General features: G+C 35.1%; 3 pseudogenes; all 3 read left to right on the top strand.

The window, feature by feature from the left end:
• The first annotated feature begins 31,272 nt into the window (after nt 1-31,272).
• Nucleotides 31,273-32,172, top strand: LOC120139171 (annotated as a pseudogene).
• An 11,089-nt stretch (nt 32,173-43,261) lies between these two features.
• Nucleotides 43,262-44,185, top strand: LOC120139164 (annotated as a pseudogene).
• Nucleotides 44,186-47,351: 3,166 nt separating this feature from the next.
• LOC120139150 lies at nt 47,352-60,025 on the top strand (annotated as a pseudogene).
• Nucleotides 60,026-72,089: the final 12,064 nt, after the last annotated feature.

Genomic DNA, 72,089 nt, shown 5'->3' with positions numbered 1-72,089 from the left:
CCACTGATTGTTGCATCCTAAAGTGAGTACTTTCAAAATTTGTTGTTCTTTTTTGGGCTGACTTTTCCATTGTTAAATGGAAGCCGTTGCATCGCACATAGTTTTAGTTAACAGAGAATATGGAGAACCAGTCTGTCGAGATAATTCTAAAAAGTTGGTAGGGTTTTATTTTTATCTCGTTATCACGCTCTAGAAATTTATAGGCTTACGCAAAGAAACGTGGTTTTAGTGCACGACGAGGAACAACACGGGTGGATAAGGATGAAAACGTGAAGTCACAAGAATTTTGTTGTTCAAAACAAGGGTTTCGAAAATCTAAAATAAATAATGTTGATCGCCAACGCGCTCATCGGGCTGTTACAAGAACCAGATGCAATGCTAGATTAGTAATGTATTCAACTGAAAATGAAGATTAATGGGTAACAGGCACGACTAATGACGAACATAATCACGAATTGTGCCCACACGTTATGTCACATTTTCTACGTTCAAATAAAGTTGTCACTAAGGTTGATTGTGAGGAGGCAACAACTTTTAAAGACGTTTGCGTGGGAACATCACAGGTCATGCATTATTTCACGCATCAGGCATAGGGTTATCACAATGTTGGCTTCACACAAAAAGACATGTACAATGCACTTGAAAGAGATAAAGCGAAGGAAACTATCAATGGAGATGTCAACACACTGATCTCCTACTTCGATTTTAAAATGCAATATGATCCTAGGTTTTTATGACCTACTCAATCGATGGATCAGGCGCATTGCACAAAATAATCTGGTTTAATTCAACATCAAGATCAAACTACACCTGCTTTGGTGACGTAATTGCTTTCGATACAACTTACAAGGATAATTTATATGGTCGACCAAAAATGGCTATTGTTGGTGTAAATCATCATCATGCCACAATAGTTTTCTCTAATGCTGTCATAGCCGATGAACCAACTCTAACTTTTGAATGGGTTCTAAGTAATTTTCTTCAGGCCATGTTAAATAAAACACATGTTTTGGTTGTCACCGATGGAGATCGGGCTATTCAAAAATGCACAAGCAAACATCGGTGACAAGAAATTTACAGCTACATTTTCCAAGTGTATGTCTTCTTGGTGGACAACTACTGAATTTGATAGAGAATAACAATCACTTGTTTCTCAATTCAATGTGGAAAAGCATCCATGGGTGATTGAGAAGGGAAATACTTGTGAGTTATGGGCACAGGCGTACCTAACAAGTCTTTTTTTTTGCCAGAATTCGATCGATGCAAAGGTGCAAGTAGATGAATTCTTCGCTCGCAAAAATGTTGGCTAATAAGAAGACATATGTAGACATTGTTCATGCAATTGATGAATGAATCAGCCAAATGAGGATGAATGACCTTATCAGAAGTTATGCATATGGTCAAGATTCTTAGGTGCTTCAGGAATATGTTACGTACTAAATTGACAAAGCACGCGATCGATCGGATGTAGCATAACATATCATAGACAAACTGCCATCCATACGAGTAATGACCTTCAAATTCAAATTCAAAAACTAGCCATTTTGTAGCCGTTGGTCAATGTGTATATGGGCAACACTCACTTAGGAACTCGTCGGCCGAATAAAATTTTAAAAAAATAAAATGAAAAGAAAAATAAATTTATTTATATTTTAGAAAATACAAAGTAAATAAATAATTACAAAATAAATTGTTTTACAAGAAAATTACAAAGAAAATTTATTTATATTTCTAAGTTCTTTACGATACCGAGGAGTGGTCAAATGATAATGGCACGGGGCTCATCGAGTACACCAGAGTCGTATGCCTTAATATTCGTCGTCTTTATCTTGCCGATAAGGTGTACTTAACACACTCTAAGATCCACCTTCGAAATATGATGATGAGCTTATGATATTTGACGCCATCATTGTCGTAACTGATTCGACTTGGCTACTATATTGTTGAATATATAGGATAAGATCCCCCTAACCTACAACTGCATGTTCTGTCGAAGATGCTTGAGTGTATTGTAATGCATCCCATGAACCTCCAACCTAAGCCGGTAGAGTCTGGTTTGAAGTATGATATGGAGGATAGAAATCGAAACTAACCTAATATGTATAATAGTAATCTTCAACTGCATATGCTAAAGCATAATAAGAAAACGATTATGATTTCTTCTTGGACTTAGATTTGGACTTGGCGCATGTGGCCTGATGATGTTCCCATTCTCCTCTCTCTTGTGGTGTCGTGAGATATGGTTTCTCATTTTCTTTATAATTTCGGAGATAGGAAGAATGGTCAAAATTTAGGTTCAATGTTTTAATGTCGTAACGCGGGGGGACCAATAGTTGACGCTGATTCCGTAGCTCGATATAGTAAGCGTGCTTCACCGGAAAATTTTTGTTATGTTTCCCTCGCGTATCAATTATATGAAGCACGTCTATTTCAATAATTTGCGTAGGAGTCGACTGATGCGAAGTAAATTGTAGCATTATTCTATCAGCGCTGTGCCACTGAACAATCGCAAAATGTAATAGCGACGTCATGGCACACCATAACTGGGACCCCTCAAAAAATCACGAGGTGCAATAACTGGTTCATCTCGTCGTCAACATAAACTATAAATATTAAATATCAAAGTTAGTATATATAAAATTAAAAAATTTCAAAAACAAAAAAATAAATGCATATTGATATCGACCGACGATGTCGATCCTCATCTGTATATCTTATGCAGTAGTACCCGCCAACTTATTTCCGACTATTTTATGACGCCATCTAAAATATTTAAAAATAAAAAATATTATAAATAAATAAAAATAATTAAATTAATCAAATTCAAAAAATGATTAAATAAATGAAGTTAAAAAATTACCTTGCAACTAGAGGAAACTCGGCCAAGGCTGGTGTAATTGGCGTTAAAAACAGGAATCGATACCAAGCCCAAGATTGTAGCAATATTAGACGGACTGCTACTTTGGCTTTTCGATCTGGCTAGACAATTGTAGCCTTGCAAAGCTCCCAGTACAAAAAGGTTAAAATCGCCGAGCCCCAACTGGTATTAAGGCACACAACGAAGTCTTCCAAAAATCGCAGATACTGAGTGTGCACCAAATTACCGAATTTATCCAGTAATAGTATCCCTCTAATCAATTGGAGAAGATATGCTCGGGACACAAAAATAACCTCGTTCTTGGTAGAGTCGATCGTCACTTGGAATTTAGACTCCAACCACGTTATATGTACCCGATATCCCACGATGATGTTGGATGGTGGCATATTTCCCAAAACTTGGTAGACCAACATTGCGGGGTCGTAACTGTTCTGCCTCACCATGGGGGCTCCATTCACAGGAATACCGAGTTGGTAAGCAACGTCATCCAAAATAATCATTGCTTCACCATTCGCGGAATGAAATGTGTGCATATCGGGCCATTAACGTTCAATTAGAGTTTCAATGAATGTCAGGTACAACTTGAAGCCGCGTACATATATTGTTGGAAATAGATCGAATTGCTGCAGATATATCAGCATCCGCTGATATGACTTTCCTTATGTCATCCCGTATTTTCGAATACTCCATTCTTCTTTCGACCGAAATTGGATCGACGAAATATTGACGTTATTCAGGCACAACATTTCTTCTTGGGTAGCTATTTTTCGCGATTTTCACATAATGTAGGATTTTTTTGCAATTTTTTTTAGATTTGTTGTTTGGTGAAAAAACCAAAACCCTAAACCCCTATTATAACCTTACCCTCAACGGCTATAAACGGCTAGTATTTTCAAAATTCAGGCCGAAATCATCACCTTGAGGTGACGAATTCCAAGTGACCGTTGCCCAAGTGCCCGTTGTATCTGCCCGTTGACCAATGGCTATAAAACGTCTAGCTTTATGAATTTGAAGGAACTCGTCACCTCGAAGTGAGGTGACAGGTTCCTCTATTTTTTAAAATTTAAATATTATAATTAAAAAAAATTAATTTTTAATAGACTTGTCACCTCGAGGTGACAAGTCATATTAATGACAATAAAATAATAACCCATATGAAGCCCACAACTCGGGACCATTTAAAAATGACGAGTTTCATGTCCATTGTAGCATTTTTTGTATTTCCGAAAATAAAAACTTGTTCGGCCTAATACTTTAATTAATTAACTTGCTTGGGGGTATTAAGACAAAAAAAAACTTAAAAAAAAAACCCCCGCTTTGGCCTCTCATACATTTACAAGACATATAGTAATTTTTGTTTGAGATAAAAATTAAAATCATATATAAATTTTATTAAATATATAAGTTTATATTTTAATTTTATTTAGTTTATATATAACTTTTATAAATTATTAATTATTATTATATATTTATTTAACATTGTATAAATAAATGATTTCATCTATTTATATATATATAAATGAATATATTCATTTTTTAAAAAATGTATATAAATAAATTAAAATTTAATAGACATAATTAAATTTATATATGATATATATAATTACTTCAAAATTAAAATATATATATATGATGAAGCAAGCTATTGAGTAACTTCAGTTGTTAAAGAAAATGTTATTTTTTTAAGTCCTAAATTCGAACAATTATGTATATGTATACATTATCAATAGTCAATGAAACTTATAAACAAATACAATTCTGTTATTACCTTATATTATTAAAAATAATATATATATATATATATTATATTTAATTACGATTAATACATATTTCTAATATTTATTTCGTTTTTCAATATAATTGAATAAAGTGTAATTGAACTACAAAGATTGTTCTATTTTAATAGTATGCGATATGTTTAATTTTTTTTATTTATTAATAATATACATATTATATATGTAACTGTTTGAACTTAAAATTCTTAGAGGAATCGTTGTTGTTCGTAGAAGTTACAGGTTCGAACACTTGAGACTATAGCAGGGTGATTGAGCCTTCATTATCAAATGGTTGAGAATATTTAGAATATATATTATTTTAACCACTTTAGATTAAAAAAACTTAAAATTCTTAAAAAGTTATATTTTTTTAGTCGCTGTTGAAATAATCAGATAAAAAACTTTAAATTAACAACTGACTGAGCGAAGCAAGAAGCCAAAAAACAGAGAAATTACAAAAGACTTCTGCACTAACAAACGTTTTTAACAAGGAAGAGGAATTAATCAGCAATCAATTCCACATGGATTAAGGAGCAGCATTACACATTCAAGGCATAATAAAAATAAATAAATGATTAAATTATGTCTTGAAAAATATTTTGGTATTTAATTTTTTTTATTAAGGGTAGATGTCTAATGTTTTCTTGATTATATTTCTAGGTATCTACTGTTATATTTTTTATTTTTTAATAATAAAAATATTATTTTTTAAAAAAATGAAGAAAAATAAAAAGTTTAATTAATTTATAAAAAAATCAATTTTTACTAAAATTATAAAAACCCTAAAAACTAAAATTTCTCATTTCAACCCATTATCAACTGTCGCCAGCCATCTCCGACTATCATCGTCATCGTCGAATAGTTGAGTTTTGACTAAAATTGCATGGTGGTTTGAATAGTAGTAACGATATGGCTTATGGATGTCGTAATCGACCAAAATCGACAAATAACAACGACAATACCTTAAAATCTGAAATGCTTCTCTACGACAAATGGTGACAGATTACAATGAAAGACCAATGGGGGTTTGATCGGGGGTCGATGTACATCGGTGTTGATAACGGTGGCGGTGGCGGTGACGGTCATGGATGACCAGTTGACGACTATATAAGAGGAAGGGAGAAATGGGAGAAGGGAGGGGGCAGTCTACTGTTGTTTGGGATTTTGGGTTTTTTTATAATAAAAATATATTTTTAATTTTTTAAATAAATTATCAAGATTACTAGAATGTGACAAGTGTCATTTAACTCAGATTTTTAACGGCGGTTAATGTCCGGACAACTAAAAATATAACGTTAAAAATATTAAACATCTATTTATAATAAAAAATTCTTTATGTACTAAAATACTTTTAGACATGGTGTGATCATTTATTTTTGCATTAAGACAACATTCAACTAAGTGCATTGAATCAAAGACGAGGCATCGGGGGGGAAAGGATCACGTGCGACAACCTTAATATACGGTTAAGGAAATACATTACCGGTTTTGTTATTATTTTTTTAACAAAATCGGTAAAAATTTATCGAAAACATTATTATTTCTACCGGTTTTATTATTATTGGGCACTTTACCGGTTTTGTTAACAAACCGATAAAGCGCTACCGGTTTTGTTATTATTGGACATTTTACCATAAATGTTAAAAAAGTTAATGTTTTAGGTAGAAATAATAATGTTTTAGGTAATTTTTTACCGGTTTTATTAAAAAATAATAGCAAACCGATAGTGCATTTCCTTAGTAGTATATTAAGGCTACCGCACTGTATAACTACCCAAGCACCGGCACAAGGTTCCAAGAATGATGAAAAGGTACTAAAAATAATCTTTAAATTTAATTTTAATTGATATGCATTAAATGAAGAAATTGATCTCGAAACTAAAATTTATGTGTATAAGCGACATGGAAAAAAATTGACGTGGACTCTTTTAATTGGTTAGAATTATTAATTGGTGATGTGGTGGAAAGGGACGTCAATGAATTTTTTTTTTCCTTTTCACCACGTTATTAATGATCTCAACCAATTAAAAGATTCTACATCAATCTTTTTTCCATGTTATTTGCACACACGATTTTTATTTTCCAAATTAGTTTCTCCATTTCATTAATACATATCAAAATTAAACTTAAATTTAAGAATTATTTTAGAATCTTCATTAATGCATTAAAAAGCTTTTACCTTTGTTTATACAAGTTTTTTCTGTTCACTGAAATTGAAAATTTGAAAACAAGAGGCTTATGGGTTATCAAACGAAAAGATTGAATCAAATTCCAACTTATCAAGTGATAAGATATCCAGATCTTATATAAGTGTGTTGGTAACCAAATTCAGGTAGGAGCTTATATCATTAAAATCGGACCCAAAGCTGCCCATATGAGATGCTGGCACCAAAGAATATTTGAATTCGAATGTCTCCGACAGGCATAAACGTTGAAGAAAGGTTTTCCATATTTTTTTAAGGCATAATGCAACAAAATAACTTTAACTTTTGATAGTGGTGTCAAATTTACCCGTATTATTATTTTTGGAACATTTGACCCCTTAACGTTTCATTTTTGGTCAAAAAACACCCTCGTTGGATGAAAATCATTAGTCAACTAACGGTCAATGCATAGAGATGACATGGCAAGCTTACCTAACATCGCACGCTGACGTGGTAATGACACATGTGCAAAGGTGATGATGCGGCAAATGCCACGTTAGCAAAAAAATTTGTTTTTTTAATAATTATATTAATTTTTAATAATTTTCAACCAATAAAAAGATGACACATGTCATCATTTCATTGGCTTAAAATAAGAAATTGTAAAATTTGCCTTCCAGTATTCCGTTCCGGCCACCCAGTTTGGCCGACTTTCGTTTGGGTATTTTATGTCCCTTGGTGAGAAGCAATACCACTCTTTTTCACCGTACAATGCCATATCAATAAACCAAATAGAAACCAAAATCAATTAATCAGTGCCTCAAATCAACCCAATTTCAATTCGGAAAAATCCATAAATCAAACAAAAACCAAAATTAATAAATCGCCCAAAAGCTAATGCATTTATCCTAAATTACAAACAAAAAATAAAACAAGTGCTCTTATATTGAAATCAATTAATAGAATCCCGAGAAAATATGAATTGAATCCCATATGTTAAACCATGTAAATCCACAAAAGAAAAGAGTAAAGGGTACCTGGAAGCTGTCATGGAACAAACTTGTAGAGATCGATCTCAACAATTATGGGGATTGTGATAGGTCGAGATGCACATTTCTTACACAAATAGTGATTCACTGACTCATCATTATTAGATCTTTCCATTGGGTCTCAAGAACTTTGACCTCTGTTGTACAAGAACACACAGATTTTGATGATAAAAATGGATTTTTTCCAAAAAAAAAAAGTTGAAGAGAAATGACTAATTAAGGATCAAAATAAGACATTTGTTTGCAAAATTGGCTTGTGTCGTAACCGCTTTTCGTCCGTGCATGAAAATTTTACTTGGTGGGAAAAATAAAACGAATAAATAAATGATTTTGATTTAAAAAATATTTTGGGAGTCGCCATTGACATTTTTGGGTTAGATAGGTCAAATACCTAAAAACAATCTTTTAAAATAGTTTTTAAGAAAACATAATTTAAAAGATAAACTGATCTGCGTATAACCAAAAATTTTTAATAAAAAGAATTCGTGGTCGGCTACGTTTAAGGAATGATTAGCACCCCTATAACGCCCAAATTTGGTACTCATTAATTATAAATTGTCTCTATTATTGGAAATTTAAAAGTTCAAAAATATATTTAATCCATAATTCTGTTAAGTTTATTAATATAATTTTAAGATAATATATTAATATATATTTTTTATTAAACAAGATATTTATTTATTTAGAAATATCATAAAAGGTCTTCTAGGTGCTTTAAGACAGCTCCTTTCTTAATATTAATAAATAAATTTTAATAGAAAATAATATACAAACATATTTATATATTAAAATATTTATATTTTTATTTAAAAATATCAGAAAATGGACATCCAGTTGCTTTAAGACTGTCATTTCTTAATATTGATAAATATATATTAAAATATGATTGAAATGATTTAAAAATAATATATTAAATTTATAAATAGGATTTTCATAAAATAAATAAATATTATTTATATATATTTATAAGACTTAGATAAATATTATTTATATATATATATTGACATAAATAATAAATAATAATAGTAATACTAATGATAAATATATATAATCATAAATATATGAAAGTAAAATATGATTAATAAAATTAAAACATAGTATTAAAATTTAAAAAGTAATAAAGCTTGTAAAATAAATGAAAATATTAATCTTAGGGACTAAATTATAATCTAATAAAATTAAATACCTAATTTATAATTAATTATTTAAAACTATATGGATTATATATGCTATTTTATCAATTTATTAATTTAGGAACTAAAATAAAATTATATAAAACATCAGTTATTAAATGTAAAATATTAAAATTCGCATAACTAATTCGAATTATTAAAAATATATGTATTAATAGTGTAGTTTGACCTAATTAATTATTAGGGATCAAAATAAAAGTAATTAAAATTACCAGGGACTAAATAAAGTATTTTTCCTAAAATATATAAATACTGGTAGGGACTAAATTATAAATTAATAAAGTTAGAAGACCGTATTAAAACATATTAAAATTGATTTCAGTGACTAAATTGAGAACATTACAAACTTAGAAGGGTTGCGGAAAGGGTTTTATACTTTATCAAATTACACACATACCCCTCCCCCAAAACGACGTCGTTCGGGGAGGGGTATTTAAGCCCAAAAACTGGCCTAAAATGGCTGGTCTCCCTCATTTCCTTGTTCTGCTTCTCTCTCTAAAGAGATAGAAGGCAGACTCTCTCTACAAATTCCCTCACCGGAGGGATTAGGCCACCGGATGGCCACCATGCTCCGGCTCCGATCCCCGCCGCCGGCCACCGTTCACGGTGGCTGGAGTTTGGAAAAATAGCCTAAATCGATCCTCTGTTTCTCCTAAACCCAAATCTAGTTTCTTTTTCTCCTAAAACTCTTTCAATAGACGTAGATCCAAACAAAAACTGAAGGTTTACCTCAGTTTTCAAAAGTTTCCGATGACGTTTGGTATCTTGGGGGTAAGTTCTTCTCTTCTCTGTTTTTATTTTCGATTGTTGATGTTTGCTGTTGGTTGTTGTGTTCTCATTTCTTCTCTGTTCTCTTTTGTTGTCCCCCCTCTCTTTTTCTTTCTTTACAGGGGATGGTGGCTTTTATAGCCACCACCGGTGATGGCTTCAGACTGGTCCCAAATGGCGACCCTAGGTGAGTCACCATAGCTATGGTGGTGACTCACCATAGAGCTCGTTGTGTGGAGGGGCAGATGGCCTTCTAAAAAGCAGCGAGACTTGAGGCGTGGCACAACAGCGTCGGTAAGGTGGCTGGAAGCATCTGGAGGCGGCAGCTAGGGTCTTCTGGAAGCAGCGGCGACTGGGACATGGCCCTAGAGTTATGATACCCTAGGGTTTCCTTGTTGGGACCATCTGGGTCGTTAGATCAAAACTAGATCCAACGGCAGCAAGTTGAGGCGGCTGGATGATGATATGTAAACCCTAACTGAATCTAGGGTTACACATTTGGGCTCTGTTGGGCTATCTGAAGTTGGGTCACTGTTGGGCCATCTGAATTGGGTCTGGAACTGTAATTGGGCCCTGATTTTTGCCTGTTTGTAATAATAATAATTTTAATAATAATAATAAATAAAATAATAATAATAATAACAAATAAATAAAAAATGGATAAAAATTAGTATCTTCAGCTGCCCCTCTTTGCTCATTATTGTGTTAACAAGAATAGGGCAAAGACGAAAAGATAATAAAAATTTTTATCCATTTGACTTCACTTGATTATGATGGCAATGTTGAATAATTTCTTCTTTGGGATTAGTCCTTCTAATTATGAACTTTTCCACTGGGGATGACAATTTATCTCCTTCTGTGATGTAATCTAGCAAAGGTTGAACAAACTCTTCTCATTGTGAACTTCTTCTTCTTCAGATGAGTTCTTCTCAATATGAACTCCTTCTGGAAATGCTAATCTTTAAAAGAGGGGTTATTAATTTGGTTTCATATGTGATGAATTAAGGCAAGGTTGAACAAATTCTTCTCATTATGAACTTCTTCTTCCTCTTCAGATGAGTTCTTCTTATTATGAACACTTCTGGAAATGTTGATGATGATATATCTCCTTCTGTGATAAAGTCATGTAAAAGGTCGAACAAGTTCTTCTCATTATGAACTCCTTCTTCTTTCTTCAGATGAGTTCTTCTCATTATGAACACTTCTGGAAATGTTGATGATGATATATCTCATTCTCTGATAAAGTCATGTAAAAGGTCGAACAAGTTCTTCTTATTATGAACTCCTTCTTCTTTCTTCAGATGAGTTCTTCTCATTATGAACACTTCTAGAAATGTTGATGATGATATATCTCCTTCTGTGATAAAGTCATGTAAAAGGTCGAACAAGTTCTTCTCATTATGAACTCCTTCTTCTTTCTTCAGATGATTTCTTCTCATTATGAACACTTCTGGAAATGTTGATGATGATATATCTCCTTCTGTGATAAAGTCATGTAAAAGGTCGAACAAGTTCTTCTCATTATGAACTCTTTCTTCCTTCTTCAGATGAGTTCTTCTCATTATGAACTTTCTCTGGAAAAGTTGGTCCATCGAGTGATGAATTTAAGAAAAAGGTTAAACAAATTCTTCTCATTATGAATTTCTTCTTTCTTCTTCAGATGAGTTCTTCTCATTATGAACTCTAACTGGCAATGCTGAAACATCAAGTGATGAATTCGAGCAAAAGGTTGAACAAATTCTTCTCATTATGAATTTCTTCTTCCTTTTTCAGATGAGTTCTTCTCATTATGAACTCTTCTAGAAATGTTGATCCATTGTTATGGATTTGAACAAAAGGTTAAACAAGTTCTTCTCATTATGAACTTCCTCTTCCTTCTTCATATGAGTTCTTCTCATTATGAACTTTTCTGGAAATGTTAATCTATTGTGATGGATTTGAATCTTTGCTAAAATCTTTGAAATTCCTGTCAAAATTTAACATGGATAAAATGAATGAAAATGCACCTATTTTTGCAAATGCCTAAATATGATGCATGAATGTTAAGTTTATCTTTATTTGATTTCAAAGTGGTGAACTCGGTCTTCCTTCACTTTGGTCAAAATGTCATTTCAAGCTGGCATTTCTGATTTGGAAGAGCAATCTTTATGTCTTCTTTGTTTCATGATAGTCTCAGAAGAAATGTTTCATTTATGGAACTCTTACCGTAATCAAAATTATGACATTGATGCCCCATTTTTATCTTTGATAACATCGGCTTTCTTTGCTTGGACTTGTGTAGAAATCCAATAAAGCTTTCATCTTTGAAAAGAGAATCTATCATCTTTGAAGAGTGTAGATGTAGATATGCCTGACTCAGCAGGGATTAATTGGGAGAGTAGAGTATGTTCTGATTTAACTCTTGAAACACATCACAATGAGGATTTATCCTAATTCCTTTCACGTCTCCACATCTAATCAGATATCAAACAAGGCAACTTGAACCATATCATGTCGAGATGCTTAACAACAATATGTTGTTCAACATTAGTTGGCTCCACTATTTTCTTGTTGTTAAAATTTCAGCTTCCTTTCCGTGGAAAGAAATCTTCATCATATCTCACTTCTAACCTTTGGGTTGAAGAAGAAAAACTTCATCTTGGATCAATAAATGGAAACCATATGATCACAACATTGGTTCAATACCATAATTACTGGTTCATAAAACGCTTGGCAGCATATTCATCCAGCTTGTGACTTCTGCACAGATGCTATTTGACAACACATTCATCATTTCATGTGACTTATGCACAGATTTCTGGTCAGGGAGGCTATTTCGTAGCGCTCAGAACTTTCGTATAACGTCACAAGATCACTTGAGAACAAAACTCAATAGGAATACAAATGAGATGCTGGTGTGACCAAAAAGTCGATCAAATTCGCGAGACATGCTAGTGATGAATTGAATAACAGATACCAATTGATCTTGATATTGTCTCAGGCAAGGGTAAGTGTGATATTGATCACGTTTTCTTCCATAACAAGTGTTGTAGGAATTAGAAACACATCAGCTATAGGGACCATATACAAAAAGAGGTTCATGGAATTCTTACTGCTGGGGATGAAACACCCATGATAAAACCAAAATAGATGAAAATTCAGTTCACCCTTGCTGGCAATGATAACACCAGTAACAATGGGAATAAGAATAACATAAGCTGAGCCTCTTTATTCAATGTCATCAAGTAAACAACAACTGATGTGAAAAACAGCTTCGTAACCTCAATAATATGGTTGAAATTAACTTCCAGAAATCTCAAAGAAATATTTTTAATCATCACCGACACACGGAATACAAAATTCAAAGCTGAGATTTTGAGGAACTAATCCTAGATCGAATGGTCTTCTTGGGGACCATCTTTATTCATGCAACCATGATGTAGCTTAACAAAGAACACGTTGTCATGTGATACATGGTTAAGAAGATTGGGTACTTGAAACCATACTTGCTGACTATATATTTGTTCAACAACATGATCATAATGTAACTGCCTGATGAACGAAGCAATTATGTATAGTCAGCTCGACTATCACTATTTCACCATTTTCATTCTTCATATATTTCTATCTCATTGGAAATTTTTGCTCAAAGCAATGATCTTTAACACATATGATGTAGGCTTTCAGCATGCCCCAACATTTGCTGATATGAATATTCAAAATGTTATTCCAATTTTTGATTAAAATGGGCTTTCAGCATGCCCCAGCATTTATTGACGTGAATATTCAAAATGCGTCAATATTCCTGATTATGATTGAAATGGGTTTTCAACATACCCCAACATTTGCTTCTTATTGATATGAGCTTTCAAAATGCCCAAATATTCATACTGACGTGGGCCCTCAGAATGCCCCACGTGAATCATTTATGTCTGAAATGGGCTTTCGATATGCCCCAACATTTGCTAATACAAACGTTCAAAATATATCAATATTCCTGATTCTGATTGAAAGGGGCTTTCAGCATGCCCCATATGGATCTGTCTGAAGTAACCTTCAAAATGCCCTAATATTGTAATTCTGGTTTACTTTCAATGTCTGTTTGACTTGAATCTCATGATCCCTACGAGGTTCAAATTTGACAATGCACTGTTATGGGTACTTGTGGCTTTATTCATACCCCAAATCTGTTTATCTTGAATACTCTCATTCTGGTGTCACTAAACAGCAGTGTTGTCAAGTAGCTGGAGGAATTCTCTTATTTTGTCACACACTTAAGAAGTGCTTAATCATTCTAACTGAAATGTCTAAGATATGTGCCTCTTCTGAATGAGGTGTCCATTTTTTTGGATCTGGAGGGATCTAGTCAGACAGAGTAGTATAAATTGCTTGGTAATTCATTCCAGGCTGACATAGTAAACCTTGTTTTCAGTGAAGGCTATTTCTGGAATATACTTTTCTATGGGAGAGAAACCAATTTATGTGAACAGTAATCTGATGCAATAGCATGACTACATATACAGTGGTACATGCTTTTGAAAAATATGCACCCATGCAACATGTTGATTCTGATAACTACTCATCTGATTATGAAGCGATCTTTCAGGATGATTTTAAAGATATTGATAGTTCTTCTGATACCGAGAAAATCCTGAATTCTGATTCTGATGAGGAGAATAAATTGTTATACTTGACGAAAATGGGGTACTCAGAGGCTGAGGCTTCAATAACCATGGAGAGATGTGGTCCAGATTCATCAATTGCAAAATTGACAGATTTTATATGTGCTGCTCAAATGGCTAAGGCTGCTGATGCACTTCTTTCAGGAGAAGATAGGAAGCAATTATGTAATGACCTCAATTATAAGAAAATGCAAGACTTGGGCTATGATTTTCTTAGAAAAAGAAGAATCAGAAGTAGCTTGAAAAGGAGCTTCTTAATGAAGACAATCAAGCAGTTCATCTTCCTAATCCTATGATTGGTTTTGGAGTTCCTACTGAACCAGATCAGATAACTCAAAGAACACTTCCAGAAGATGTTATTATGCCTACTTATTTCTACTATGATAATGTGGTATTTGCTCCAGTTGTATTTGGACCAAAATGTCACAGTACTTATATGATGTAGAGCCAGAATTTGTAGATTCGAAGCATTTTTGTGTTGCTGGAAAAGGGGCTACATTTATAATCTGCCAATTGAGAACATATTTCCTCTTATTCCACTTCCTCCACGCACCATACATGATGATTGACAAAGAAATGGTAGCCTTCATGGGATCCAATAACAAATTTGAATTGTTTGCAAACATATACAGGAAGTGCCAAATTGACAAAAAGGATATGTAAGGCTCTTGAAGCTTATGACGATGAGCCGCCTTCGAGTGACCAGAAGTATGTTCTTGATGAATGCCAAAAATGGAATCTGGTATGGGTTGGAAGGAATAAAGTTATTCCACTTGAACCTGATGAGGTGGAAATGCTTATAGGTTTCCGTCTAAACCCTACACGAGGAGGAGGATCTCTAGAGACATGTTCCTCGGTGGTATCAATGTCCTGTCTCCTTTTTATGGGATCAGTGATACAGAGATTGCCTTCTATTGTCTTGGCATATCTTTGATATGTGCGAGAACTGAATGGTGATCGGTTGGAGCAATTGATGAGTAGATTTGGCAGATTCGACCTGGTTGTCGGTGGCATCCATTGTAACAACCTTACTGGAAGAAATAAACATCATCGGGGTGAACTAGAAGATTTCTGTTGGTGTATTTTCTTGCAATGACTGCTACAGTGACTGTCTCTTCTGTAACCAATGTTACCTCATATGAAAGGCCTATAAAACTTGAGCTGATAATAAAACTGGTTATCTCAACTTTTGAAATCTTGTAACCAATATTACCTCATATGAAAGGCCTATAAGTGTAGAATCTGTTCCAATGTCTTATTTAAGTTCAACAACCTTCTGAATGATATAATGGATATAATCCTGATAAGGAAAATGATCGACATGGAAGAAGTAGCAATGATGTACCAAGACTTGAGCCAGTATCACGGTATAACCAGAGTGCAAGTGGTGACTTGTTCATTCCCATAATACACTTAATGGGACTTATAATTCTATGATTGGAGAATCTGCTAGAGACATGGATTGATGACTGGGGAAAATAATTTGTCTGGTGATGCTTATCGTCTTCAGTATGAGATAAGTGATAATCTTTCATGATGGATTGCTAATGATGTCACAGGAGAGTGTCACAAGTTCAATTCTCCAAACTTTCTGGCTTTTCAGACCACTTGATTTCAAGAATGCTTCATCATTCTGGTCTGACTTATTCTTTCTACAATAGATGTAGAATAGGCAACAATTTGCTTTAAGGACCTTCCTCATTTGAGACTGTCTTGTTTGAAAAATGTGTTTCCTCCTTTCTTTATTGAAGAATGATAGAATTTTGTAAAATGTTGCCTATCACAGGTTCACAATAAAATCAAAGCATAAGCATGAATTCAAAGAATATCAAAAGAATCAACAATTTTTAATGTTTGAGAATTATAGTTCTTTGACAAGTATCAAGATTTGGTTTGGTTTCAGGATGGCTTTCCTATTTTCTATGGTTACATCTATTTAAGATGTCACTCATCTATTTCTCTTTGTGAACTTTGTCACATGCCTCACTTTGAGGATTTGGTATTTTAACCTGATACGTACAAAATGACGCAACTAGGATTGCCAATTACTAGACCTTCTAGAGTCATTCCATTTCAATTCTCTGGAATTTTTTTATTTAGACTCATCTAATCAAAGTAGTGCGAAAATATCGGTCTAAAAATGAAATTTCTGAGTGCTTGTGTGAAGTTGACTATAACAGGTGTTTTGTAACTCCCTTAGTCCATTTGTTAACACATTTGCCATTTTGGCTAGCTGAATTCAGCTTTATTGTATATAATAATATAATCACCTTTATCAGGTTAATTGAAACTTATCCATAAAGCCGGGGTGATTAACCAATTACTCCATAGGGATAGTTTATTGCATATAATAGTATAAATAGATTAGCTGAATATTATCCATAAAGCCGGGGAGATTAACCATTTGCTCTAGTGGGACAACTCAAGCTTTATTGTATATAATAATATAACATGGGTATCCAAATCCAATTTCTTAAGCTTGTTAAGAAGAACCTGTTATAGTCTAGGTGTTTTGGTGGAATTCAGAAAATCTCTTTGTTAGAGTTCAATTCCCAAGCAACTGACTTAAACTAGATTTACCTATTTGTAAAAATTATGTTCATCATCGAACGTCATCGATAGAAAAATATTCTAATCGGTTTTGTAATGTAATACATCAACGATGCCCCATGTTGTACGCTCTTATATATATATAAATACCAAGCCTTTTTGTAATTTCTTTCAATAGGAGTAGGCTATCTCATATTTGTAATAGGATAGTGTTTGGGTGTATTTCTTCTGAGGTAAGGTCAATGGTCCTTGTTTTTCTGGTTTTCAATCCTGATATTCTGTCAAAGATTATAACTCTAATCATGAAGAGCTTTTTAATCCAGTTGATATTCAAAGAACTGCAAGATTGCAAAATTGACTCAATGCTCATAACCTTAATAAGCAACACAAATTTATTTATTGCACAAAAGGCGGAGAAAGGAACAAAAAAAAAAAGTTTAAACAGGATGCTGAAAATAGAAAAGTACTACAGTGGTAGATAACAACTTCCACTTGTTTATTTAGCTTGCATCTATCATTCCTTGAATGTTGGGTGTGTGCTTGGCTCAGGATTCTCATCCTTATTTGTTCCCCATTTATTGATCATTTCTTGTGTCAAGACTCCCTTGTCAACGAGCATCTCTATTTCTTTTAACAATGACCAGCAATTCCCTGTTGAATGCCCAGATACTCCCAAGTGAAAATTATATAAGCTATTTTGATCATAGCAATGGGCATAAGTCTTTGGTGACACTTTCACCAATCTTGGTGTAATGTATTGACCTTTAACCAAATGAGGGTACAGATCTGAGATAGACTCTTGAAACACCTTCAGAGTTTTTCTCGCTCGAGAGATTATCACTTTCTTTGATCATTCTGTGTGAATAAATGCTCTCCTGTGATCGAGGGGTTTCTGGAAGCTCATTTAAGCTACAACTGGGTATTATTAACCAGACTCCTTAAGTTGCCCCTTGCCTTACTAGTTTTCAGAAAATCTGATATAGGTATCTCAGGTGTCTTCTGGGTTATTTCTGCTCCATTCTTTCTTAGACCTATGGGCCAATCTCGAATTGCATCCATGGAAGTCTTTTCATTTTCTTGCGCCCTACATTCTTTGCAGGATTTGGTCACATTAGTCTCTGTTGAAGCAACGATTTCTGAACATTGAACCTTCACCCCTTCTTTTACCTTATATTTTTGAATTGCTTGCTCTAAAGGATCTTGGAAATTTCCCTCAAGGTTACCAGGAACCTTAGCTGAACAATTTGAAATTCCAGTCTGATTTATCCAAGGAACCTCCTTATAGGTCCAATTCTCATTTAGAGGCCACTGTGGTGGAACAAGTCGTGGAGTAGTTAATCTGGCTGAGAGCATTTTTGAATGCAGTTGTTCACTCGAACAATGGAAGGGAGAAAATTGAAAACCCTACACATTCTTTTTCTTTTTGACCACTTTATAGGGTTTGGCACCATGTTTAACTGAATAAGACCTCATTATATTAACCTTAGCTTCTTTCTCGACGTCAGTATCGTCAGAGCCGCTTATCTTGCCATTCTTGATAGCTATTTCGATCATTTCTCCAATCATGTCGATGTCAGAGAAATTATTAGTGGCAGCCCCTATCATGTGATTAATATAGGGAAATTTTAATGTACTGATGAAAAAAGTAGTGAACTCCCTTTCAGTCAATGGTGGATGCACTTGAAAAGCGATGCCACTCCATCGTTGTGAATACTGTCGAAAACTTACATTGCACTTTATATTCATGTTTTGCAACATTGTTCGATCAGGGGCCATATCAGCCATGTGCTTGTATTGACCCAAAAAGGCTTGAGCTAAGTCCCTCCAAGAACGTATTTGAGTACGTACTGATTATACCATTTGGATGTAGACCCAGATAAACTGTCTTGGAAACAGTGGATCAATAATTTTTCATTCTCTACATAGCCAGTCATACGACGACAGTACATATTGATATGATATTCAGGGCATGTGGTCTCATTATACTTCTCAAAATCTAGAATTTTAAAATTTGGTGGGAGAACTAAGTCGGGGACCAAGTTCAGTTCTTTGGCATCAAACTCATAAAATGACTCAACCGTCTCTCTAGAAGTAGTACAGAATTCATTTGGCGTTAACCCAGAAGCACTAAGATAGTCAGTGGGGAACGAAACTCCAGCCTGATATTGTTGGTTCTTAACAGTGAAGTGAACTGGTGAATGGATTTCCTGATGTACAAAGGTGTGCTCAGGAATGTGAACAGGTGTAACACCCAGAGGATTTGTGGGGTTTTCAACAAGACTCTTTCTAGCGGTCTGGTGCTTCCCAATCATTTCTTTCATATTGTTCAGTAGATCGGTATAAGAATTTGCGATATTAGCTTCAATTTGTGCCAACTTGCTCCTCAATTCTTCATGCCTCTCTTTTTGCTCTATCTCAAATTTGGCTAGCCTATCCTCAGTTTCTTTAGACATTTTTCTTGTGTCGTGCTAAGCGTTCTTGCTACAAGGAAGAACCAAGATCACTTCGGTTGAAATCCTTATTTTAATGAATGGATGTTTTAATGCATGATGTAAGTTTGAAACTATAGATGTAATTATGCAAATATACAAATGAAAAAAAATGTAAATACAAATACAAACATAAAGATACAAATGCAAATGCAAATGCAAATGTAAATATATGAATGTAACAATAAGAATGCAAACATAAAAGTATAAATGAGAATGTAATGATGAAAAATGCAAATGCATGTATGAAAAGGTGTTACTCAAGAGTGATCATCTTAGAACATATTTCATTGAACATAAAAGTTTTCGTGCATCAAACAAAACTTTTACATGTAGGGGACAACTTTTGGTCCTAACTTCAACAAAACTATACATATATGGGATAACTTTCCCTCCTAACTTCTCTAAAGCCAAGTTAGTTTATCAGCTTATGGGCCATATTGCTTGTCTGGACTGCAGCTTCTTCCAAGACATTCTCTTTTTCCTTCATATTTTGTGTCACTTCTCGGAGTTGCTTGTTTTCCCTTGTAAGAGAACCTTTGTGTTCAAGAAGTTCTTGGACAAGATATTCATATATGTTGCAGTTCTTTTTTAGTTTGGTGACCCCTGTTATCCACTTTTCTATGGTGTTTCCTATGCCAGTATTTCGAAAGGCTTGACTAATCTTTTGGAAATCTTCATGCATGGTTTCCACTTCTGTACTCAATTTCTCGTTTTGGTCCTTCAAATAACATGCTTGAGCTTCATAAAACCTCCTTTATTCTGAATGCCCTGACTGATACTCTTGCCGTAGAATGCTTTTGGTATCAATCTAACAGGATCTTTGTGTAATACTTTTGGTATTAATATAACCGGTTCTCTATGTACAGAACTTCCCTCGATCCTCGTAGTTTCTTCAGGATGTCTTTCCTTGGCCGCATCATATTTTGTTTGATCATAAAACCTTTTGTCCATTTACGATTTCTTTCCAATTTGATGAACAGTCTTTCAAGTCAACACCTTTTGATTATGCCATGATTATGTAATGCAGACAAAATAATATAAACAAATTAGAGCAATGTAACATGCATGGAAAAATAAGAAAACAAAAATGGAATAATTAGTACCAATTAATGGAAAGAAAAATTCTATTTATCAAGGTATAAATCTTATCCTCATGCTTTATAGTTCCATGCTTTGTTTAGAAAAATTAACCTAACCGCATCATTACTAGTTTGCAGGCATTTATTAAAAAAATAATGAATAAATTAAAAGTTATACCTTATTTCTCCTTTGTGTATATCTACGGACAAAGGTTCAATACTGTCTTAGATCAGGAGAATTTCTATGGTTTATTATATGCAGGGTTTCGGTTCTAGGAGTAAAGGTACTCGAATTGTCCTTGTTGGTGCCCCCTTAAGCTGTCAACCCTCAATCCTAGTCCATCACAGACTAAAGTGGATCGAGTTCAATTCGAGGGGATACACTTCTCTATGCCTGACACGGAGAATAAATTCTCACGAAGACATAGAGCATATGAACCCCGAAAGCTACTTGCTAGGTCTGACACAGAGAATAAATTCTCACGAAGACGTCGCTTTCACTCTCACTTAAAAGGGACAAGCTTGATTAAAAAGCTTATGTTATGCATGTGTTGTGTGTGAGGAGAAATGCTCAAACCTCTTATGGAATAAATAATGATATAAAATACTTGAAAATAAAATGAAATATTAATAAAATAAAAAATAATAATAAGTATATAAAAAAATTTGAAAAGAAAGAATTAAAAATTAAATATATGAATTTTTAATTTCTAATTAATAGAGACAGTTTATCATTGATTTTAAAGCTTGACCAGACCTCCCCAGCAGAGTCGCCAAGCTGTCGTAACCGCTTTTCGTCCGGGCACGAAAATTTTACTCGGCGGGAAAAATAAAATGAATAAATAAATTATTTTGATTTAAAAAATATTTTGGGAGTCGCCATTGACATTTTTGGGTTAGGTAGGTCAAATACCTAAAAACAATCTTTTAAAATAGTTTTAAGAAAACATAATTTAAAAGATAAATTGATTTGCGTATAACCAAAATTTTTTAATAAAAATGATTCGTGGCCGGTTACGTTTAAGGAATGATTATCACCCCTATAACGCCCAAAACTGGTACTCATTAATTATAAATTGTCTCTATTATTGGAAATTTAAAAGTTCAAAAATATATTTAATCCATAATTCTGTTAAGTTTATTAATATAATTTTAAGATAATATATTAATATATATATTTTATTAAACAATGTATTTATTTATTTAGAAATATCAGAAAAGGGCTTCTATGTGCTTTAAGACAGATCCTTTCTGAATATTAATAAATAAATTTTAATAGAAAATCATATAAAAACATATTTATATATTAAAATATTTTATTGTTTTTATTTAAAAATATCAGAAAATGGACATCCAGTTGCTTTAAGACTGTCATTTCTTAATATTGATAAATATATATTAAAATATGATTGAAATGATTTAAAAATAATATATTAAATTTATAAATAGGATTTTCCTAAAATAAATCAATATTATTTATATATATTTATAAGACTTAGATAAATATTATTTATATATATATATATATATATATTGACATAAATAATAAATAATAATAGTAATACTAATGATAAATATATATAATCATAAATATATGAAAGTAAAATATGATTAATAAAATTAAAACATAGTATTAAAATTTAAAAAGTAATAAAGCTTGTAAAATAAATGAAAATATTAATCTTAGGGACTAAATTATAATCTAATAAAATTAAATACCTAATTTATAATTAATTATTTAAAACTACATGGATTAGATATGTTATTTTATCAATTTATTAATTTAGGGACTAAAATAAAATTATATAAAACATCAGTTATTAAATGTAAAATATTAAAATTCGCAGACCTAATTTGAATTATTAAAAATATATGTATTAATAGTGTAGTTTGACCTAATTAATTATTAGGGATCAAAATAAAAGTAATTAAAATTACCAGGGACTAAATAAAGTATTTATCCTAAAAATATATAAATACTGGCAGGGACTAAATTATAAATTAATAAAGTTAGAAGATCATATTAAAACATATTAAAATTGATTTCAGTGACTAAATTGAGAACATTACAAACTTAGAAGGTTTACGAAAAGGGTTTTATACTTTATCAAATTACACACAGACCCCTCCCCCAAAACGACGTCGTTCGGGGAGGGGTATTTAAGCCCAAAAACCGGCCTAAAATGGCTGGTCTCCCTCATTTCCTTGTTCTGCTTCTCTCTCTAAAGAGAGAGAAGCTCTGCCTTCTCTCTACAAATTCCCTTAACGGAGGGATCAGGCCACCGGATGGCCACCATGCTCCGGCTCCAATCCCCGCCGCCGGCCACCGTTCACGGTGGCGGGAGTTTGGAAAAATAGCCTAAATCGATCCTATGTTTCCCCTAAACCCAAATCTAGTTTCTTTTTCTCCTAAAACTCTTTCAATAGACGTAGATCCAAACAAAAACCGAAGGTTTACCTCGGTTTACAAAAGTTTCCGGTGACGTTTGGTATCTCGGGGGTAAGTTCTTCTCTTCTCTGTTTTTATTTTCGATTGTTGATGTTTGCTGTTGGTTGCTGTGTTCTCGTTGCTTGTTTGTTCTTTTTTATTGTCCCCCCTCTCCTTTTCTTTCTTTGCAGGGGATGGTGGCTTTTATAGCCACCACCGGTGATGGCTTCAGACTGGTCCCAAATGGCGACCCTAGGTGAGTCACCATAGCTATGGTGGTGGCTCACCATAGAGCCCGTTGTGTGGAGGGGCAGCTGGCCTTCTGAAAAGCAGCGAGACTTGAGGCGTGGCACAGTAGTGTCGGTAAGGCGGCTGAAAGCATCTAGAGGCGGCAGCTGGGGTCTTTTGGAAGCGGCGGTGACTGGGATGTGGCCCTAGGGTTATGATACCCTAGGGTTTCCTTGTTGGGACCATCTGGGCCGTTGGATCAAAACTAGATCCAACGGTAGCAAGTTGAGGCGGCTGGATGATGATATGTAAACCCTAACTGAATTTAGGGTTACACATTTGGGCTCTGTTGGGCTATCTGAAGTTGGGTCACTGTTGGGCCATCTGAATTGGGTCTGGAACTATAATTGGGCCCCGATTTTGGCCTGTTTGTAATAATAATAATTTTAATAATAATAATAAATAAAATAAAATAATATAATAATAACAAATAATAAATAAAAAAATGGATAAAATTAGTATCTTTAGCTTGGATGTTGTGTACAAAAGCTCCTATTTTCCATTCAACAGTTGGATTTAAGAGGCTCCTTTACCTCATTCACTGCCTTGAGTTTGAGTGCAACCTGAACAAGAACCCCGTTGATGAACAAGCAAGAACAAATGAGGAAGATCACTTGATTTTCATGAAGAACCATAATTAACCTGATCCATACGCTCTTGATCCTCTGGAGTAGCCTTGGTGCCACGATTGAGAGGTGATATGACATAAAAAAAGCTCATCTTTGAGGCCCTTCACATCTCTCTCTTGTGTGAAAAACCCATAAAAGAATGAAACTTTAATCCTTCGTTTGAGGGACTTGGAATTTTGTGTTGAGAAAGGCTTGATATTTGTACTGGGAGTTGCTGATGAAAAAAAGGGATTTTGATGATGAGGTTAAGAGGAAGAGAGAAAAAAATGGTGGGTTCTTTTGTAGATTGGAGATGAGATTTTAGCAGAGTGGTAATGATAGTGCTGATAGCTGGGGAAGAAGAAGAAGTGGGAGTCATTACTGAAAATGAAAGCTTTTAATAGTTTCATTAAACAAACACCAATCGAAGAGTGACACGTGTAACAAATAATTAAACATAAATATTAATAATAAATTTCAAAAAAATTATTTTATAAAAAAATATGATGTGACAGTGTCACGTCATCAAGTATCATGACATCGACATCCACGTAAGCTTCTCCCTCCATACATATATATTTCGTCAACATCAATCGTTGACTGTTCGTTGACTAACGATTTTCATCCAATGAGATTGTTTTTTGACCTAAAATAAAACGTTAAAGGATCAAATGTTCTAAAAAGAAATACGGATAAATTTGACGTCACTGTCAAACGTTAGGATTATTTTATTTCATTATGCAATTTTTTTATTATGACCTCCATGAGCGAGCCATATTAAATTGCCTCAAAAGGGCACAAAATGGGGAGCTTTTTGCAGATGAGATGGTGACGCCAGACAGAATAGTGATTATCCTGTAGGCTAGCTCCGACAGACGATTCACAAGAGAAAATTCGCCCAAAAACCAGAGAAAAAAGTCTCTAGGGTTTAATAAAATATTATAAAATCAAAACTGTCAAAAAGCAGTCCACAAGCCGGACTGTTATAGCAAAAAAATCGTCTTTATTCGAATTTTGCCAAAAATAGCAAAATCCCGAAAATCACTCAAAATTGAAATTCGAAATAAAATAAGCAATCTCCCAAAAATCCGGCCTAAATCGGATTTAAATTGACTTCCTAATTAACAATCGAAATATTACCATAAATAGTAAAAAATAACTAAATCTAGTGATTCAGAGGGGAAAACGGTAGAATTTGAGGTTGAAAAAAAGGCCACATGGAGCATAGCTCGATGTGGAGAGCGTGCGCGTCAAAAAGAGCTTTCCGGATTGGGGTCTTATGCGCGATTCTGACACCTGTAGCCAAAGTTATGGCCAAAAGACTGAAACATACTCAAAACGACCCCAATGAGGAACATGTCACAATCAATTCCCGCCTTTGCGCTGATCTGCCAACTCATGGTATCTCAGCGCCATCAACGTGCAATCTGACAGCTCAGCATCATCTGTCTCGGATCCCCCTGCATCAGTCACCCCGGGTTGGAAAGAACTCGTCCTCGAGTTCAGAGTAGTGTCATCAGGATCCACAAAACAATGACTCAGGTGCTTCACATTGAAGACATCAGAAGTCTTCAAGTGACTGGGAAGTCGCAACCTGTAAGCATTATCATTGATCTTCTGCACGACCTCACAAGGTCCAATCTTCCGATCCTTAAGCTTATTATACTCACCAACAGGAAAACGATCACGAGTTAATACAGCCCAAACAAAATCACCAACATCAAAAAGTACCTGACGACGATGATTGTCAACCCGAGTCTTGTACTTGGTATTGCTCTCATGAATGGTCTGTTTCACCTGCTCATGGATACCCCGAAGATACTTTGCCATCTCATCTGCTTTAGGACTGAAACGTCCTATACGTGGAATAGGGGCTAAGTCCAACACCCTGGATGGGTTCTGACCATAGACAATCTCAAATGGGCTTAAACCTGTGGTTCTGTTTTTTGATCTGTTGTAGGCAAATTCTGCCTGAGGCAATGCCAAATCCCACTACTTCGGCTTCGTTCCTGCCAAACACCTTAAAAGGTTTCCCAAACTTCAGTTCACCACCTCAGTCTAGCCATCCGTCTGGGGGTGGTAGGCGCTACTGAAATTCAACTGCGTTCCCAGTTTCTCCCACAGGCTCTTCCAGAAATGACTGATGAACTTAGTATCACGATCTGAAGTGATGGATCGAGGAACACCATGTAAACGCACAATCTCCTTGAAATAGAGATGGGCAATCCGATCAGCATCCATAGTCTTTCTGCAGGCTACAAAATGAGCCATCTTGGAAAACCTGTCAACCACAACAAAGATAGAATCAGAGGCCCTTTGGGTGCGGGGTAAGCCTAGTACAAAATCCATGCTGACATCGAACCAAGGAGCTTCAGGAACAGGTAAGGGAGTGTACAATCCCGCATTGGTGAGAACTCCCTTAGACCGCTGGCACACATAACAACGGTCCACATAATGGGCCACATCACTAGTCAACTTGGGCCAATAAAATTCAGAAGAGATAAGGGCCAATGTCTTATCTCGGCCAAAGTGTCCCTCATTATGGAGTTCACTTATAATTTGCTGCCTCAATGAACAATCTGGAATGCACAATTGTAATCCACGAAACAGATACCCATTATGCAAAACAAAATCATGACGGTGACCCTCAGTTACCTCCTGAAATATCCTTCCAAAGGAAGGATCAGCTGCATACATATCTGTGAACGTCTCAAATCCTGCAACTTTAGTACTCATGGTGGTGAGAAGTAAGGTACGACGGCTCAGGGCATCTGCGACACGGTTCAAACTCCCTGCTTTGTGTCTCAGCGTAAAAGTGAATTCTTGCAAGTATGCTACCCACTTGGCATGACGTCTACTCAGCTTGTGTTGGCCATTGATGTACTTCAAGGCCTCATGATCGGTAAACAGAATAAACTCCTTCTGTACTAGGTAGTGACGCCAATGCTTCAGGGACTGAACTATGGCATAGAACTCCAGATCATAAGTGGAATAATTTTTCTTTGATCCCGATAGCTTCTCACTGAAAAAAGCAACCGGAAGACATGCCTGACTCAGAACACCACCAATGCCAACGCCAGATGCATCACAATTTACCTCGAACACTTTGTCAAAATCTGGAAGTGCCAAAACTGGAGCCTCGGTCATCTTCTGCTTGACCAGTTGAAAACTGGCCTCTGCCTCCTCAGACCACTGGAAATCACGCCCCTTGAGGCACTCTGTGATAGGGGCGATCAGAGTACTGAAATTTCTAATGAATCGACGGTAAAAAGACACCAAGCCATGGAAACTTCGGATGTCATGTAAGGTTCTTGGTCTGGGCCACTCCAAGACTGCATCTATCTTTGACTGATCTGCATGAACACCATCAGTAGACACAACAAAACCAAGAAAAGTCACAGAAGTAGTGAAGAAAGAACACTTCTTTGATTGACAAACAAGCACTCCGTTTCAGCATCTCAAAAACAGCACGGAGGTGATCGAAGTGTGAAGTCCATGTCGGACTATAAACGAGGATATCATCGAAGTAAACTACAACAAATTTCCCCATAAAAGGCCGCAAGACCTGATGCATAAATCTCATGAATGTACTGGGCGCATTGGATAACCCAAAAGGCATGACCATCCACTCATACAACCCTTGTGGCGTTTTAAACGCCGTCTTCCACTCATCTCCAGGCCTTATTCTGATTTGGTGGTAACCGCTCTTAAGGTCAATTTTGAGAAGATCTTAGAACCAGATAGCTGATCCAACATATCATCTAGACGGGGAATTGGAAACCGGTACTTCACTGTAATTCTGTTGATCGCTCGGCTGTCAACACACATACGCCAAGAACCATCTTTCTTTAGCACTAACAGAGCAGGGACTGCACATGGGCTCATACTCTCTCGGATATAGCCCCTCTCCAACAACTCTTCCACCTGTCGCTGCAACTCTTCGGCCTCCTTGGGACTGAGGCGATATGCTGGTCGATTTGGCAAACTGACCCAGGAACAAGGTCAATTTGATGCTGAATATCCCTCATAGGTGGTAGTCCAGGAGGAAGATCCTCTGGCATCAAGTTAGAGAATTCTGCTAGCAACCGCTGCACCTCTACTGGTAAATCTGTATCCACGTCTACTGCATTGTTCTCGCAAGGTAGCAAGGCATAGACCACGTCGCCATGCTCAATCTCATCTAAAAACCTGGACATAGAAAGCGATTAGTATTATGGGTTACTGGGGTAGGAGTAAGTCCTTCCCGCCGGGGTGCAAACACAATCTTTTTCCCTTGATGCTAAGGGAATATGTATTCTTCCGTCCATCATGAATGACACTGCGATCATACTGCCAAGGTCGACCCAACAATATATGACACGCATCCATAGACACAACATCACACCAGGCATTATCAAAATATTTTCTACCAATTGAAAAGACACGAGGCATCGCCTATCAACTGTTACCTCACTGTCTTTATTTAGCCATGACAACTTGTATGGCTTAGGATGACGGTCCGTCTTCAACTGCAATTTCTGGACAACCTCCTCGGACACTACATTCTCACAACTGCCGCTGTCAATGATCATTTTGCAGACTTTATCTGCAACTGTGCAAGTCGTGTGGAAAATATTGGTTCTCAACCAATCGTCCCCTGAATCGCCCTTGGGGGTAAGTAGACTCTTGCGAACGACCAGAGTCTCATGACCATCTCCATACAGCACATCATCAGTCTCATCATCGTCATACACGGGTTCGCCAATCTCCTCAGTCTCGTCTTCCACGTTTTCCTCAATCAACAAATTTTTGCCCTTTTGACTAGCAGGCTTCCTGCAATCAGTCGCCCTATGCCCTTGTTCACCACAACGAAAACATCTAATAGTAGGGTTAGAATTACCCTGCGGTGGCTGCTGAGCAGGACGGGACTCTTGAGGGCGAACTGGTCGACTGTTGTGATCGCTCCTGATCACTGGTCTCCTGTTTTGCTGTTTTTCAACAGCAAGTGCACGCTGGTATGCTTCCGAAACACTCCACAATGAATGAAGGCTGATGACATCTTGCAAGGGCTGGCGTAAACCCGCCAAATATCGCGCCACCGTCTGCTCCTCCGTCTCAGATAAATCGTTCCGGGCGACCAATTGGTAAAACTCCTCCGTGTAATCATCGACTGATCGCGCGCCCTGCCTCAACGCATGAAGTCGCTGAAATAAGGTTTGCGTATAGCCGAAGGGAAGGAAGTGGCCCTTCATCTTCTTTTTCATCTTCTCCCAATCAGTGATCTTGGCTTTGCCCTGTCTTTCTCGTGAACGTCGTAACTGTTCCCACCACGGAGATGCTCTGCCCTTGAGTTTGATGGCGATCAGTTTCACTTTCACACGATCGGGGACTTCCTTATATTCAAAAATACGCTCCACTTCATTAATCCAATCCACGAATCCCTCGGCCTGTAATGTACCAGAAAACTCAGGGAGATCGACCGAAAACCGAGGTCTCCATGACGCTCCTCCCGACCACGGTGCTCCGGAATCCTACGCCCCGGAATCCTGCGCGATTGTGATATGGGTTTTCGAAAGTGGAATTGGTATCGTGATCAGAGGCCTCACGATCCTCTAAATCCTGCGCCGCCAGGCGCTGGGTTAATTCTGCGACTTGCCTCTGCAAATCCGCAATCATCACATCCTGAACGCTGCGATCACGGCGTTGGGCTTCCTCATTCGGAACCTGCTCACGACGACCACGACCACGACCTCCAGCCATTGAAACTGGTGAAATTTCCCAAGAAGATGTTGAAGCTCTGATACCAACTGACGCCAGACAGAATAGTGATTATCCTGTAGGCTAGCTCCGACAGACGATTCACAAGAGAAAATTCGCCCAAAAACCAGAGAAAAAAATCTCTAGGGTTTAATAAAATATTATAAAATCAAAACTGTCAAAAAGCAGTCCACAAGCCGGACTGTTATAGCAAAAAAATCGTCTTTATTCGAATTTTGCCAAAAATAGAAAAATCCCGAAAATCACTCTAAATTGAAATTCGAAATAAAATAAGCAATCTCCCAAAAATCCGGCCTAAATCGGATTTAAATTGACTTCCTAATTAACAATCGAAATATTACCATAAATAGTAAAAAATAACTAAATCTAGTGATTCAGAGGGGAAAACGGTAGAATTTGAGGTTGAAAAAAAAGGCCACATGGAGCATAGCTCGATGTGGAGAGCGTGCGCGTCGAAAAGAGCTTTCCGGATTGGGGTCTTATGCGCGATTCTGACACCTGTAGCCAAAGTTATGGCCAAAAGACTGAAACATACTCAAAACGACCCCAATGAGGAACATGTCACAATCAATTCCCGCCTTTGCGCTGATCTGCCAACTCATGGTATCTCAGCGCCATCAACGTGCAATCTGACAGCTCAGCATCATCTGTCTCGGATCCCCCTGCATCAGATGGTCTTTTTTTTTTCCACGATCGTCCAATTTTCAGAGGAAGTCTTGCAGTTGAATCATGGTCGTCAACTGATGGATGATCGAGTATTTTTGCTTTAGTTTTTGAGTTGAACCCTTTATTTAGCCGTTTTAGTTTCTTGAGATTACCAGAATTCTCTGTTTCAAATTTCAACTTCAATGAATTAGAAAGGGAAAAAAACTTGGATTATCACAAAGGTAAAAACTTTTTAATGTATTAATGAAAAATATAAAAATAATTCCTAAATTTTAGTTTAATTTTGATATGCATTAATAGAATGGAAAAACTAATTTGATAAACAAAAATCTTACGTATAAATAATATGAAAAAATAATGTAGAATTTTTTAATTAGTTAGGGACGTAGTAGAAATGGTTTATGGAATAATTTTTCCATTAACACATAACAAGCCATCGCTCATCACCTAACTGTTGGTTAGATCAAAACCACCTCCAGCTGATAGCATCAACCAATACCAGAACCAAGCTGCAACTCTCGACCTTCAGTAACTTAAGTTGCTTGATGGGTTCGAGGGGTGAGAACTCTAGTTTCATTTTCCAATTTCCATGCAAATACGGTGAACGTTTTATTTTCTGTAGTATATTTAAAATTATATATAGGACAAAACAAGCCACCTAACACCATTGTAATAAAGCCAAAGTGGATGTCCTTTCATGGAAGTAACAACCTCCCAACGTTACAAAAGATGGTGGGCGTTACTTTTTCACCAACCAAAATCCTCCCCAATACTTGAAATTACCATACTCAAGTTGTAAAATATGAGGATTAGCCGGCTAGGTCTCACCTACAACAATGGGTCAAAAACGAGAAAACAAAGTATCATTGCATCAGTCCAGTTCTATATAAATCGAGGAGGCCATAAACTCTGGTACATGCACTGGAACAGTTCCGATACAACAATTACAACAATGGTGGTGAAGGTTTACGGCCCAGCTTTTGGTGCCCAAAGCATGTTCTTGCATGTCTGATCGAAAAGGAGATCGAGTTCGAGGCTGTGCCACTCGATTTGCTTAAAGGAGAGCACAAAGACCTGAATTCTCAAGTTGCAGGTCACCTTTCTTTCCTAATTTTTGTTGAAAAAGCTCCATGTACCCACTCAAAATCATCTAAATTTCTTTTGTTCTCATGTCTCCTTTGCAGCCTTTTGGAACAGTTCCCGTCACTCAAGATGGAGATTATGTTTTATATGGTAATTATACATTAGCTTCTCCCTAATGTTAACAGGAAATGATGATTTTTTTTACGATGTGGGTGCTGCAGAATCCCGTGCAATCATGAGGTACTACGCAGAGAAATACAAGTCACAAGGGACTGATCTGCTGGGGAAGACGATAGAGGAAAGGGGACAAGTGGAGAACTGGCTGGAGGTTGAGGCACACAATTTCAACCCGCGATTTCTAATTCAAGGAGAGCGAGGAGAAGCTCGGCAAGGTGCTGGATATTTACGAGGAGAGGCTGTCGAAGAGAAAATACTTGGCCGGCGATTTCTTCAGCCTCGCCGACCTTAGTCACCTGCCGTTTACTCAGTATTTGGTGGGTCCGATCGGGAAGGAATACATGATCACCTGTAGGAAGCATGTGAACGCTTGGTGGAATGATATCAGCAGCAGACCTTCATGGCAGAAGGTTCTCCACCTCTATGATGCTCCTCTCTAAGAACCGATCAAAATCATGCACAATCTCGGTTGGGGTCTTTTGAATAAAATGCTTCTGTTGTTTAACAGTTTACCTTCGGGTCTTGTTTCACCTTTGTCTGTTTTAAACAACTCTATCTTAAAGAGAGATTTTTTTTATGCTCGGTTGCATAGAAAAGAACAAGGTGGGTGGTTGATGACAATGGTTCACTCACTCCATTGGTAGAGCTGAACCAAGTCAAGGCAAGTAAACTAGACATTTGTGATACACAGATTTTGATGATAAGGTGATTAGGACCGGACTGTGCTTGCTTTGCTTTTCACTGGTATTGGTTAAGTTCAAAGTTGCAAATCAAAATCGGGGATGGGATGGGAAGGGATGGGACCTTTGCCATTTGAAAAGCAGCCATACCACTCATTCAACAATGGGAACCTACGCGGCAATTTTATGTCAAAGAATCGTGTAGGCAGCTTAAATGAGTCAATTAAACATGTTGAAAAAAATATGAATCATAAAAATTATTTAGGAAAAAAAGAATCAATAATACAATACTAATAAAAATTAGGGATAATTATCCCATTCTAACATAAATTATACCCGATTCTCAGTTTCATACAAAAAATTTAAAAATTCTCGATTAACTACATAATATTTTCTACCGTTAATGAGTATACTCATTTCCGTCACGAAATGTGATGTGAAACCTTCTGACCTACAACAAGCTGACACGTGACACTTAAAAATATATATATTTTAATTTTTTAAATAAATTATATCATTCATCATTTAACTACTTTTTCACTTTTATTTGTCACTGAAATTTAAATTTTTTTAATTTAATTATTATCCGGCCACTGCGGGTTTTACCGAATTACACTGAGTTGTGTCGCTGTTTTTCCTCATGGGTACTGCTCCAACTCAGTGCCCATCTGGAATCACTGCAAGTTTCCATGCCAAATTTGATAACAGAACTGAGTTTTAAAGCTCCAGTTTCCCATCCACTCTTAATCTTACGAAGCTTAGCTTTCACCCCCAATTCCAAGATATTATCAAAAAGTTGCTCCATGCGTCTTCTTGCTTTTGCTTTGAAATGAGAAATCCAAAAATTTGAAAATTTGCTTTCTGCGTTTCCTGGGTTTCTTTTGCTCTACCTTTCGTGGTCTATTTTAATGGAGACTCTCAAATCTTGAGTCGGGTCAAGAATTCCTAGATCGTTGATCCGAATGGGAAGCTCCGTGATTGGGTTATTTCAAACCCCGATCAAAGCCCATGTAATTGGACCGGCATTAGCTGTGAAGCTCAGAATCATACTATTATTTCGATTGATCTTTCTGGGTATGGAATCTCCGGCGGCCTTCCATTTGAGTTTTGCCGGATTTGGACTCTTTGACTTCTTTATCTCGTTGATAATTTCCTCAACGGTTCATCAACTTCTCAGGCTTCTCTCCATGTTTTCGTCTACGAGAGTTTGACTTCTCGGATAACTTATTCATCGGTGAGTTACCGGATTTCTCATTGGAGAATCTGGAAGTTCTTCGACTTTCTAACAACAATTTCTCCGGTGAGATTCCCCTCAACTTTGGACAGATGCTATCTCTCGAAGTCCTTTCACTACGGAAAAATTCCTTCATTTCTGGGTAATCTTACTGAGTTAACTAATTTCGAACTCGGGTTTAATCCTTTTAAAGCGAGTCATTTGCCGAAGAAAATAAAAAACTTGTCGAAGCTAGAAGTTTTATGGTTATCAAACTCGAATCGCGTGGGAGAAATTCTGTTTTCCATTGGTAATCTCGTTTCGTTACAGAATCTCGATTTATCATACAATTTTTTGAGCGGTAAAATCCCAGAAAGCTTTTCAATGTTAAAGAATTTGGTGCTGTGCCAGAACCAGTTAACCGGTGAATTACCGAAGTTGCCAGCTATGCTTCGACTTGACGTTTCAGATAGCAGCCTCACGTGGAAATTACCAAGAAAATCGCTTCCATGCAACTCGAATCTTTGATTTTCAATGACAACTTTCTCACTAGGGAAATTCCTCAAGTTTTATCTTCGAATCAATACCATACTCAGATTCGAGTGACCAAAAATTTAACAGTCGGACGTTGCCACTGGTGAAGTTGCTGTTGCAAGAATGAACGATACATGAAACTTTGAGATTAAAAAAATAATATTTAGTGACTAAAATAATAGTGAGAAGATAGTCGAGTGATGAATAGTATAATTTATCTAAAAAATTAAAAAACATATTTTTTAATGTGCCACATGTCATGGTTATAGGGTTCCACGTCACTTTCCGTGACGGGTGAATCCGTTAACGGTAGAAAATATTATGTAGTTAATCGAGAATTTTTAAACTTTATGTATGAAACTGAGAATCGGATATAGTTCATGTATAAATGAGGTAATTAACCCTAAAAATTATAGATCGGTGAGGATAATTTTAATAAAATAATTTTATTCTTATACTATATAATTTTTAGAAGAGATGAAAGAATTACTATGAGAGTTTTTAAAAATTGTGTCTTTGTGGGAATTATGAGTTTAAGGAAATTAATAATATTATTCTTTATACTATAATCATATTGTAAAATTTTGAAATGCCGTTAAAATTATAATTACATGAACCTAAAATAGAAATTTTCAGAAAATTTAAAATGAATTGTGTGTTTAACTTAATATATAATAAAAAGTTTTTTTTTTACTTTTTAACCTATCATTGATATTTTAGAGTTGGTGAGAGTTTTTAGGCGACTTTGATTTTACTATAATTTTATTTTACATCAGAAGAATAAAATTTTATTAAAATGAAAATTTCATACTTCTATAATAAAATTTTATGTATTAAATATTTATTTATTTTTTATTAAACTAAGATGATTATAAGATAATATTTGTTCTGAAGATTCTAAATCATTTAATAATAAATACTCAAATACCTTTTCAGACGTTGATGTTCGAACTCAAGATATCTAATTATAACAATCATCATTTTAACTATTCAAATAATTTAGTTCATGCATGTATTAAATATTTATAAAAAATAATATGTTTTTATACAAAATAATTGAATTTTAAAATCCGATGAGTTAAAAAAAACAGATAAAACAAATATAAAAAAAGTTCCCAACATGTGCCTTTAGTTCCAGTTTGGTATCAAACGTTTTTTTCGTTCCAATTTGGTGCCTAATGTTTAATTCTGTAACTCATTTTGGGTCAGGCTATGACGGATCGTTAATTTTGACCGTTAAATACCACATGGCATTTTTAATATTAAAAATAAAATTTATAATTAAAATAATAATAAATTAATTAATTCCAATTGAAAATTTTTCAAGCTCAGGCAGGGTTCCCTCTTTTCCCCTTTACTCTCTGAGTCTCTTCCCCTTTCCTCTCTTCTCTTTTAACCCTAAATCATTTTCCCTCTCTTCCCCACCACTCTACATAATCTGAAAATTTTCAAGCTCAGACAGGGTTCATATACTCTTAGGAAACGAACCTTTAACATATTGATAGCTAGTTGAAGATGAACAAGTTTTGAAAGCTTAGAAATATTGGAAGACAATTGCCCCTCAAAGGCATTACCAGTGAGATTGAGAGACACAGGCATATTGTTGTTGAAAAAAATGATTTTTTCTCTCTTCCTTTTTCTCTTCCTCTTTCTTTCACTCTCTTCCCCTTTCTCATCAACATTAGCTATATTGAAGAGATTATCGAAGATGACTTCAAGAACCATTGTTCCTCAACAAACCAGAGGTAATTTGCTGGGATTTTTTTTGTTTTCGTTTGAAAAGATTTTTATGGATTTTTCTTGAAAGTTCTTCACTTTGCTAGGTTTTTCCGTTTTTGTTTGAAATGATTTTTATGGGTTTTTTCTTGAAATGATTAACCGAAATCATTGAAGCCAAGCATAAAATCTTTTGGGAAAAAAAGCAAAGTAAATGTTTAGGAAACAGATGATGAAAAGAAGAGCAAGTAAAAGTAAGGTTGTCACCATAGCTAATGTTGATGAATAAAACAGAACAAAAACAAGAGAGAGGAAGAAGATGAAAACAAGAGGGAGGGGAGAAGAAGATGAATAAGTGTTTATTTTTTTAATTAATCTATTTTAATTAATTTCTTATTTTTAGAAATTATTTTTTAATATTAAAAAATGCCATGTGGCATTTAACGGCTAAAATTAACGGTCACGGCCAAACCTAAACTGAGTTACGGAATGAAATGTTAGGCACCAAACTAAAACGAAAAAAACATCAAACACCAAACTGGAGCTAAAGGCATACGTTGGGGACCTTTTTGATATTTAAGCCTTAAAATTATTGTTAAAGATTGCATAGCATTAATTAGTTTGTTTAAGAAAATATGTTGAAACATATTATAGAAAGTCTAAAAATTATGTATTTGATTTCTCTATCACCCATGCAGAAAATATAAAGAATTTTTAATTGACTTGGTTAAGACAAATTTGAAGACAAAAGTAGGAAGAAATTACCCATTTTTTCAGAGATACTAATAAATTAACGTGAAAGCAGGTTCATCGAAATTGTTGTTCCTTAATAAGTTTCCAAAGACACGTCGCAATCCATACTATTTTCTGTGAACAAGTGAGAAAAATGAGGGGAAAAGTAGGCTTAGTTCGTTAAATTTCCTCAGGTGTTTATAATCCGACGGATATCCGTCTGCAGGCTTAGAGTTTTGCCACCAATGAATTCATTATCATACTCTAATTAGAATGGCTTAATTGGTTTTGGTTTAGACTTTGCTCTCACTAACATCGTAGAGAGCCATTCGTCAAGTGACCAAGCAATATGTGTCAATGCACTCTTTATGTACCTCGATACCTATTGAGTATAAAATCTTTGCACTCTGGTAGTAAATTATCCTTTCCTCGTTGAATTGACGAACTTAAGTCCAGGCTGGGAAAAAGAATACCATGATATATGGAGCACAATAAAATAAATTTTCTATCATATATATATATATATATATGAGGTTAAAGAGTTGTATTAATAGTTGCTTTAAGTCTTAGCTCTTTAGTAACGACCAATAGGCCGAAAGCGATTAATGGTTATTTTTCATATCATTTTCACCTTAGCTGATAACCTTGCTTCGCCACTTATGCTAGCCGAAAGAAAGACCTATAGAAGTTGTATTAAGTTAAGGCTCTTCAAGACCTTCTTTCCTTTACTAAAGCATGGTTCAATTTCTCCTTCCTGCTGCTCTGGTTAGCAAAAAAAAGTTGGTTTTAAATCTTTCCTCTATGTTTCATTTCGTGTCGTTCCAGACACTTTTCCATTTTCTAAGCTATATCAACATATCCAACTAGAAAACTCATCTGCTTGTCAATTCTTGGTGTAATACTCACATGTAAATAACTGGTGTCGGAATGTTTTACTGATCAGACGTGCTCAATCTCAGTGTAAGAATTAGGAATTCATCTTCCAACCCGTCCCAGAATGGGTGTTATGGTAAAGAACAAGAAGAAAACTAAAGGAGAAATTTGTCCAATAGGAACAAATGTTGCCTCTATAGGTTGACATACGATCCAATCTAGTAATAAGCAAGCTGCTAAAAGCAACCAAAATATTCCTTGGTAAATCGGGTGAAAACTTGAACTACGTACATACATACTTTTAAAAAAAGGTAAAGCCAACAACCATATAAAAACAGGTGCTATTGTGGCTACACCTCCCGATTTGTCGGGTATACTATGAAGAATGGCATGGATCGGTAGGAAATATCATTAATAGGAAAATTACAACTCCGAGACACCAAACAAATTCCCTAAGATTGCTATAACTCGCACGTTATATACCATGAAAAATATGAAGGTAAACAATAATGATAAACATATTTGCCCCATTAGCGTGCATATCACGTAGCAACCAGCCCCTTCAACATCTCTCATAATGTGTTCAACACTATTGAAAGCTAGATCCACATGAGGTGTGTAATGCATAGCTAAAAAAACTCCAATCACTATCTCAATGATTAAACAAAGATCAACTAACGACCCAAACCCCCACCAATAACTAAGATTTTTTGGGGTTAGATAATCTATCAAATTCTGATTAAGTGTAGAGGATATATGTTATTTTAGAAGAGAATCGTTGGTAGCCAAAGTGGATGTTCATTCACGAAAGTAGTTGTAAGTAGTGTTTAAGTTAAACTCCAAATCTTAACTTATCTCTAAATTTATCTCCTAATTTGTAGAAAATATTACTCCTATCTTATCTAGGTCTCTAATTCATGTATATAAAAATCCCATGTATCATCTTGTGTAATATGCAATTATTCTTTAAATAAAAATAATTTTAGAATAAAAAAACTCTGTTTACTATAACCAAAAAACTGTTACCAAACCGAAAAAACTTTGTTTACCAGAGCCGGAAAACTCTATTTCTATATGGTATTAGTCATTAGCGTCGATCCCAGCTTTGCTGCCGCCGTCGTTCGTCATCCTTCCGACCAGCAGTGTGCCTTTTGTGCACTATCGTCCTTCCAATTGTGAAATCCTTTGCAGTACCGTCCTCATCGCAGCCCTGTATTCCTCGCATCGCTTTACCACTCGCATCACTGTCCTCATTGTAGTGCCACCCTCTTTGCAGTACTGCCCCTTCGCAGCGTCGTCTTCCTTACTACGTAACCACAACAGTGTCGTTTCTGTTGCAACGTTGCTCTCTTCACTGTACTACTCTTGTAGCATCACTGGTCCAGCACTGCCTTTATCACAACAATAACCCTTTCTGTTCCGCTGTTTGGTACTTGTTCCACTGCTGTTTGGTACATGTTACGCGGTTGTTGGTAACTGTCCGACCAATACTGGCTCATCGCCGTACAGCCCATTTGATACTCATCCTAGCGTCGATCTCCTCAAATCTCCGATTGTCAATTATAGCAGTGTTCCCTGCTAGTTCGTGACATATCTCAATCTCTCAAGTCCTTGGCAATCTTGGCATATCATTCTTCGTCTAACCTACCATCCGAGGTTGAAACTTCCATTATTCAGCGATCTTCGTCTGAATCAGTTTCCTCGTCCATTAATTTGCATCGTCTAAATAGTAAGAATTACATTGTCCGGTCTCAATCCGTGCGTTTGTTCATCCCAGTCGTGGGAAACAACAATGTTTCTCTAATAATATGTCGGTCCCTGATCCCTTCGACTCCCAATATGAAATTTGGCTCACTGAAAGCACCATGATTATGTCTTGGTTCCTTAACTCTATGTTGTCTGACATTAGCATGAACTTCATGCAATACACCACCTCCTCAGAAATCTAGAACGCTGCCAAGGAGATGTACTCCAACCAGGAAAACTCGTCCGCTCTGTTTGCCCTTGAATTATGAATTAACAATTTGAAGCAGGGTGATCTCACTATTACCCAATACTTCACTCAGTTGTCTTGCTTATGGCAACAAATTGATTTGTTTGAGTCTCCCGCTTGGCAAACCAGTGCAGATGCCAAACTCTACAAAGGGATACTTGAAAAATGACATATTTTTAATTCCTATTAGGACTGTCCATCATCTTGATGATGTCTGTGGCTGAATTTGGGCATCAGGCCTCTTCTATCTCTTCGCTAGGTGTTCTCTAATGTTTTCCAAGAAAAGTCACCAGTCTATGATGCTTCTTTCACCCGTTGAAAGTTCTGCCTTAAATAACATTCATTCGGTGACACCCGTGTCAAGAAAGGTCATCCCTGGTGCGATCATTGTCGAAAACTCGATCATGTTCATGATAAATGTTGAAAGCTCCATGGATATCCAGCCAACTAGACTCCATCCAAATCCTCATCGTGTTCATCTCACGATAACTCTGTTGTAACGACATTGGAGGGTGGTTCCTTTTCTCTTCAACAGCTAGACGATCTATGACAGACGTTTGGTCATTTACATATTCATCCTGCTGAGTCCAACTCTGCCTGCACTGTTAGTGAAGGTAGTTCTCATTTTACCTTCTTATACCCTTCACCAGCGTGTGTCTTTTGGATTGTTGATTCCGGAGCAAGTGATCATATGACGGGCAACTTCAGTTTATTTTCCACATTTCACAAAAATAGTATCTCATACAGTGTTGGTACTGTTGATGGCTCTCTATCACTAGTTAAGGGGAGTGGCTCAGTTCACTTTAATAACCACATTACTCTGTATAATGTTCTATTTGTTCCAAGTTACTGATTCTTGTTTAATTACTTTTATTGACATTTCTACCATTTGTACTTTCTTATGTAATGTTTAATTGCTATTGTCTTGTACCATCTTCAAACGATTCCACAAAATGGTTGAAACATAATTCCAAAGTTCCATTGGCAACTTTAAATATAATAATGGTGGGGAATACCTCCATCAGTCGTTAGGATCCTTCTTCTAGGAAAACGGAATAGTCCACCTCACTTCATGTGTCGATACTCCACAATAAAATGGGGTCACTTAATGTAAAAACTGTCATCTTCTTGAGGTAACCCGAGCACTCCTTTTTTTCTTCTAATGTTTCGAAATACCTTTGGGGTGAGGCTCTCTTAACAACAACTTTTCTAATCAATTGTTTGCCTAGTAAGATTCTTGCCTTTAAGTGTCTATGGTATATTCTTTCCACTAAATTCCCTCACTTCAAACCTTTTACCTCTTCTATTCCTCTCCGTGTCTTTAGTTGTACTGCTTTTGTCCATGACCACAATCCTCATAAATCTAAACTTGATCCTCGGGCAATTCGGTGTGTCTTTGTTGGTTATTCATCTCATCAGAAAGGTTATCGTTGTTACTCTCATTCTACAAAAAGGTTCTTCACATCTATGGATGTCACTTTTCAAGAACTTAAATCGTTCTTCTCAAAAATCGAAATCCAGGGGGAAAGTGAGTCTGAATTTTAATTTTTACCGATTATTACTAAGTTACCCATCAGTCCATCTTCTACTGAAAAAACTACCACTTCACAACCTCCTAAAACCACCACATCTGATAATGAAAATCAATGCATTAATCCCATCGACTCTCATAAAACACCTAGATCATCTACCGATATTCTCATCTACAAAAGATGACCCAAACAAGCCCTACCTTTCACATCACAACCAATGCATTGACAAGAGCCAGAACTGGGTTTAAATCCATCGATAGACAAAGGAGATAGTGACCAAAGTAAGTTAGATGTGGTAATTGATACTAGTGAGTTACCAATTGCTCAAAGAAAGGGAGTTTGACGATGTATAACTCATCCTATTACTAAATTTGTTGCTTATGGGAAACTAATGTATGGTTTTAAGACTTTTAGAGCTCAGGTTGATCATATTCACATTCTAGAGACCATAAAGGAGGCATTAAAAAGTCCTAAGTGGAAGAAGACAATTGAAGAAGAAATTTCAGCTCTAGAAAACAACAAAACATGGGTCATTGTTGATCTACCTAAATATAAGAAATCAGTCGGCTGCAAATGGGTATTTACTGTGAAATTCAAGACAAAAAGAAAAATTGAGAGATATAATGCTAGACTTGTGGCAAAAGGGTTTACTCAGACTTATGAAGTTGACTATCAGGAGACCTTTGCTCCAGTTGAAAAACTCAACACTGTTCGAGTTTTATTATCCTTGGCAGTGAACAAGGATTGGATACTTCACCAACTAGCGTAAAAAATGCATTTCTCAATCGTAATCTTGAAAAAAAGGTCTATATGTAAGTTCCACCAAGAATTCATTCTGGAAATAATCGGGTATGTAAATTACTGAAATCCTTATATACTCTAAAACAATCACCTCGAGCTTGGTTTGATAGATTGACGAAGGTAATGTTACAAGAAAACTACAAACAATGTCAATCCGATCACACTCTGTTTGTAAAAAATGCTCCTGATAAAAAGAAGTCAATCTTGATTATCTACGTTGATGATATCATTATCAAGGGAGATGACTTGGTAGAAATCGATAAGTTGAAGACATTACTAGCAAAAGAGTTTGAAACCAAAGATTTGGGAACTCTGAGATATTTCCTAGGCATGGAGGTAGCAAGATCACGAGAATGAATTGTCATAAATCAAAGAAATATATTCTAGACTTACTTTCTGAAACTGGAATGACTAATTGTAAACCCTCGTAAACTCCTATGGAAGTTAACTTGAAATTGAGTAAAGATGGAAACCCGATAAACAAAGAACATTATCATAGGCTAGTTGATAAACTCATTTATTCTAACATTGTTTTTCCTGTTAGCATTGTTAGTCAATACATTAATGATCCAAGAGAAGAACATCTGGAGGCAGTTAATCGAATCTTAAGATATCTAAAGATGACACCAGACATGGGTTGATTTTTAGAAAACATGAAGACAGAACAGTTAAAATCTTCTCAAATTCAAGTTGGGCTGGAGAATTAACAGATAAAAGGTCAACCACGAGATACTGTTCATTTGTGTGGGGGAAACATAATGATATGGAGAAGCAAAAAACAATTAGTAGTCTCCAGAAGCAGTGCATAAGAAGAATATAGGGCGATAGCACTCAAAATGTGTGAAGGAATTTGGCTACAAAGACTCTTAACTGAGCTAGAGATGTATGACAACAACAATTTTGAATTTCAGAGTGATAGAAAATCTGCGATAAGCATTGCAAAGAATCCGGTGCATCATGACATAACAAAACATGTGGAGATCGACAAACACTTTATTGCAGGAAAAGTAAATGGTGGAACTGTGAAACTAAACTACGTCCCTTCACAAAACCAGCTATCAGATGTATTGACCAAGGCACTTCTTTGACTAAATTACATCCAAGCTGGGTCTTCACAATATTTACTCCCCAGCTTGAGAGGGAGTGTAAGTAGTGTTTAAGTTAAATTTCTGAATCCTAACTTATCTTTAAAACTATCTACTAATTTGTAGAAAAGATGACTCCTATATGATATAGATCTCATATTCATGTATATAAAAATCACATGTATCCTCTTGTGTAATATGCAATTATTCTTTGAATAAAATAATTTCAGAATAAAAAACCATGTTTACCATAACCGAAAAACTCTATTTACCAGTCGGAAAACTCTATTTCTACAATAATAACCTCCCAACGTTACAAAAGATGGTGGGCTTTACTTTTTCACCAACCAAAATCCTCCTCAATACTTGAAATTACAGTTTCAACACTCAAGTTGTAAAATATGAGGATTAGTCAGCTAGGTTCCACCTACAACAGTGGGGACAAAAAGGGTAAAATAAAGTATCACTGCATCAGTCCAGTTCTATGTAAGTCGAAGAAGCCATAAATTCTGGTAACAAGCACTGGAACAGTTCCGATACAACAGCTACAACAATGGTGGTGAAGGTTTACGACCCAGCTTTTGGTTGCCCAAAGCGTGTTATCGCATGTCTGATGGAGAAGGAGATCGAGTTCGAGGTTGTGCCACTCGATTTGCTTAAAGGAGAGCACAAAGACCCCGAATTTCTCAAGTTACAGGTAACCTTTTTTTCTTACTCTTTTTTTTGTTGAAAAGCTCCATGTCTAACTCAAAATCATCTTCGTTTCTTATTATTTTTCATGTCTCCTTTACAGCCTTTTGGAACAGTTCCAGTCACTCAAGATGGAGATTATGTTTTATATGGTAATTTATACGTTAAATTCTCCCGAACATTAGCAGGAAATGATTTTTTTTACGATGTGAGTGTTGCAGAATTCCGTACAATCATGAGGTACAACGCAGAGAGACACAAGTCACGAGGGACTGATCTGCTGGGGAAGACGATAGAATAGAAGAAATGGGACAAGTGGAGAACTGGCTCGAGGTTGAGGCATACAATTTCAACCCACCGGTTTTCAGCCTGACCCTTCATGTGATGTTTTCGTCAAAGTTGAGATTCCCTCGGGACGAGAACGTGATAAAGGAGGGCGATGAGAAGCTGGGGAAAGTGCTGAATATTTCCGAGGAGAGGCTGTCGAAGATCAAGTACTTGGCCGACGATTTCTTCAGCCTCGCCGAACTTAGTCACCTGCCGTTTACTCAGTATTAGGTGGGTCCGATCGGGAAGGAATACATGATCACCTGTAGGAAGCATTTGAACGCTTGGTGGAACGATATCAGCAGCAGACCTTCATGATAGAAGGTTCTCCACCTCTATGATGCTCCACCCTAAGAACCGATCAAAATCATGTGGGGTCTTTTAAATAAAATGCTTATGTTGTTTAAGAGTTTGCTTTCGGGTATTGTTTCATCTTTGTCTGTTTTAAAGAACTCTTCACATGGTGCTAGTGCGTTTCTATCATTACAGTTGTGTTGTCTTATATTAATATTATTAATGTGGGTTTAAGGAAATTAATAATATTATCGTTTAAATTATAATTATATTATAAAATTTTAAGAGTTATTAAATTTATAATTATACTACTTAAAATAAATAATTTTCAAAATGTCTAAAAAGTCTAAAATGAAAATGTCCATTTATTATAATATAAACTATAATACCAATTCATTTAATTTGTTATCGATATTATTGAGTAAATGATAGTTACGAAAAAAAGTATGATTTGGTTGTAATCTTATTTTATACCATATAGATTAAATGAATTGGGATCAAAATAGTTTTTTTAAAATAAAATTATATGTATAAGATTCTTATAAATAATAATGTATTTTTGTAAAAAAATCAATTTTTTTGAAAAAAATGTTGATTGCATTACTCGTAAAGGATATAATGTAGAATAATATTATACATACATTCAGGACAATCATATGAAAATTTGGTCAACGAAATACATAGATAGATCACTTCAACGTCCCCAGTACCATAAATAGAGAAGGAGAACTTGAGGAGTATTCACAGTGAATGAACGAAAAACCAATCCTCTTGTAACCGTATTCTCATCCGACACATATATCCGAAAGCCAACAAGATTTCATATGTAAACAACCATGCATCAGGAAAGCAAACAACCATGCATCAGGAAAGCAAACGACCATGCATCAGGAAAGCAATCAACCAAGGACACTTATAGAATCATAAATCAAGAAGAAGACAGAGAGAAGAAACATGTACCAGGAATACGAAAGTACTAATAACCATGATATATTTTACTAAAGAAAGAACCAAGAGAAAATATAATTGAAACATAAAAAAATCAATCAACTAGCGATTAGAAAATAAAATGAAAAGCCAGAAAGACAATTAGGTTGTAAACGAACTGAACGTACATGAACGAAGGTATGTTCATGTTCGTTCATTTAATAAATAAACGAACACGAACATAAACGAACAAATTTTTTTTGTTCATGTTCGTTCATTAAGGAATATAGCTCGTTCATTTAAATGATAAACGAACATAAGCGACCGTAAACGAACAAAAACGAACACAATAAACTAACATAAACGAACAACACAAGCACAAACAAAAAAAACAAACTTATACGAACACAACAAATGAATGTAAAAAAAGTAAACAACAAGAATAACAACTTAAAATTCTTTAATATAATCTACAACTTTAGAGTTATTTGTTTGAATACGACAAAAACATACATAAACCATAAATAAGCTATATGAACATGATAAAGTCTTAAAGTTAATTTGTTCAACAAAACAATCTTCTTGAAATCCAAACAACTTCAATAATCTTCGTAACATATTCAACTTGCCCTTTGTTCGAACATAAATGAACGGACATAAACGAACATAAATGAACGAACATATAATCGAACGTTCACGAACGTAAATGAACGAACGAGCCATTTGTTCGTGTTCGTTCATTTAATTAAACAAATACAAAATCTTGTTCATGTTCGTTCATTTAATAATTAAACGAATATAAATAAATTTTTCGTCGCACGGTTCATGAACGGCTAACTGAACGTTCAGTTTATTTACAGGCATGAGGACAATAGAGTGTTCGGGAAAACCCACCGCCATTACCCCGGACGCAGGAGAAAAGTGAAGACTCCAATGAAAAGTGAAACCGCTTGTAACAGCTGCAGAGCAAAGTTTTAATGATTTTTCTCACTCGATACTATTACTATTTTAAATCCTAAAGTCAAGGATTTAAAATTATGGATACAAATTAAAATATAAAAATTAAAATAAAAAACGACATTTTTTGAGCAATTTATTAGCACATTAATAAAAAAGTTGGTGAATTAAAAATGAAACCTTGATAGAACACCCAAATAAAAAATTTTGACATTCCAAAACTTTTGCATTATACTTATAACTTAACACTAAATTTTTAAATTTTTAAATATTCATCCTTTTTACTTAAAGGGCTGGTTTTTTTAGTTTAGTCTATATACGTTCATTTTCCACGTTGTTAAAAAATAAGTTGAAATTAATTTTTTTCTCAACTACCAACGATTTTATCTACTACGGTAAAAATCACATAAATATATTAAAGCTCTACGTATAAAATATTCTATTCATCCTATGTGTATAAAATAATTTTCTTTGCTTAAAATGCCATGTAATATTTATATTTTCACATGAGATTGCTCTCTCGTTTAGCGAAATTCATGTTTTAATTTTATTGCTTAACTGGTTATTTATATTTATTAAGCGTCTTAATTACGGATAATAAATTAACTAATTAAGGCACGAAATAATAGTTTAAATATTAAAATTTATGTTTTAAAAATATAGGTATAACATTGAATATATTTGAAAGTAGGTGCGTCATTTGTGATATTGTCCCCAAATATATTTTAGGGTAAATTACACGAATCATCATTGTATTTTGCTTTATTTCTTATTTCACTCACTGTACTTTAAATCTGTTCAATTTCCTCATTGAACTTTATACATTTGTTTTGTCACTAAACTTAATAAAATTAGTTTTTGGGTCATTGAGCTGTTCATGCTATCATCTTCCCTCATCATCCCTCCTCTCTCCATAGCTAATTGAAAACTTACCCATGGTGGAGGTAAGAAGCACTATGATAGAGAGACGACGAAGGGGCATTACCACCTAGGTTTTGGTCTAAATTGAACAAGGAACTCATTGGTGAAGGTGGTGAGGTGCAACGGCACGAAATCGGCTAGTCCTTGACGACGAACGACAACACTTCACGAAGTGGGGTCGGTAGGGGTTTTATTGGAGCATGAAGACACTTCCAATGCCATAGGAGGTGACACTCACCGATGAGTTTTACTTAACCATGTCATAACACCATTTGTGGGGGAAATGGCTGAGTGGCCAAATTTGTCAATTATACTAAATTCAGTGATGAATTGATCAATTTTAAAGTACAGTAATAAAATAGGAAATAAAGCAAAGTACAGTGATAATCCGTGTAATTTACCCTATATTTTATATTTGTTTCAGGCTTTGATCGGTACGAGTTGTGACAACAGAAGGGATGGTGCCGTAAAATTTAGGCGGCACTTTTTTGAAACCCATCCGAAACCTAAAACCCAGAAATAAACATCTTCCCTCTCTCACTCGCTCACTAACTCAGTTACAGATTAGTGGAAGTCTATTGGAAATGGCAGGGGCAGTGAAAGCGCCGGGTGCCTTTGCCATAACTCCACACAAAGTTTCAGTGTGCATTTTGGTTCATACCTATGATTCTCCTTCTCAAATCTCCGTCCCTTTCCCCTTCTCCTCCGTTTCCCAGCACAGCCGCCTCGGGTTGTATTTGTTAGCTCTCACCAAGGTATTTGCACCGTTTCCCCTCATTTTCTTCGCTTTGTATCTGTATTTTGCTTTTGGAACAAATGGATGCATCGTGTTTGCGTATTGGAGTCATGTGATGACATTTTGGAGCCGAAATTAGATCAGCTCATTAACCAATTGAAGGAGATTGGTGGTTTAATGGATAATTGGTTAACTGATCATGTAACTAGTCGGTTATCATCTTTATCATCGCCTGATGATCTGTTCAATTTCTTTAATGAGTTGCGAGGTTAGCTTTTTATTTATTTGTTTTTTGATTTAATCACTCTATAATCTTCCTTTCCGCTGTCATTATTTTTTTTAAAAACACTTGGGGGACCTGATTCAGGAGTTATGGACGATGACCAGGTGCATACTTGCTTTCAACCTCTTGACTTTTGAAATATTTCTTTATTGCCTCATAAACTATAAATCATGTATTGAATTGTAATTATATGCTTTGTTGGAATAATCATTTGTTTTCTGTGCTTAAGATATACATTAAATTTTGAGGCAAGAATCATTATAGAGATAGAGCATTATTGTTGGTATCACCATATGGCTCCATGGTGGACATTGAATTGAGTATAATCTGCCGTTCTGTACCCTGATATTGATGTATGGATGCATATGTTTTTAGAAGAATTGGGAATTTAATTAACATTATACTCTCTAATGATCAAATGAAATGAAGTACATATTGATACCTGCCATTCCATATCCTGATATTGACAGTTGGATATGATGCATATTCTTAGTGAAGAATTGAAAGGTTGTGAATTTAATTAACATTCTACTGCTGCTGTTCAAGTGGAATTTAGTTACATTCCTCACTGTTGAGTTTGTATGTTATACTTAAATGTTATAAGCCCTTGTTCTGCACTTTTCTTTTAAGTATCTATAATTTTTTTCCAGTTAATTTTGATTCTCTTCAGGTGGAAACAGAAGGTTGAATGTAGTAGTGTATGATAGGCTTTTGTTTAAGCATAGATTATATTTATGGCACTAACCTTGTCATGTAATGCAGGGTGTCTGCCATCTTTTGACTAATATAGGGATCTATTGTAAAGAAGCCATTTCGAGTTCGTCTTATGAGCGTCGGTTAGACGACTCTGGCAATGACTTGGAATCTTTATCTGAGTATGAAATATGGATCTCAACCTTGTTTTCAAAAAAATAAATGAAGAAATGGAAGCAAGGAAAAGAGCCACCGATCCAGTAACTTTTCATCTTCATCTTCCAAAGGACCTTTCAACATTGGTGGAAGGTAGTTTTATTCTTGTAAGGCATGTTTGTGTGTTTGTAAGTTATTAATTACTCTGTTGTTTGAACAGGAGACCAATGGTTAGAGCTGTGATGATGATACGGTTCTATTGTAATTTTTTGAGGACATATTGCAAACAAATATCTAGATTACAAAAATTGTGCAGCAGAAATCAATGAATATAGTTGTCGATTCCATTTCACTCTAAAGTGAAATGTAAGGGATCTTTGTATGGGAAATGTTTAACAATGGGAAGCTGATAAGTAATTCAAAATGCAATATGCTGAAGTTACCTTATTTCTGGTGGTTGATGCTACTTTTTCTTCTTAATTTTTCTCGTCCTCATTAATATGCATATAATTAGGTCTCTTGTTCTGCTGTCTATACTTTTCTCTTAGGAAAAGTGTCTTGAACTGGAATTGTTGGTTTTGAAATTTGCTTTATTTATCAAAGTTGAATGATTTTGAAGTGATTTTTTGGGTGAATTTATGTAAAATCTGTACCATTTTACCGGTGTTGCTTAACTGTTCTGAAATTATGCATGCAGATGTCGAGGTTTTGCTGATCCTAAATCAGAGCACAATGACAGGCAGAGAATCATCTTCGTATGCTTCTGGTGATTTATTGAGAAATGTTGATCCCGATGGTGGGGTATTTTTGCGCACCAATTGGCAAATACAAGGTTATTTAATGGAGCAAGCTGATGCAATTGAGAAGTAAGCCACTTATTGACTTAAAGTCTTTTGCATTCAACTTTTGAAATGCCAATTAAATTGAGCTAAATTTCTTGGGTCTTCTTGTGGCGGGCATGGCAGTTCTTTCACTTTGAATGCCTTTGAACTGACTCTAAGGCAGCTTCAGAAGTTGGCCCCTGAGTTCCATCGTGTAGGTTGACATGCTTTTTCAACTTGCACATACTCTGTCTTTCATCTTGCTTTGAGTTGGTAGTATGACACATTACTTTTTGCCACTGGTTTATTGTGATGCAGGTTCACTTTTTGCGTTACTTGAATAACCTATATCATGATGAATATTTTTCTGCATTGGAGAATCTTCATCGTTATTTTGATTACAGGTGACTTGAAAACATTTTTTTTTTTGGGGTGGTGGTGGTGGTAGGGGTTAAAGGGCAAATTTGCCACTACTATAGGTGAATATTGAAATTTGGCACTTCATTTTACTTTGATTGATATTTTTCATTGTACTTCCGGGATTAAGATTAAGTTTATTTAATTGTAACTCATCATTGAATTTTGTCACTTTTTTTGTTGGATTGAATTTTTCCTTTAACTTTGATTTTTTATTGAATTTTGCCTGTCAACTTTAAGGCTTAAACCAGTTAACCTCTATTAGGACTAAGTTAATATCACTTTAGAATTGTATCTCTATTCTACTCTATTGTAATCTGCCTATATTAAGGCTTAAACCTATGTAATTGACGACGAAGAGAACTCCAAGAACAAAAATAACTTCTCTGTTCCAAAACTCTTCTTAGTTTCTACAGTAAAATTTGCCCAAATATCTATCAAAATATTGTGGTCAATTTCAATGTCCACCTATAAAAACAGTGGCAAATTTGTCTTTTAACCCCTTTTTTCCCTGTTTATATATGAGTTTGCCACATGATGAGTTAGTGGCACTTCCTAGTGTCCAGTAGTCTTTGATTTTTATTATCAATTAGAATATTGAGTTTTTGTCCAACTATTTTTGGCATCCTTATATTTTGCTAACACTATTATTGTATTTAGGATATGTTGTGCTTGGTCTCTTATTTAAAAACTGGGTTCTGTTACTTGCAATGACTCATCACTATGAAGCATCTTTGGGCTGAGATATAGTTTCTTAAATTATGTGCATAAAAAATTAGAGCTTCTTGTACAGATTAACATCTTTGGATTTCCATATGGGAATAGTATGCAGAATCCTGTTTCTTTACGAGGTCGCTCATCAGTGCTTTTGACTGAGGGATAGCTAAACTTGTAGAATGCATGTGAAAGCCATTATTGGCGTTTATAATTTGTTTTGAATAGGGTTGCATGAGCAATAACATTATCTGATGCTTTAAATTTTTTAAGAGTTCATATGGGTTATTCTCCTTAATTATTTAACCCATTTTTTCCTTCATGAATATCCACCAATATTAGTTTGTTCCACAGGTTCATATATGTCTGAAAATGTTTTTCTTTCCTGACTTATTTATTTTTTATATGTCTGAAAATGTTTTTCTTTCCTGACTTATTTATTTTTTACTATTCTTTTGGCTTCCAAATATGATCCTGGATGGAAGAAGCTACTTGCTTGAAATAAACCGTTCTGCTAAATCTGGCACAATAGTGCAGGAACCGAGGGATTTGATTTTGTTCCACCGGCTGGTTGTGATTCTGGAAGATTTGAGATTGCTCTGTTATGTTTGGGGATGATGCAGTTTCATATTGGGCACCCTAAGGAGGCCTTGGAGGTAACAGAAGAGGACTTTCTCCTTCATAATATGCTTAGCTTGCACATAGACTGGCAATTATGAAACAATAGTTATGGCAAGTAGGGCTGTCAATTGGCTGAGGTGACTAGGGCTTGTCCATCTGTCCTGCTTTTTCGGGCTGTGCATTTATCAAGTTAATGTGGTTTTTGTTGGGGGGGGGGGGGCAGTTTGTCAAAGATATTTGTTGTAAATCAACAATGCCTAGTCTAAGGTTGTCTCAATATGCTGCTTTGAGTCTCAATGCCTAGGCCAATCAGATTTGCTGATGTTATTGCTTTTGGTCAACGAACTCAGTCTAAGTATCAGATTTGCTGATGTTATTGCTTTTGGCCAATTAGATAGCAGCTAAAGTGTATTCCAGACAAGTATCATTGTACCAAGAATACATGTGAAAACCATTGTAACTTGCCCCAACCTGAAACTTAGCCCAGACTTTCTGACAAGATCAGTAGAAGCTAACTTGCTATATTTGTTTTGAAATGGTGATTTTTTGTGATGATTTCAGGTCCTTACTGAAGCTGTTCTCGTCTCCCAACAGGTTATTTCGTCCTATCAGCTTGATGGTTTTGAATGTTAACATGCCATATATTTTCAATTTCTTTTCATACTATTAGGCCTGATGGTTTTGAATTTTTGCAGCATTGCAATGATACTTGTCTGGAATACACTTTAGCTGCTATCTGCAACTTGTTGTCTGAGATTGGTTTCTCAACCGCTAGTGGAATACTTGGATCACCATTCTCTCCTATGACCAATGTAGGCACTTCTTTGTCTGTTCAGCAACAACTATTTGTTCTTTTGAAAGGATCTCTAAAGAGAGCAGAGAGTTTGAAATTGAAGCAACTAATAGCTGCCAATCATCTTGCAATGGCTAAATTTGATTTGATGGTAAGAATGCATACAATTGCTTTAGCAAAATTTCCTTTATGACTAGATTACACAAGCCCCTTTCCATCTAGGTGATTCATGTTTGTCTTTCATACTACCCTTGGTTTGAATAAAACTATTTTCTTAGAAATGAGTTCTGCTGCAGCTATGTCCTTGTCTAAATTGAAATCTGTTTTACACTTCCTTTGTGCATAACAAATTCTCTTATTAATGAATTGTTCCCAAAAGCTGAAATGTTCTGAAGTATATAATTTCTTTATCTCAAAGATTCCTGCTCAAGACAAGACTGGACTTCCTTGCATATCATCAGTCTGTCTTTACCAAATTTGTAGCTGCTATGTTTTTATTGATGGGGTTCATATAAACCTAGATCTAGTTAGGACATTTGTCCCTTTCATCAAATTTCTTACTGTAAATATACTGAAAAGAGCTAAATTTCTTACAGCAAATAGGAAATTTTCAGCCTTGATATCACCTCAACCTTCCATTTCTATATAGCTTTGGTTCTTGGCTTATCCTTGTGTCATGTTTCAAATTGAAGTAGTAAAGATATCTTTTAAGATGTGGCCAAGAACTTGCATACTTGGTTTTTGCAAGGTTAATGAAATCAGTTGTACAGAGCTTCCCCCCCCCTCCCGGGGTGTTTTGCTCTCTTAGTATTTGAATCTTTTAATTTCTATATCTTTTTTTTGTTCTAAGATATTTAACCTTCTTATTGTCACATGCAGCATTTGCAGAGACCTCTTCTGTCATTTGGTCCCAAGACTTCCATGAAGCTCAGGACATGGCCTATTATTGTTTGCAAGGTAAAGTCACGTTGTTTATGGCATGCTTGTTTCTTGTATATTTGAGGAATACTGCAATTGAATTTTATTTCATATGATATATTACCTTTGCAGGAACTAAGATCAGGTTACCACTTAATCAGTGATTTTTGTTCTGAAGGCTCTACAATGACAACAGATGGTGCTTTTAGTACTGCATGGCTTAAGAACTTGCAAAAGCCCATGGGTTCGTTAGTGATGTCTCAAGATAATGGTTCTAGGAACAATTCTAACCTTTTCTATTCTTTACACAACCAAGTTCAATTCCTGGATCGGTTCTGCAGTTAGTAGGTTCTTCGTATCTACATCGTGCTACTGCATGGGAGATGTATGGAAGGTGACCTTTACATGCACTTGTTACATATTCTTTTTTTTCTTTGTTGCATTGCGGACTTAAGATCATCCCACTTTGATTTGTCATTCTTGAACCCCTCCTAACAATTCGTGTATTTGTGTGTTTTTTTGTTTCATAATCATAATTAAGTTATTTTATATTTATTTATTTTTGGTACATAGTTATTTTATAATATTTATTAACTCGTGACAAGTTAATAGTTTGCATTATATAGATTTTGGCATGCTTGTGTAGTCTTGTTGTTTTCGTGTTGTGTTCAGTATCTTGCTTTAATTGTTTACTGTGTCATGTTTCTGTCGTTCAATCGTGCTGTGTCAAACATTGCCTGGTCGGTAATTCTTTTATTGCAGACATCTTTCCAAGTAATTGACATAAAGGGATTCCTTTTCTAAAAGTGATTGTTTCAGACACCATTTGATGAACTCAATAAACTTAATATTGAAGATTTTAGTGCTGTATTTTTTCATTCTGAAAATTTTAAGTACTGAATTCAGATTTAAAAGTTGTACGGTATGCTATTGAAAATTAAAATTGTGTTAGATTTTTCATATAAAATATGTAATATTGTCACATTTCCTATTTGTAAAAACTTCAAAAGAAACAATTAGTAATGGAAGTAAATAGAATAAGCTCAATATAATTGCATACTATTTTCTTCCTTGAATACAATTTACTTACATTATGTATCTAGAAACTACTTAGTGATTTTAACATTTAACATTTTTTATATGAAAATGTTCCATTAAGTGATTTTTTAAAATGATTTACAAATGCATTGAGAAAATTGAAAATTTTCAATGGCTTATCAAGTATACATTTAGTTTACAAGTACGAGTTAATCCGATGATGTAAGCTACTGGTCCTTTTGGTAATACTGTCAGTGTTCTTTATGCTAGCATCAATCTTTGGGTTTCTTGATGTTTCATGATTTCTTTTCACCTTTCTTTTCTTCATCGTATCTTCTTGTGGCAAGATCATTAAAACTAGGAATTCTCTTTGCATTTACTACACTCACCGCTCTTAATTCGTTCACCATTTGTTTTATTTTATTACCCCTTTTTGGTTCCTGTCTCCACTCTTTTTGCATTTTCTGAACATGTGATGTAGCCTCACTCCATCATCTGTCGGTACAATTGGCTAAAGCAGGAAGATACATATTTGAATTATGTGATTGTGTGTTTAATTTCTGGTCTAGCTCAAATAATCTTTTAATTACTTGTTACAACTGGTTGCTTGATGTTTTTGTTCTTTTTCTTGTCTATACTTTTCAGTGCTCCACTTGCTCGGGTGTGTGGACACTCATTTTTCGTCCCGTTTTTATGTTATTACTATTATTATTAATTATTATTAATATTTTTATTTTTTATTTCTCTTGCAGGCTTTACATGTCAAGCCCATCAAAACTGGAGCCCAAAATACAGTAACCCAGACTCATTTACATCTAACCCGGTTACAACCCGACCTGGACCCGGTTGCAGCTCCCACGTGAAGCACCACGCCCGAGCAACCCACTCCCTGCAGCACCATCACATGAAGGACCCGCACCAACCTGTCGACCACCAACATGCTAGTGCCCATTATCTGCAAATAGCACCTAAATTAGTCATCCCATCAAATCCACTATCCTTTTTTAAATGACATTAAAATCAATTTACCTTTCCATAATTCAAGGACCCTACCCACTAAATCTCATCATTCAGCAACCCACTTGTTTGTTATTGGACCACTTTTACTAGTAGTGGTGGCAGGTATGAGCTACTTGATTAGTGTGGAAAAAATGGTAGTGAAAAATGAATTTGTTAACACATTTTGGTGGAGAAGGTAGTAGTGGATGAAAAAATGCATTGTCTCTACGTCTTTGCCCTATTCTTGTTGACACAAGAATGGGCAAAGAGGGGCAACTGTCGACAACTCATTTTTCCATCTACTACTACGTTCTCCACCAAAATGTGTTGATAAATTTATTTTTCACTACCATTTTTTCCACACTAATCAAGTAGCCCATACTTATCACAACCACCAGCAAAAGTGGTTCAATAACAAACAAGTGGGGGATATTTTTAATGTAATTTGTAAGGGTATATAAACCCAAATCATATCTGTAATAAGGGGAGGAGGATTTCGAAAAATAGCAAAATAATAATAGCAAAGATTCTAAAAAAAAAACCGTTTTTGGTTGCCTTCCTCCCTCCTTTGACTTATGGTTGTCTCTTCATTTATAATTTCTTTTGGTTGCTGAATGATAAGATTTAGTGGGTAGGGTCCTTGAATTATTCGGTAGGTAAAAATACCTAACATTTGATTTTAGTGTCATTTAAAAAATGGATAGTGGATTTGGTGGGATGACTGATTTGGGTGCTATTTGCAGGTAATGGGCTCTAGCATGTTGGTGGCCGACAGGTTGGTGCGGGTGCTTAACGTGATGGGTGCTGCAGGGCGTGGGTTGCTCCGGCGTGGTGCTTCACGTGGGAGCTGGAAATGGCACGATTATGGGTTGCTGCAACCGGTCCGGGTCGGGTTGGATGTAAATGAGTCTGGGTTACTGTATTTTGGGCTCCAGTTTTGTTGGACTTGATATGTAAAGCCTGCAAGAGAAATAAAAATATTAATAATAATAGTAATAACATAAAAACAGGACGAAAAATGAGTGTCGACAGCTGAATGATGAGATTTAGTGGGTAAGGTCCTTGAATTATTCGGTAGGTAAAAATACCTAACATTTGATTTTAGTGTCATTTAAAAAGTGGATTTGGTGGGATGACTGATTTAGGTGTTATTTGCAGGTAATGGGCACTAGTATGTTGGTGGCCGACAGGTTGGTGCGGGTGTTGCAGGGCGTGGTGCTTCACGTGGGAGCTGGAAATGGCACAATTATGGGGAGCTGGAAATGGCACAATTATGGGTTGCTGCAACCGGGTCCGGGTTGGGTTGTAACCGGGTTGGATGTAAATGAGTCTGAATTACTGTATTTTGGGCTCCAGTTTTGTTGGGCTTGACATGTAAAGCCTGCAAGAGAAATAAAAATATTAATAATAATTAATACTAATAGTAATAACATAAAAACGAGACGAAAAACAACTGTCGACAGGGTGAATGCTTTGGTTTATGCGACTTGCTTTGCTGATGCTTCAAGGTAATAATCATGCTAAGCAATCTAGCATTTGGATATGTACTATATATTTCTGTTTTTGCAATATTACTCCGAGTCTTTCTTAACTTGAGATTTACCAAATGTTGGATATTACAGTTCATCTGATGCAGCATTAGTGCATGTGAAGCTTAATTAACATCTGGCAGTTTTTAAAGGCTACAAAGGTCAGAGAAAATGTTTGAATGCCTTACCATTGGCATTGCATTCCTGCATTTGTTTTTCCTACTCTGCGTTTTGCATTTTTTTTTAAATTTATGATTGTTTATATGTGGTTCCAATTTTACTCATTTGTGATTCGCTCCCTACATAATATTTGCAGCTTGAAATATTAGTGAAATATTTGGTTTTAGATAACATTCACTTTAGGCAGAATACAACATGGATTTGGTATCAAGATCTGTTTGTCTCATGTTCATGGTGTCAATGAGACATAATCATGACTCATGAGTGTCAAATGGTTAGAGGGAATGAAGTGAATTAATCTGTCTGATTATTCCGATTTGGTTGAAATGCCCATACTTCTATAGAAGTTCTTGATTACAACCATGTGAACATTCTTGCCAATACCTTAACATGTATGCATATCAATTGTTATCACTGCATTTATTTATTTTCTTATAAAAAAATATCACTGCATTTATTTTCTATTATTTGTATCTTTATTTAATATTTCTATACGCTTCGAGAGGCTTTTGCTGCTCTTAAAATTGCGGAAGAGAAGTTTTTATGTGTATCCAAATCACGGATATTGATACTGAAGTTACAACTGCTCCATGAGCGTGCGTTACATCGGTAAGGTTGCATAGCAAGATTTATACATGCAGCATTCTTCTCATATTTATTGCAAGTTTTCTACTGTTTTCATTTTAAAATGATACTAGAGGACATCTTAAGCTTGCCCAACAAGTGTGTGATGAGCTTGGAGTTTTGGCATCATCTGTCACTGCTGTCGACTTGGAGCTGAAGACAGAGGCAAGCCTTCGCCATTCTCGTACATTGCTTGCAGCAAAGCAATTTAGCCAGGTTTGTGCTTGATACGCATGTAACATTATTGTGTGGAGCTAAGTTGCTCTATTTTCAAAATATAGGTATGGATTATAATGCAATCTGATCATTCATTGATTAAAAGTTGCTATAAGTTTGAAAAGGAATGCAAACAGAGGCTGATTCCAGGGCATGGGCTTTCTGATGCATATTAGTCCTGGCAAAAAGATTCATTGTTATGTATATGCAAAATCATGCTACTTTTGGAAACATTTGTGTTAATAAAACTGGAGTCTGGAAAATGTTGAACGCAAGTGATTTGAGATTTTATTGAGTATTTATCAAGAGTTTGACAACTCAGGTTGTCAGCCAAGCTAGAGAATATCAAATCTATTCATTGTGAACAATAGGAATTGATTGATTTTTCTGATTTTAATGTAATTAAATTTCACAGCCATTTTAAGTCCTTAATTTCTAATACTACCCAATATGCGCCTGTTTCTGGATTTCCATTTATTATCAATTATCTGTGCAGGCAGCTGCTGTGGCGCACTCCCTCTTTTGCATGTGTTACAAATTCAACCTTCAAGTTGAAAGTGCAGCTGTTCTTCTTTTGCTTGCTGAAATTCACATGGTATGATCATGCATTTGACACAGTCATGCAATTTGAGATAGTATAGCTAGTAACCCTCTGTAGTGCTATTATAAACCAAGGAGAAAATGAAAACTAGACTTTTAAGGCATCTCTCTGTCGCAATCATTTTGGTTATTTGGTATTCCTTCCTTCCTGCATTGGTAATCCATCATTTTCTGCTCATACCGTCCCTACCTTCTACAAGCATTTATTTACCATCTTATCTTTCCCTAGAAACCAACAGATTGTTTTATACGATCCTATCTCTTCTATATGTGTCCATAATGAGTACCTCGGGGAAGAAAAAAAGGATTACTGTATCGTAGACTAAACCTCAATGTGTTGAATTGTTGATATTTGCTTTATTGGGTGTCACTAGAAATCAGGAAATGCTGTCGTAGGCCTTCCTTATGCATTAGCAAGCCTTTCGTATTGTCAGTCATTCAACTTGGATCTTCTTAGAGCATCAGCAACTCTTAGATTGGCTGAGTTATGGCTTTCACTCGGATCCAATCATACAAAGACTGCTTTATCACTGTTACATGGTGCTTTTCCAATGATTCTTGGCCATGGAGATTTGGAACTCTGTGCTCGGGCCTATATTACGGAAGCAAAATGTTCTCTCTCTGATCCTAGCTTCTCGGGTATTATTTTTATCATCCCCGTCATGGCATTTATACTTTTCCATAAGTAAAGCAAGTGTGCTGTATTTTTCTTTCCCTCCTTCCTCTTCTTCCATATCAAGTGATTGGGATGTTGGACAGGTTTATCTTTAGTTCATGACTTGTTATATTGAAAAGTATTTGGCTTGTTTACTTTTACCAATTCATGTATGAATTGACTTACCTCTCACCTTTGGCTATTTAGAACTAATTTGATTAGCGTTGAGTGTTCTAGATGTGTGGAATAATTGTTTTTTGATCATTATAGAATTTGAAATTATGAAAAGGAAATAAAATGGTTTTGATTCGACTGGTTTAGCAGTGGAAAATAATGCTGGTAAAGGCTGTGAGAATGAGGTTGTTTCTTCAACTTTTATGGAAGATACGTTACAAAGAGCTGATTAGTCGAACATGATGTAATTAGATGACCCCGATAATATGGATTATTAAACCAGTCAGTTTTCCAACTAACTTGTATGGTTTAGGCTACGTAAAGTGAAAAGTCTTGTCAAAGGCACTGTTCTACTGCTTCTGGTCAGATGGTTTTAGTCAATGGCACCTATTAATAGGTCATTCTGAATTGAGCTTCAAAAAACTTGTTAGAAGTGTTTTAGTTCATATTCTTTCAGAACAGGCTTTGTGACACTCAAAAGTAACTTTTTTTTATATATGACATGATTCTACAAAGCACTAAATGTAATTAATCTGATCTGAGTGGTTGAAAGGTCAATATTTCAACAAATACACGATTATCATTTCAAAGTACATAGTTCTTTTTTTTTTGTAGAAGATACCAACTTTTTGGATCGGATGAAATTAACCTACCGTTTTTTTTCCCCCTTTTCCTGCATTCTCTCTCACTTTGTATCCTCTTGTTGTTAAACTTGTTTGAATTGGAAATGTTATATAGTTGCTCACACTGCCCTGACTTTTTGAGTTTCCTTATCAGTTTCTGACAACCCGGAGCTTGTGCTAGATCCCTTGAGGCAAGCTGCAGATGAGCTGCAAGCTTTGGAGGTTAGTGAACTTTTCATATGGAATGTCTAGATTCTCTCTTTATCCGGCGAATTCATTTTGAAATTACATGCAAATGAAACAAGAACCTATGCATTTCATTGAATGTTAAGTTTATTCATACGATCCAAATATGGGTAGATAGAGTGGCAGCAACTCATCAAATTTGCTTACTTTTGCTCCCATAGCAAATATTGGCATTGTTATTAATGGGATGGAACTTGTTTTGGTCCTCAGTATCATGAATTAATTTCTACTTGATGGCCATTGTACATGACAATGTAACCCCCCAGACCGACGTGGTTAGCCCGATCTGATCCGGGAAGTCACAATAGGGCCACCGGAGCGACCCACTGTAAAAAATGGCGGAAAATTTAAAACTTTTTATCAGAACATGTAAACTTATAAAATCAGTTTTCACAATTTAAAAATAAAACAGATTTCCAAACTCGTATATAAATCAAAATACAATTACATGCCCCCTAATCACATGTACCATACTCTGCAACAACACCGGACAAACTCCCTTACTGAAGTTGATAGATGCACTGGTACAATTCTTTTAACCTGAAAAGGTGAGTAATAGAGTGAGTTTTAGAAAACTCAGTAATACAGAACTACCAGATGATGCTACATGACATGTAGATAAATGGAAAGCCATATAATTTCCTTATTGAATCATACGTATACCAGCTTGCAGAATAATTTGAGGTTCCCTTAGAAGTTCATCGAGTAGAAGCCATGAATCTCAGTTCATAAGAAACCTTTCAAAGTATGACATTTTCAGGAGATCGAATAGGATGTCTAGTGTGTTCCAACAGTATAATAAAATCATAATAGGTACAAATCATAGTCCAGTAAATCTCACAAATTCATAAAAGAGTTTAACTTTTGAAAATCATAGTTTAAACCCTTTTTTGGTACACCATCAGTAGTTCTCAAAATTATTTTCCATATAGCTTACTTTATGCACATAGCAAAAAGAAAGCCGACTTAAGGATAGGCTATGAAGCTTGTATCCTTAAGCCCAAGTCAATAAGTCCATATAGCTTACCCTAAGCACACAGCAAAGGAAAGTCGACCTAATGAAACATCTTAGGGCCCTCAAGAGTCACATTAGGCCCATTTAGCTTGATCAGAGCTATTCCATCGTAATTCAATTCCAAAATTCAATTGCACCGTGACATAAATTCCATAAATCCAAAAACATGGTAATCATAAAATAATAACCAATGAATTCGGTGTACCACATATTAAAACCAATAAAACAGTTCAGTAATAAGTAGTGAACACACAAGAGAATCCAAGTATTTTCAGAGGCCATTGTAGTTATCATTTTGGATAACATGAAACTTATGAAATTTGATCGAATTCTAGGAACAAGGTCCTATTGAGGAGAATCGATTACTAACCGATCTAGCCAGACATTTAAGGTTGATACATTAGAATCCCACTATATTTTCGTGAGCTTTAGGAAAACGTTCAGGAACCTTTATACATAATAATTCTAAATTCAGATTTACTGCGAGTGATTCCATTACCCAAACAATCAGGGGTATTCAGGAATATACTTTAAATTCATAGGATTTCAGCCCAATTAAACCAAATGAGATATTCGGAATCTTTTCCATCTGCGTTACTTGTTTTTTTTCAAACATGACCGAAGTGATTTTAGATGAAATATAGAATCGAAGATTCAAGTCATTTATAATCTACGACTATCGATCATATTATCAAACAACTCGAGTTACACAACTCTCAAACTGATGCATGTCAACAAGTCAATTCATTATCCTTTCAGTGTATTCACTCTTTAATACCATAATGCATATCCATAGATCATCCCCATAATCATCACTGAATAAATCTTCCAACAGTCTTTATTTCATTTCCACGTTTCAACAATATCAGAAAATACTGACGTACTTGATCCATGGCTCATAACCCATAATGACAATTCATCATGTAAGTTCAACAGTGTTTCCAAACTCATCAAATCACCTATTTAATCCTTAGTCATTGATGTTACTTAGTTCGTTTGGTAAGCAAGTCTATCTCGATTACTTTAAAGTTTTCCAGAATAATTTAGACGTTTCTGAATTTCAAATACACGTTGTACTTCATTTCATTTCAATTTATTCATATAATGAAGTCATTTTGGTATTCGTGGTTGATTTGACTAACGACTACCCACTTATTAGTACTGTATGCGCTCTAGAGTTGAGCTGAGCCAAGTACTTCCAGAATTATCATCAATCCAAATTTGAGAAGTTGAACAAACATTCAAGTGATACTTATATCATTCAGGTAATGATATAGTACTAACGTAGGTTGATCACTTAAGTTGCGTTCCATAACTTTTACTGGTAGCACAACATCCATGTTTATTTGGATTTCTTAATTAATCCAGGACATTTACTTATTCTAGGTCATAAGGGCATTTTGGTCATTTTGGTGCTTAACATTTTTCTATTCATTTCAAAGCTTGAGTATATCCATTTATTCCTGAGCTTGGTGACATTCTTGAGTCATTTCCATTCCAGGGGTAATTTGGTCATTTTATAATTCTAGAATATTTCAATCATTTCCTTCCATTCGGTCTTATTATTTAATTCCAATTTATTATCTATTCCAGTCCGTTCGAACAATTCTGATAAAAGAGCACCCTTCGATAAATTGTTCTTCAGGTATTTACTCATAACTCGGATATTTTCGGGTCAAGTGCCTTCTCGGATTTTACAAACGGAATACTATGAATTTTTCTTTACAAAGACAGAATATTAATAATTAAATTTGTACTTAATCGAGTTAAGTACAAATCCTCAAAGTACTTTCTCCTTCAAGGTCAACTCTGACTATTTTATCTCTCAAGGGCATTTTCGTAATTTCATTATCAGATAATTTCGATATTAGCTCTTAACGAAAATTATATAATATAGAGATCATATGATTAATTGCTTCCTCGAACATTCTTTGATCTTGAAATGATTCCTTAAAAGACTTCTAGTATCTAGCATAAACCTTCTTGGGGTTATAAACCAATTATCCATAATTTCTAAGTAAAACTAACATTTTTTATGCACATCAATATATTTATCGTATCAATATGTCTTTTCAGATTTATTAATCCACTTCCAGGGACATTTCTTATCATTTTCCAATATAAGGGTAATTTCGTATTTTTACCATACCGAAGTATTTTCATAATTTCCCATCCAAGTACCTTTAACATTTAACCTTTGATGATATAAAATATAATTTACAAATCCATGTCTGATTTCTTTATCACTATTCACAAACTTGTAATTTAATTCTAGCAATCTTTCAGTCTCTTATATTAGTTATTCGATCCGTATTCAGTTACAGAATTTCTACCACATTCATATCGAGTGAATAAATTATTCAACTCCACAAAAGTGATCAACATTATCTTATTTATGCATTTACCAATATCAACATGTTCCATAAAGCATAAAGAGGTAGTAAAGTATTACAACGATTTTCGTGCAATACTGATCGACCATAAAAATTTCATTCGAACGCTTTTGATCTTCAATTCAACTTCCAATAATTCCTCAGATACATATCAACATAAATTATATCATAAACGGAGCTTAATTACGATAAATGGATCGAATCGGGTGATAAATCAGTGAAAGACTACTTACTGGGTTCGAATTTGGCGAAACGGACTTCGGATTCGGATTCAGGACGTCGAAAGCATAAAATATGACTTTTCGGAAATTTGGAATATTCGGTTAAAATCAAAGTCAACGGGTTTGACCGGCAATTTCGAGGTCTTCGGGTTCGAATTTTGAAAAACGGATAGCGGAATCGGATTTGGAACGTCGAAAAATGTAAGGATATGTATACTCGGTCGAAGTCAAATGTCGTTTAATGCCCGGTCAAAGCTAGTCAAAGTTTTGGTCAACAGTGGTCAACGGTCAACGGGTCGACGGGTCGGGTCAACAGGTCGGGTCGGGTTATGACCGATCAAACCGGTCAAAACAGTTCCAAAACCGTTCAAACCGATCACTTTTTCTTTCCCCACGCGCAGTGGCGGCGCGTGGGGCGCGTGAACAGTGCTAAAATCCCGGAAAAATTTCTAAAAATTATTTTGAGCGATTTCGAGATACTTACAAAGTTCGGTTCACAATTTTGAACGGCGGAGAGCTCGATTTCAACTAGAGCAGAGGGAAGACGCTGTGTCTTCGTTCAAGAATCACGTAATGGCTATTCTCCAATCCTCTCTTGAACACCTGAACCCCGAGGAGCTTAATTAAAAGGTAAACGGGTGCTTGTCCATTTCTTTATGATGGTTAATTATGTATGGTGCTTAAATAATGTGATTGCTGAAAATTGGATGATCTTTAAGTGATTGGAAAAAAATGTTAAGGGTAAACTAGTTGGTCATTTTTGTTTCATTTTTCTAAGTGTATGGTCATTCAATCCAAAAAAGTTAACCGTTGTCACTTTTGTTTCATTTTTAATTGAGACATGGTCACTTAATATATCGACCTTTAAATATTTAATCACTGAGACTTTAACCGCTTGAACCATTAACGGGTTGATGACTTGGCACATTAATAAAAGGGTTAAATTTTATTTTAACCCTTGAATTTTAAGTAAAAGATTATGGGTCTTTTTGTAAATCAAAAGCATTTTAGGGATAAAGTTTCAATTACTCATTTTTTTCTTATCTTCAACCTGCCAATTTCTAGACATCGAAACGGATTGAACAGTTATTTACATGTTCTTCAAGCAAAATCCATCATGAATTTCAACAGTATCCAACCCTTTGGTTGCTGATGCCATGCAACATTAATCCTTACGAGTCCACTTTGGGGCGTCCAAAACCTAGCCCTTCTTTCGCCATTTCCATTTATGTTAATTATCTCGCACGCAGACGATTCTAATTCCCCGTTAACAAAGTGAAAATCTCCTGAAAGGCCTCTGAATTTAATGTTTGATAATTCTTGGATAAGTCGAGGACCATTTTGGGAGACACCCAATGTTTCAAGGCCTGTTCTGGACATGTTTGGTTTGTTGAAACTCAGGTTTGCAGTGCCAGCTTTCTCGACTGCAATGGCAAGTGCAAAAGTTGCATCACAAGCCCATAGTTCAAAACTGTTCATTTCAGCATTGTTAATATCGGGATTGTCTCTTGAATTTCCTTTTCCATCTAACATTAAACTTTTCGAGTTGTTTCGATTTTGGAACATAAGACCTCACATCCAAAACCCCTTGCAAGTATTTCATATCCAAGTCATGCCGTAGCAAAACTAAATACAGCGGAATGAGGAAAAAGAGTACCCAAAATATATTAATAACAAAATCAAATAATTACATAGTAAAGTTTAGAAAATCCAACATCACAAAATGATAAAAAAAAAGCGATAATAGTCTAAAAAGTAAATTACAACAAATTATTTTTAAGTTCTCGAATTATATTGTCGAAAACCTAGACTTTTTTTTTATGCACTGTCGGTAACTTTGAAAAACCTTTTTTATCGACAATACTTGATGAATCTAAAATAGTTAAAAACAAATATGTTAGTTAAATTATATATAAATTTTTAATATAAATGAAGTAAAAAATTAATATTACAAATAAAAACTAAATATTACCATCTTCTATGTCCTGAAGTTCTACAACATATTTTCAAGATTGATGAGATCCTTAGATTTCCGAAGCCAATCTGAGTGCAAATCAAAGCTTCAACCATCGTCGGAGTTAATGAACTTCTAAAACTATCGAAAACATGTCCACCCCTATTGAATGCACTTTCTAAAGCAACTGTCGAGATAGGAATCGAGAAAACATCTCGAGCCATTTGTGCAAGAACAGAGACTATTACATACTGACAGAGAACACCATGAGAAGAAGATAGGATCTTAGGCGTGAGCGTCGGATCACGGGGTAGTGTTTGACATAGGTTTGTTCAATTTTTTTTCCATGTCTAAGGTCGTTGGAAGGTTGGAGTATGGGTACTTCGAATGATGTTAAGACCAAAGTAGGACATGATGATTAACAAGAAACTAAAGTTCCAGAAGTCAGTAAGCTAAACGTTCTGCAGACTGAAACTAAGAACTACCAAATAACGTTTGGAAAATTTAATCTCCATATCTACATAAAATCAACCGATTTCGAAGAACCATCAACAAACATTATTAAACCGACATGAGTTTTTCATAGAACATCCAAAACAAAGAATTCTCCCTAGAATAGCTCTGGAAAATACAAATCCAATAATATAGTCCCTGAATATTGAACACGAAATCAACTAATATATGGAAAATTAATGATGACCCAGATCACAAAACTTAGTACAAATCGGAATCGCAAACAGACTATGAAATCTAAGTCGATATCAAACACTTAAAAAGGAACGAAGGAATCGAGTGAAACGTACCTTTAAATTCTAGTAACGAAATCTCTAATTGATTTGGGATTTTTACTGCTTGGTAACTAACTGAATTAGGAATTTTGATTTTAATTGGAGCCTTGGAGGATACGTGCGTGACTGGTTCACTTCAGGCCCCGGGTGAAAAAAACATACTGAAAAACCTAAGGACTAAACGACGTAGTTTTAACTTAAACTTACATTTAAAAACTACGTCTTTTGAAATTTTATTTTTCGAGCTGGCAAAATCTCAACACGGCTCGAACTCAAAAACTGAATAAAAATTTAAATTGACTTGAAATTAAAAAAAAATTATTTTTTTGAGTTGTAGACACTCATTTTAGTCCGATTTTTTTCTTTATTTTATTTTTAATTTTTCCTCTTTATATATATATATATGTTAATATAATATAGTTTTTTGAAAATATTTTTTTGAAAACATATAATATATAATTTTTAGAAAATGGATTTCGAAAATATATATATTATATAGTTTTGAAAACGGTATTCGAAAATATATATATCATATAGTTTTGAAAACATTTCGAAAATATATATTATATAGTTTTGAAAACATTTCGAATATGTATATATTATATAGTTTTGAAAACATTTTGAAAATATATATAATAAATAGTTTTTTGAAAAATATTATATATATATATATATATTATAGTTTTGAAAATTTTGAAAACATATATAATATATAGTTTTTGAAAACATTTATATATATATATATATATATATATATATATATATAATATAGTTTTTGAAAATAGTTTTGAAAATGTATATAATGTATGGTTTTGATATTTTTTATATATTATTAATATTGCTTATTTTATTATATATATATATATATATATTTATTACTTATTATTTATTATTATTCATATTTTCCTTTTTATTTATTTATTTATTATTTTCATTTTAGGTCCAAATGAAGCCTAGTAGACCCGGTTAGGTGGGTCTGACTCAGCCCAATCAAACTAGGGTTACGTATTTTGGTATTGGCGCCACAGATATGGCGCGTGAAAGCCACGTGCAAAGCGTGGAGATCGGAGGTCAACAACCAGCCGAGATCAGGACTGAACCATCCCTAAAATCCCAGCTAAACGACGTGCACGAGAAGATCGGAACGAGTAAGTCAAGTAACAACTCGTTATTTCCGGGACCACAACAGCGGTCATGGGATATAAAAGCCTCGACCGAGAGCAACAAAGGAAAAGACAAATCGATCGAAACACAACGGAACCAAACGATTGGAGAGCAATATCGCACAACCAACACAACAAAAACAACAAAAACACCCATTACAACATCCAGTAAACGAAGCACAAAAAGGCAACCAAGGCAACAAAAAAAACGAAGCAAAAATATTCGAAATAGCAAGAACAAAACACAAAGGATTCGTTTTGGGACTACTTCGAAGGGAGTACGGTCGTGGAGCGCCAAAGGTCGTTGGAAAACGCAGAGGCTCGTCGAAAAAAGGTAAAGCCGAGATTTTTGTCGCTAGATTTGCGTCGGAGGGGGCATTTTTTTGGGTATTTGGGCTTCAGTTTTTGGGTTGGGCGTTAAGAGGAACATTTTGGAGAGGTTTAGCGACGGCCGGAGCGGCGGGTCGGACGGTGGAGGGGGTCGTCGGAGGTTGCTTGGCCTTCGGTCGGATGGTTTTGGGGGAGAGGATTTAGAGAGTTTTTTTTTGAATTTTTTTGGGTTTGGTTGAAAATGATAATTTTTTTAGTTTTTGGGCTATATATAGGGGAGGGACCATTGTGTAATTAACCAATAGTTAAATTATTTCCACAGTCCCTTATATTTGAAGTGTAATTCATTTTGGCCACCTTTTGAAATTTTGTCTCTGAATTTTCAATTTATTCAATTTGATCTATGTTTACATTTCTTATATTTTACGAATTAATCCCCTAATTTTGTTTTTTCTCTTGCAGTTCACTTTTAGCATTAATTTCAGTCCATAAATTCCAATTTAATTCAATTTGATCATTTTTTATTTATTTATGTTTCAATTTTTTTAATATTTATTTTCTTAACATTTTTCTATGTTTACTTTTTTATTTCAAAATTTAACCTTTTTATTATTTTTTTCATTTTTTTATTTTTATTTTGATTAATTTTCTTTTTACTTAATATTATTTATCTTTATATATCTATTTTATTTAATATTATTATATTAATATTTTTTTATTCTTTTTCATATTTTTTTATTATTTTATTTTACAATCTAATAATATTCTTGACTTTTTTAGGGGAATTTTTAATCAATCAAAGGTAAGTAATTGAATCAGGTTTTTAAAGTTTAATTTTAATTTTCGTAATTAAGACAACCGACAAATTAAAACAGTACCGAAAGGGTGGTTCAAGGGGTTATAATACAAGAGATGAAAAACTCAGAAGTCCGGCTGTGGTCAGAAAATACTCAGAATTGACCGGGTTTACACCAAGCACATCAAAAGTCAACTTTGCAAAAATGGGTTGACAAAGGTTGCAGGAGCAAGACGAGAAAAATGTTACTGACCTGGAGTGTTCCTTCAAACACAACAAGAACAAGATGTCAAAATGATAGCCAAAATTGGAGGCCATTGTTGACGAATTCAAGAAGCAAGAAGTGAGCTTTAGATAGTTCCCTTCGATGGAGGTTTCCAATGGCGCTTTTGTTGAGAGAAGGCTCAACAGAGAGTGAAAGTCAGAGATGCATCCATTTGATACTTTTGGGAACGAGTACACAAAGCAGCCCGTCACTTGTACAGTTTAGCCTGAGAAGTCAGAGCGGTTCGACAAGGTATTCAACCGGTGACAGACAAAGGCATAAGATGAGTCAACCTGTCAGAAGCTGTTCGAGGTCTAGTAGACTCAATGGTTTTTTTGTCTCTTACGAAATAACACTTTTGTCCCAATAAGAATTATTTATAATAACAGACGTGTTTTTGGATCAATGCCTCGAACATTTCATGCATCATGCATTTAAACATATTTTGCATTTTGTTATTTTCATTTCTTTACATTCACATTAACTAACAAGAGATTTCTCATAAAAAAGGAACAAAAACTGGACACAATGAGCTCGTTCAAAGAAAGGCAATTAAAAGAGAAGCTTTGAAAGCAAATTGAAGTTACCTGAAGCGTGTCTATAAGAAAATCCAAAGCGATGAATGAGATACTAGCACGTGTTGGTAAGATTGAGAAAATTCAAGAGCAGCTCGTAAAAACCCAACAAGAGATGATCGATCAAGCAAAAAGATTTTAGAATGAATCAAGAGAACAAATGACTAAGTTAATGAACATGGTAAATGTTGTGATCTATGGAGAGAAGCCACTAGTGGATCCTATTTTGGATGGGACTATGAATGCTGGTGCTGAAACTGAAATGACAGTGGCAAGAGAACCTGTTAAGGAGCCGGATATTTTAGGTCAGCTCCAAAAATCAAATGTGGTTGTAGAAAGTTCCACTGGGCCAACAATGAAGGAAGAGCTAATGAGGGATAAAATTTCCCTTGTGAGAGATAAGCTTCACTCAAAGAAGAGGGACATAGAAGATGACCAAATATTGACCAAGAAAGCTAAGAAGTATCAATATCTCGTGATTAGAGGTTCTAACCCTTTACAATTACCTAGTCAAGACAATCAAGTTCTATCTATGAAGCCATTATCAAGTAGTCTCTCGTCATGGGGATTAGATGAGAAGAAAAAGAGAGTCTAGGGTTTTCAGTTCCCTCCCTTCCACTTTTCGCTTGAAAAATTACGTTGAAAAATGCTCACAGCTAGATTGGTTACACCGGGATATGTCTAGCCACAGTGGCCCCCAAATGAGAAGTAGACTTATAAGAAGATTCCATGGATAAACCAAGATGGTACCTAGTTTATTCAATTAAGGTTCCTAGAAACCTTGAGTGTAACATCCCAAAATAAGGACTAATGACTAAAATATAAGTTTTGGAAATTTGAAGTCTAATTTTGAAATATTGGAAAGTTCAAGAACTTAATTAGGAATATTTTTAGGATTATTTGGTAAATATATAAGGAGTAAAGGGTAAATTGGTATTTGTAAAGAAAGATTTTTATTATCTCTTTATAAAAGAGATAACCACGTGTAAATGGGAAAGAAAAGTCTGGAGAGATGGGGTTTAGTTTCTTCTTTTTCCCTTATCTTCATGTATAAGGTGAGTTGGATTCAATTTGCCTGTTTCTTCAATTTTATGGTTTCTTTTGATTCTTGAGTGATAAGAAAGAGTAAAGGAAGATTTATGGTGACTTAAAACTCCAAAACGAACAAGTTTTAAGAGATTAAGTAAAAAGAGTTTTTAAGTGAATTATCGAAACATAATGAGTTAATAGATTTTGAAGTCGAATTTGACTTGTCAAGGGTCTAATTAAGAAGTTAGAAGCAAAAGAATTGGAATTAGAACATGTTAAAAATTTGGTGTAATTCTTTATTTATATATGGAGAATAGGATTTTGAGGTTAAAGACATATTGAATGAATAGAAATTGGTTTATATATGCATACTTGAGTTAAGTGGGTGAAAGGGGTTTAAACATGAAGTATGTGAGCTGAATTGAGTGAAAGTTCGTGCTTAAAATTGATTTCTGGGCAAGAGTGTATCGGTACACATTCAATAGGTACCGATACATCAAGAGTAAAATCTGGGAAGATGTTCAAAGTGTACCGATACATTCAGGAGTGTATCGATACCCCCTTGAATAGTAAAAACTTTCAAATGTAATTTGTGTATCGATACATAGGTAGTGTATCGATACACACATTAAGGAATGTACCGATACACTTATAAAGGAAAATAGAAATAATCTTTCTTTTAGTTTAAGAAATGAAAGAGTTGAAGCGGAATACTGATATGTATAATGTATGATTGTGTAGTTATTGATTGAGAGCAACATCCGGGCAAGTTGACAAGAAATAGGCATTTAGATAAGATAAGAAAGGAGTAGGAACTAGTGAGGCAAGGTAAGTGCATATTAGATAATATATGAGGTTTAATGGAAATAAGACTTGCGACAAGTCTATTTCCTATAGTATTATACATGAATTCATGAACATGAGCATGTGTTTGTTATGAGTGTATGAGTAATACGTTATTGTATGTGTGACATGATTTATATGAATAATAGAAACATGAGTTGGACAAGTACATAGTGGTATGATCAATTATGAGAATTTGTATAATAGAATTATATGAGTTAATGAGAATTGAGAATGTAAATGATAAGTCAGAGGATGTAAATGATATGATAAGAAGCTATGACCCTATATGATATGAATAAGTGAATGTGTGACATGTGAACCATATGGAAGTGATCTATGTGTAAGTGAACTAAGTGAATATGTGAATGTATGATAATATGAGGATAATGCCCATGATATGTGTTATGAGAGCTAGGGGTATAGTTGGTATGCCAAGAGTCGAGGGTTCTACGTGGTCCTTTGTGATATATATGTAATTCTATGGAACATATATGTGGTACTTCGATACACTTATTTGGTCTATTGTATTATGTGTATGGTTCTTAAGGAGTGGTCATTCGGGACAAATATTCAGTGCCCCTAGTGGGAATTATACGAGTTGTGGTAACATCATAGTGCACAACCTCTATGTACTCACATACATGTAGTTCTCAGAAGTGTACATGGGCTAAACAAATAAATAATATAAAGAAATATTGTATGATGTTATATGCCTAGTTTGTGAAAAGTATAGTATGAAGTGCTTCAAAGATTAAGATCAAGTTATATGTTCTAAATGGATTAATGATAATGATAATGACAATAAGGT

The sequence above is a fragment of the Hibiscus syriacus genome, unplaced genomic scaffold, assembly GCF_006381635.1.
Source record: "Hibiscus syriacus cultivar Baekdansim isolate YM2019G1 unplaced genomic scaffold, ASM638163v2 tig00110729_pilon, whole genome shotgun sequence".
Lineage (NCBI taxonomy): Eukaryota > Viridiplantae > Streptophyta > Magnoliopsida > Malvales > Malvaceae > Hibiscus > Hibiscus syriacus.
This window is presented reverse-complemented; position numbering and strand designations above follow the sequence as displayed.